The sequence below is a fragment of the Mobula birostris genome, chromosome 3 (assembly GCF_030028105.1).
Source record: "Mobula birostris isolate sMobBir1 chromosome 3, sMobBir1.hap1, whole genome shotgun sequence".
NCBI lineage: Eukaryota > Metazoa > Chordata > Chondrichthyes > Myliobatiformes > Myliobatidae > Mobula > Mobula birostris.
Genome location: NC_092372.1, coordinates 121,030,267 through 121,102,355, shown reverse-complemented (window position 1 = coordinate 121,102,355; position 72,089 = coordinate 121,030,267). Strand labels below are relative to the sequence as shown.

At 45.0% G+C, this 72,089-nt stretch overlaps 1 protein-coding gene across 1 annotated transcript; it reads right to left on the bottom strand.

Annotated features, from left to right (window-relative positions):
- Positions 1 to 19,450: 19,450 nt before the first annotated feature.
- Positions 19,451 to 61,039, bottom strand: LOC140195693 (tubby protein homolog). Its single transcript, XM_072254405.1, has 10 exons — positions 61,000 to 61,039; positions 56,141 to 56,254; positions 52,963 to 53,103; positions 43,979 to 44,048; positions 41,988 to 42,159; positions 36,858 to 36,970; positions 27,294 to 27,402; positions 24,315 to 24,413; positions 23,243 to 23,414; positions 19,451 to 19,584 (listed from the first exon to the last, which is right to left on the bottom strand). Exons 1-10 carry the CDS (start codon positions 61,037 to 61,039, stop codon positions 19,451 to 19,453), a joined length of 1,164 nt encoding a protein of 387 aa, XP_072110506.1.
- Positions 61,040 to 72,089: the final 11,050 nt, after the last annotated feature.

The window sequence follows — 72,089 nt, the reverse complement described above, 5'->3', positions numbered from 1 at the left end:
CAATAGTAGTGAATCAATAGTTCTGGATCAATCGTACTGTAATCAATAGTTCTGAATCAATCAATCATACTGTAATCATTAATACTGAATCAATTGTATTGTAATCAATAGTAGTGAATCAATAGTTCTGGATCAATTGTACTGTAATCAATAGTTCTGAATCAATCAATCATACTGTAATCATTAGTACTGAATCAATTGTACTGTAATCAATCATACTGTAATCAATAGTACTGCATCAATAGTAGTGTAATCAATAGTACTGAAACAATCATACTGTAATCAATAGTTCTGTAATCAATAGTAATGAATCAATTGTGCTGAATCAATTGTACTGAATCAGTAGTCATGTAATCAACAGCACTGAATCAATCATACAATAATCAATAGTATTGACTCAATTGTACTGAATCTATATTACTGAATCAATAGTACTGAATCTATAGTATGGTAATCAATAGTACTATAGTCAATAGTACTAAATCAATCATACTGTAATCAATAGTGCTGAATCAATCATACTGTGATATCTGCAGCGAGCTGTTGATGGGTATGTGAGTCAATAATACTGTAAACATGAGTACTGAGTCAACCATACTGTAATCGATAGTACTGTAATCTATAGTGATGAATCAATCATGCTGAATCAATATTACTGAATCAATACTACTGTATTCAATAGTACTGTAATCAATAGTACTGAATCAATCATACTGTAATCAATATTACCGTAAACAATAGTACTGAATCAATAGTAGTGTAATCAATAGTACTGAATCAACAGTACTGTAATCGATTGTACTGCAATCAATAGTAATGAATCAATTGTGCTGAATCAATAGTACTGTAATCAATAGCACTGAATCAATCATACTGTAATCAATAGTACTAAATCAATCGTGCTTAATCAATCATACTGAATCAATTGTACTGAATCAACAGTACTGTAAATGATAGTACTGCAATCAATAGTAATGACTCAATCGTTCTGAATCTATATTACTGAATTAATAGTACTGTAATCAATAGTACTCTAATGAATAGTAATGAATCAATCATGCTGAATCAATAGTACTGTAATCAGAAGTACTGAATCAATAGCAGTCAATCATACTGTAATCAATTTATTGTAATCAATAGTACTGTAATCACTAGTTCTGAATCAATTGTACTGAATCAATCATACTGTAATCAATAGTACTGAATCAACAGTACTGTAATCGATTGTACTGTAATCAATAGTAATGAATCAATCATGCTGAATCAGTAGTACTGAATCAATAGTTCTGTAATCAATAGTACTGAATCAATCGTACTGTAGTCAATAGTACTGAATCAATAGTAGTGTAATCAATAGTACTGAATCAACAGTACTGTAATCAATAGTACTGTAATCAATAGTAATGAATCAATCGTGCTGAATCAATAGCAGTGTAATCAATAGTACTGAATCAATCGTACTGTGATATCTGCAGCGAGCCGTTGATGGGTATGTGAATCAATCATACTGTAATCAATAGTACTGAATCAATCATACTGTGATATCCGCAGCGAGCCGTTGATGGGTATGCGAAGGGATATGTGGCAGGAGACGGATAGAGCAGAAGCCTAAAGAATATGGCTGGAGTTTTATGTGCTGTGTAACTATCAGTGCACTTTTTCCATAATTTCTGCTGTCTTCACCGGGTTCATTCCACTAACCACATCATTCCCTCCCTCTGACTCTTTGCTTTCTGCAGGGATCACTCTCTATGTGACTCCCTTGTCCACTCATCCCTCCTGGCATTGGGGTGTGCCACACCTGCCTGTTCACCTCCTCCCTCACTATCACGCAGAGCCCCCAACAATCCTTCCAGATGAGGCAAAGCTTCACCTGCAAATCCGTGGGGTCACCTACTGTATCCAGTGCCCCCAGTGTGCCCTCCTCTACATTGTGAGACCAGATGCAAACTGGGGACCACTTCGTCAAGCACCTTTGCTCCGTCTGCCGCAATAGGTAAATTTCCCAGTGGCCGCCCACTTTAATTCTGCTCGGCATACCCATTCTGACATGAAAGTCCAAGGCCACCTCTACACTCTGGTTGGAGGAGCAACACCTCATTTTCCATCTGAGTTAGCCTCCAATCTAACTGTGCCGTGGACGGTCCCAAGCCTGACAGCACCTGATAGACACCCCATCCCATAAAACCTGTCCCTGGGAGAGGAAGGATACACCAAGAAGAGGGCTACATGTGGGGACAACTTAAAAATTCCTATCAGAATCCTTCTTCTTCAACCCTTTAACTCTTTCACCTATCACTCCTAGACTCTCAAATCACACCCACTCCCCCACCCACCTTCCTCCTCACCTGTTTTCACCTGTCATCTGCCAGTTTGTACTCTTTCCCCACCCCCCCACCTTCAAATTCTGGTTTATTCCTCCTTCCTTTCTAGACCTGATGAGGGGTTTTGGCCCAAAATGTTGACTGTTTTTTCCCTTCCATCGATGCTGCCTGACCTGCTCAGTTCCTCCAGCATTTATTGTGTGTTCTCTGGATTTCCGGCATCTGCAGAACCTCTTGTGTTTGTGAGAGTGCATGTCCAGATTGTGTGTTGTGAATACTATTTGTGTTGACCTTGTGGTTCACGCAGTGGGCACTGTCTGGTTACTCTGTGTACTGAAGCGCTTTCTAAAACCCAAGAATCTCCATGATATTGGAGTGCTTGCTGATAGTTCAGATCACAGTGTTCTCGTTCCTTTCCACTCTGCCTTATTGCCTGCAACCCCCGACACACACACACACACACACACACACACACACACACACACACACACACACACACACACACACTCTCTCTCTCTCTCTCTCTCTCCTCTCTCTCCCCCCCCCATCACCTGGTTCAGGGGAAGACAGCATCATCTGCTGACGAAACTGAAACACTGCAGGCTGTACAGCTAGAGGCAATGGAGCACAAAGCTGGTGAACGCAGCAGGCCAGGCAGCATCTGTAAGAAGAGGTGCAGTCGACGTTTCAGGCCGAGACCCTTTGTCAGGACTCATTGAAGGAAGAGTGAGTAAGGGATTTGAAAGGGAGAGAGGGGAACCCTATTCCTAGTGGGGTGTTCAGCAAAGTGGTCTCCCAGTCTGCGTCGGGTCTCGCCAATATATAAAAGGCCACATCGGGAGCACCACCCCACTAGGAATAGGGTTCCCCTGGTCCTCACCTACCACCCCACCAGCCTCCGGGTCCAACATATTATTCTCCGTAACTTCCGCCACCTCCAACGGGATCCCACCACTAAGCACATCTTTCCCTCCCCCCCTCTCTCTGCATTCTGCAGGGATCGCTCCCTACGCAACTCCCTTGTCCATTCATCCCCCCCATCCCTCCCCACTGATCTCCCTCCTGGCACTTATCCGTGTAAGCAGAACAAGTGCTACACATGCCCTTACACTTCCTCCCTTACCACCATTCAGGGCCCCAAACAGTCCTTCCAGGTGAGGCAACACTTCACCTGTGAGTCGACTGGGGTGATATACTGCGTCCGGTGCTCCCGATGTGGCCTTTTATATATTGGCGAGACCCGACGCAGACTGGGAGACTGCTTTGCTGAACATCTATGCTCTGTCTGCCAGAGAAAGCAGGATCTCCCAGTGGCCACACATTTTAATTTCACATCCCATTCCCATTCTGACATGTCTATCCACGGCCTCCTCTACTGTAAAGATGAAGCCACACTCAGGTTGGAGGAACAACACCTTATATTCCGTCTGGGTAGCCTCCAACCTGATGGCATGAACATCGACTTCTCTAACTTCCGCTAGGCCCCACCTCCCCCTCGGACCCCATCTGTTACTTATTTTTATGCACACATTCTTTCTCTCACTCTCCTTTTTCTCCCTCTGTCCCTCTGAATATACCCCTTGCCCATCCTCTGGGTCCCCCCCCCCCACTTGTCTTTCTTCCCGGACCTCCTGTCCCATGATCCTCTCGTATCCCCTTTTGCCTATCACCTGTCCAGCTCTTGGCTCCATCCCTCCCCCTCCTGTCTTCTCCTATCATTTTGGATCTCCTCCTCCTCCTCCAACTTTCAAATCCCTTACTCACTCTTCCTTCAGTTAGTCCTGACGAAGGGTCTCGGCCCGAAACGTCGACTGCACCTCTTCCTAGAGATGCTGCCTGGCCTGCTGCGTTCACCAGCAACTTTGATGTGTGTTACTTGAATTTCCAGCATCTGCAGAATTCCTGTTGTTTTACTCATAAATTATTTATGTTGGTATGATTTGTAGAGAACTGCAACCTTTAACCCATAAGTATGCTTGAACTGTTGCACTCTGTAGATCAATCTAAGCTGGGTGTGTTTTCAAATCCTCCTTACTGATTAGGTCATTATACAGTAATATTTCCATTTATTTATCTACTTAGCCATACCCCGTGAGTAGGCCCTTTGAACCATGCTACCCCAGCAGCTCCTGACAAACCCGATTAGCCCAAACCAAATCACGGGACAATTTACGGTGACCGAATAACCTTCCCTGTAGAATCACAAACAAGAGAAAATCTGCAGATGCTGGAAATCCAAGCCGCACACACAAACCGCTGGAGGAACTCAGCAGGCCAGAGTCCTGATGAAGGGTCTCGGCCCAAAACGTTGACTGTTTACTCTTTTGTGTGTGCTGCAACCTTCCCTGTAGGTCTTTGGACTATGGGAGGAAGCCGGAGAAAACCCACTCATTCCACAGGGAGGACGTGCAGAGGCTCCCTACAGAATGGTGCCATAATTGAACTCTGAACTCTGAACCCCTCCCAGCTGTAATAGCACCATGCCAACTGCTACGTTACCGTGCTGCGCAAGATGTTACTGCAAGCGGGAGGACCATCCAGGAATTCTTCCACCCTTCAATCCCTTGTGGGCTAGCATTAAAGAAACCTGCTGAAAAACAGACACTTCAAGGACTGCAATTGGAATTAGTCATAGTCATACTTTATTGATCCCGGGGGAAACTGGTGTTTGTTACAGTTGCACCATAAATAATAAATAGTAATAGAACCATAAATAGTTAAATAGTAATATGTAAATTATGCCAGTAAATTATGAAATAAGTCCAGGACCAGCCTATTGGCTCAGGGTGTCTGACCCTCCAAGGGAGGAGTTGTAAAGTTTGATGGCCACAGGCAGGAATGACTTCCTATGACACTCTGTGTTGCATCTCGGAGGAATGAGGCTCTGGCTGAATGTACTCCTGTGCCCACCCAGTACATTATGTAGTGGATGGGAGACATTGTCCAAGATGGCATGCAACTTAGACAGCATCCTCTTTTCAGACACCACCGTCAGAGAGTCCAGTTCCATCCCCACAACATCACTGGCCTTACGAATGAGTTTGTTGATTCTGTTGGTGTCTGCTACCCTCAGACTGCTGCCCCAGCACACAAGAGCAAACATGATTGCACGGGCCACCACAGACTCGTAGAACATCCTCAGCATCGTCCAGCAGATGTTAAAGGACCTCAGTCTCCTCAGGAAATAAGAGACGGCTCTGACCCTTCTTGTAGACAGCCTCAGTGTTCTTTGACCAGTCCAGTTTATTGTCAATTGGTATCCCCAGGTATTTGTAATCCTCCACCATGTCCACACTGACCCCTGGATGGAAATAAGGGTCACCGGTACCTTAGCTCTCCTCAGGTCTACCACCAGCTCCTTAGTCTTTTTCACATTGAGCTGCAGATAATTCATATAGCTCACACCATGTGACAAAGTTTCCTACCGTAGCCCTGTACTCAGCCTCATCTCCCTTGCTGATGCATCCAACTATGGCAGAGTCATCCGAAAACTTCTGAAGATGACAAGACTCTGTGCAGTAGTTGAAGTCCGAGGCGTAAATGGTGAAGAGAAAGGGAGACAAGACAGTCCCCTGTGGAGCCCCAGTGCTGCTGATCACTCTGTCGGACACACAGTGTTGCAAGCACACGTACTGTGGTCTGCCAGTCAGGTAATCAAGAATCCATGACACCAGGGAAGCATCCACCTGCATCGCTGTTCACTTCTCCCCCAGCAGAGCAGGGCGGATGGTGTTGAACGCACTGGAGAAGTCAAAAAACATGACCCTCACAGTGCTCGCTGGCTTGTCCAGGTGGGCGTAGACGCATCCTCAACTCCTAGTTGGGGCTGGTAGGCGAACTGGAGGGGATCTAAGTGTGGCCTGAACATAGGCCGAAGCAGCTCCAGAACAAGTCTCTCCAGGGTCTTCATGATGTGGGAGGTCAATGCCACCGGTCTGTAGTCATTGAGGCCGCTGGGGCGCGGCGTCTTCGGCACAGGGACGAGGCAGGACGTCTTCCACAGCACAGGAACCCTCCGGAGCCTCAGGCTCAGGTTGAATTCATGGCGAAGTACTCCACATAGCTGAGGGGCACAGGCTTTGAGCACCCTGGTACTGAAACCATCCAGTCCTGCAGCCTTGCTTGGGTTGAGACGTTTCAGCTGTCTTCTCACCTGTTCAGCTGTGAAGCCCACCGTGATGATTTCGTGTGGGGAAGGGGTATAGTCATGAAAGCAGGGTGGGGGACGGTGAGGAGGGGTAGGAGAGGAGAGTGGAATATGTGTTGGTTGGGGGCCGACAACAGATGGCTCATGTGGGGGATGGGCAGGGGCCACAATGTCAAATCTGTTGAAGAACAGGTTTGCGGCTGAACTTGAGCCTGTTGGTATGTGCTCAGGTCTCTGAAGTCTCCCCCCTCTTATCTTGTGTCTGAGAAGCTGTGCACAAAACACTTTTCACATGATGCAACGCAGCAGCATGCGTGCATGTAGGGGGCGGGGCGTTAATTCAATTCAAAGAGGAAGGTTTCTGACCCGCCGCAAACTGGGGACTGCGTCATCGAGAGCCTCCACACCATCTGCCAAAAGTGGAACTTCCCCGTGGCCGAACGTTTTAACTGCAAACCCCATTCCCACGCTGACTTGTCAGTCCATTGTCTCCTCTTGTGCCAAGTTGAGGCCACCCTCAGGGTGGAGGAGCAACACCTTATATTCTGAATAGGTAGCCCCCAGCCTGATGGCATGAACATTGATTTCTCCTTCTGGTAAAAAAAATTCTCTCCTCTCTTCTTCTATTCCTCACTCTGGCCTCTTACATCTTCTCACCTGCCTATCACCTCCTCCCAGTACTCCTCCTCCTTCCCTTTTTCCTAGAGTCCTCTCTCCTCTCCTATCAGATTAATTCTTCTCCAGCTTTCTACCGTTCCAACCCACCCAGCTTCAACTACATCCTTCTGGCTATCCTTCTTCCCCACCCCCAACCTTTTTATTCTGGTGTCTTCCCCCTTCCTTTTCAGCCCTGAAGAAGGGTCTCTGCCCAAAATGCTTCCATAGAAGCTGCCTAACCTGCTGAGTTCCTCCAGTATTTTGTGTGTGTTGCTCTAGGTTTAGTGAAGGTTTGTTAAAGGCAGAGTTTAGCTCCTGCTTATGGTAGTTTGTGCCTTGGGAGCTCTCTCGGCCATGAGAATGAAATGAACTTGAATTTATTTAAATCTTACATCCATCTCACAATGTGAGGGAGTAAAAATCTTTACGTTACGACTCCATCGCAATGTACAGACATGTGAACTCATAAGTCTAATATCTTGTAGAAAGAAGCTGTTCTGTAGTCTGTTGGTCCTGGCCTTAATGCTGTGGTACTGTTTGCCAGATGGAAGCAGCTGAAACAGTTTATGGTTGGTGATGCACTATCAAAAGACTGGAAGTAGAGTAAATACTGAAAGGCTTTTACTAACAGTAAATGGACCAACGTCCATACTGAGTGTCTGCCCTGGTCTGAGGGAGGAGCAGTGGCCCAATTGCCTTTATTCAGGGGTCTGTGGGAGGAGCCACAGGGGCAGTCAGCAGAGGGGCGTGTCCAGACAGGTAACCCAGTTACAACATATATATATGGTTTACCACATTCACCCCTCCTTTTTAAAAAAGAGAGTCTCACGGGGTGAAGTGACTGGCAATATTTAAAACAAGTATATTTACAGGTTAAGTCTATCAGGCGGTCGAGTCCGTCGCTGTGATCTACGTAGCACCGGCAGTGATTGTACCGGCGATGGCGGTTGTGCTGGCTCTGGTCTGACTTGAGGTGCCAGCACGTTAGGCATCGGTAATCCCTCGTGCGTGTGCGTCGTGCCCGGTATGGGAGTGTCGTGGGGTGTCTGTGTAGGGCTTGGAGTGCGCGGTGTCTAGAGGGTACATACATCAGTGGGTACGGGGTTAATAGTCACCATGGAGTGTTCAGGGTAGGGATCTGGTGCTCCTGCGGGCGCCAGGTCGCGGATGGAGACCGTGTCCTCCCGCCCATCAGGTAAAACCACGTAGGCATACTGGGGGTTCGCATGAAGTAAGTGAACCCTCTCGACCATCGGGGAGTATTTATTGCTCCTCGCATGTTTCCGGAGCAGCACTGGCCCCGGGGATGTCAGCCTAGTTGGTAGGGTGGTCCCAGTGGTCGACTTTCTGGGAAATGAAAAGAGCCGCTCATGAGGGGTGGCATTGGTGGCCGTGCATAACAGGAAGCGGATGGAGTGGAGTGCCTCGGGAAGGACCTCCTGCCAGCGGGAGACCGGCAGTCCCTTTGACCTGAGGGCTAAGAGTGTGGCTTTCCACACCGTGCCATTCTCCTTCTCCACCGTCCATTCCCCCGGGGATTATAGCTCGTGATCCTACTGGTTGAAATTCCCCTAGCCAGTAGATATTGGCGCAGCTCGTCACTCATAAACGAGGACCCTCTGTCACTGTGGATATAGCACGGGTATCCGAACAGAGTGAAGAGCTTGTGCAGGGCTTTTATAACTGACGTGGTAGTGGTGTCGGGGCAGGGGATGGCGAAGGGGAACCGCGAGTACTTGTTGATAACGTTAAGAAAGTACACATTGCGGTGGGTGGAGGGAAGGAGGCCCTTAAAGTCAACACTCAGTCGCTCAGAGGGGTGGGTGGCCTTGATGAGTTGTGCCTTTTCAGGTCGGTTTGCACTCTGCGCAGACTTGGCAGTCCCTGGTCATCATCCTGATCTCCTCAAGGGAGGAAGGCAGGTTCCGGACTTCCACGAAGTGGAAAAGCTGGGTGACCCCCCGGGTGGCAAAGATCTACATGTAGGGCGTATAGCTGGTCGATCTACGTGCTGGCGCATGTTCCCCGGGATAGGGCATCGGAGGGCTTGTTGAGCTTCCCAGGCCTGTACATGATGTCATAGTTGAAGGTGGAGAGTTCGATTCTCCACCTCAGAATTTTATCATTTTTGATTTTGCCCCGCTGTTGATTATTAAACATGAATGCGACTGAGCTCTGGTCAGTTAGCAGGGTGAATCTTTTGCCGGCGAGATAGTGCCTCCAGTGCCTAATAGCTTCCACTATGGCCTGGGCCTCTTTCTCCACCGCGGAGTGCCGAATTTCAGGGCCTTGAAGGGTACGGGAGAAGAACGCCACTGGTCTTCCTGCCTGGTTGAGGGTAGCAGCCAGTGCGAAGTCGGAGGCGTCACTCTCTACTTGGAAGGGAATGGCCTCGTCCACCGCATGCATTGCTGCTTTGGCTATGTCCCCTTTTATGCGGCTGAAGACCGCACGGGCCTTGGCTGAGAGGGGGAATGTGGTGGACTTGACCAGGGGGCGGGCCTTGTCTGTGTAGTTAGAGACCCATTGGGCGTAATATGAAAAGAAGCCCAGGCACCTTTTGAGGGCTCTGAGGTTGTTGGGAAGAGGGAGTTCAAACAGCGGGTGCATACGGTCAGGGTCAGGGCCAATGACTCCATTCTCCACGACACACCCAAGGATAGCCAGTCGAGTGTTCCCGAATACACACTTGTCCTTGTTATAGGTGAGATTGAAAGCTTTGGCCGCTTGGAGAAATTTTTGGAGGTTGTTGTCATGATCCTGCCGGTCGTGACTGCAGATGGTGATGTTATCCAGATATGGGAACATGGCCTTCAGTTGGCACTGGTCCACCATCCGGTCCATTGCCCTCTGGAAGACAGATACACCATTCGTGACACCGAAGGGGACGCGCAGGAAGTGATAAAGCCTGCCGTCCGCCTCGAAGGCAGTGTAAGGGCGGTCCTCCCGGTGGATGGGGAGCTGATGGTAAGCGGATTTTAGGTCTATGGTCGAGTACATCTTGTACTGTGCTATCTGATTGACCATATCCGCAATGCGGGGTAGAGGGTACGCGTGAAACTGCGTGAACCTATTGATGGTCTGGCTATAGTCCACGACCATCCTATTTTTCTCCCTGTTCTGAACAACGACCACCTGCGCCCTCCAAGGACTTGTGCTTGCCTTAATGACCCCCTCCCTAGGCAGCCGCTGCACCTCCGACTTAATGAAAGCTCTGTCCCCCGCGCTGTACCTCCTGCTTTTAGTTGCCACGGGTTTTCAGTCAGGGGGTCAGGTTGGCGAACAGCGGTGGGGGAGGGATCCTGAGCAAGTGGCGCTGGTAGTGCGGCAGTTGGCATGGTGTTGGGTGGGATGTGCGGGTCGGTGTGTGTGTGTGGCCCGAAGCGGGGTATGTGACGTATCCCTACAAATCTGGGGATTTACTGCAGTGATTGGTGGGAGGGGCCCATCATACTTCATTGTCACGCTTTTCAGGTGGCTCTGGAAGTCGAGCCCCAACAGCACAGGGGCACACAGTTGAGGCATGACCAGTAATGTAAAGTCTTGATATTCTGTGCCCTGCACCACTAGCGTCGCTACACAACCCCCCCGGATGTCTGTTGTACGTGACCCGGAAGCCATGGTGACCCTCTGACTTACCGGCCGTATCGCGAGTCCGCAATGCTGCACCGTGTCCGGATGGATAAAACTCTCTGTGCTGCCCGTGTCAAACAGGCAGCTTGTCCTGCGCCCCTCCACCAGGATGTCCATCATTGACCTTGCGAGCTGGTGGGGAGCACTTTGGTCGAGGGTCACAGAGGCCAGAGTTGAGTCGCTGTCTTGGTCCGGCACGGTGAGGTGCCTGGTGAGCACCTGTGGGGGTCGTAGGCGGTGCGAGGTGGCGCCAGCCAAGATGGCCGACACCATGTCTCGCACATGGTGTAGGCATGCAGGCAAGATGGCGACCCCCGTGCCTCACACGCGGCGCTGCTCGATCCCGCTTGCGGTTTGGACTTACAGGCCTTGGCGAAGTGGCCCTTCTTTCCGCAGCTGGAGCAAGTAGCTTCTTGGGCCGGGCAGCGTTTCCGGGGGTGCTTCTTGAGTCCACAGAATTAGCACTTCGCGGACTCGCGACTGGCAGTAGCCATGGTTGACTCACCGGTGGGTTGTGGGGTCTGCGGCGTCCACGAGGCCATCGGGAGATTGCGTGCCTGGAGAGTGTCAGAGTTGCAGAGAGCGGCCTCCAGCGTGTTGGCCAGCTCAGTTGCCGAAAGTAAGGTAAGATCGGCGTGTTCTAGCAGCCGCTGGTGCACATACACTGACCTGGTCCCCATGATGAAGGCGTCTCTCACTAGGAACTCCGCATACTCTTCAGCCGTCGGCCCCTGGTAGTCGCAGGCCCACACGGGTGTCTGTAGGGCCCGGACGAACTCAGCGCTCGACTCTCCGGGCCGCTGCTGCCGCGTCACTAAGCGATGTCGTGCATAGATGGTGTTTACCAGCCGCAGGTATTGTCTTCTGAGGGCGCTCATTGCACCGTCATAGCTTGGCTGGTCTCTAATCATTGAGTAGACCCGTGGACTGACCCTGGAGAGGAGAACTCTGCGCTTCGCGGTGGGCTCGGTCACTTCAATCTCCTCCAGGTGTGATTCAAAGCAGGCCAGCCAGAGTTCGAAAGCGTTTCCAGCTTCAGGTGTTTGCGGGTCGAGGTCTAGCTTGTCGGGTCTCAGGACGTGTTCCATGCTTAAAATTACTGTTAATAAAATTGATACACTATCAATTATTCCTCAAGTCTGGGAGTAAATACTGAAAGGCTTTTATTAACAGTAAATGGACCAACGTCCATGCTGAGTATCTGTCCTGGTCTGAGGGAGGAGCAGTGACACAATCGCCTTTATTCAGCGGTCTGTGGGAGGAGCCACAGGAGCAGTCAGCAGAGGAGTGTGTCCAGACAGGTAACTCAGTTACAACATATATATACATGGTTTACCACAGTTGGGGTGACTGGTGTCCCCAATGATCTTCTGGGCCTTCGTTACACACCTGCTGCTATAAATGTCATCAATGGAGGGAAATTCACATCCACAGATGTTCTGGGCTGCCCGTACCACTCTCCGCAGTGCCCAGTGATCAAGGTTGGCACAGTTCCTGTACCAGGCGGTGATACGGCCACTCAGGATGCTGTCAATGGTGCCCTGTAGAATATCTTGAGGATTTGGGGACCCATGCCGAACTTCTTCAGTCACCTGAGGTGGAAGAGATGCTGTTGTGCTTTTTTTGCCACAAAACCGGTGTGTACAGTCCAGGTGAGATCATCGGTGATGTGTATACCGAGGAACTTGAAGCTACTCACCCTCTCAACTGCAGGCCCATTGATGTTGATAGGGCCGAGTCTGTCTCTGTTCCTCCTGTAACCCACAATCAGCTCTTTGGTTTTTGGACCTTGGCTACACCGTGTCAGGGTGTCAACCCCTTCTCTGTAGGGTGTCAACCTCTCCTCTGCAGGCTGTCTCATCACCACTAGAAATAAGGCTGACCAAAGTCAAGTCATCTGCAAATCTAATCAGCAGATTGGAGCTGTGCGTGGCAGCACAGTCATGGGTGTAAAGGGAGTTAAGGATGGTGACACACAGGGTCATAGTGTAATACAGCACAGAGACAGGCTCTTCAACCACAGCATGTTTCCCGCTACTTACAACTTCTCACGTTCAGCCCATTACTCTCCCCTCCCTTTAGTTTTAGACTCCCCAGCTCTGGAAAAAAGACTATGACCATTCACTTTATCCATACCCCTCATGATTTTATAGACTTCCATGAGGTCACCTTTTGTTACCCTGCGCTCAAGAGAAAAGATTCTGTGTGGCCATCTTCTGCCTGTAGTTCAGGCCCTCTAGTCCAGTGACTATTCTCGTAAATCTCTTCTGCACTCTCTCCAGGTTGCAACATCTTTCCCATAAACAGGGTGACCAAGACTGTACACATTCTCAGTCTTCTCAAATCTGTGCTGCCACTAAGCTCAACAATTTCCCCCCAGTGACATTTTCTTGTCTCAACTCACCTGTTTCTGGGCCGACACTGAGCCAGGAAGTGGGAGGAGAAGATGGCGGCAGGCCTGTGTGTGCACAGCCCTCCGGTGAAAAATGATATCGTATCTGTTAAATAGGGGCAGTGGACAATTCTGATTTGATGGAGAATGGACGTGAAAGCACAGAGGAACATCTGGAGAAATTTCTGAAATGCCCATTCGCTGCTGTCATTACTGTGTGGTCGGTAATCTTTCGGAGGGTAGGCCTCAAAATCCCCGGCCTTGTCTGCTTTTGGTGACCGAGAAGGAGGTCGAATTGGTCGGACAGAGGTGGCGCTCCGTACTCGGTGTCGGAGAGCTGATCAGAGCTCGAAGTTTTCGGATGACTCAGAGTCAGATTGTGGTCGGCATGGCAGGGAGAGTTTTTCTTCTGTCTCCCGTCTGCGTGAGATATGGGACATTTGAGAAACTTTGAACTTTACTGTGCTCGTGGACTTCTTCATCAAGTTATGGTATTGTTGCACTGTTGTAACTATATGTTATAATTACGTGGTTTTGTCAGTTTTTTCAGTCTTGGTCTGTCCTGTGTTTTGTGATATCACACCAGAGGAAATAATGTATCATTTCTTGATGCATGCATTACTAAATGAAAACCCCTGTGGTCAGGGGAGAACGTGTAAACTCCTGATGGTCAGCGGCGGGAGTTGGATCCCGATCTTGCAGTTGGTGCTGTAAAGCGATTGTGCAAACCTTGGGAAGATAAGAGTGGTGATAATGACGGTGATGATGATCCTGAATCCCTACTTGAAACAGGAACCAGGAGGGATGAGCAAAGTTAGTTGGAGGGTGTTGATATCGCTTTTAAAGTTCGTAGTATGTAAATGTTACCATGTACAATCCCGAGATTCATTTTCTCACTGACGTTTACAAGGAAGAAATAAATACAAAAGTAACTATACATAAACTGACAACCAATATGCAAAAGAAGACAAACTGTGCAAATGAAAAATAATATCGAGAACAGGAGTTATAGAGTGCCCTTGTCACGTATACTGTGAGACGGTGACAAGGTTTTGTAAATGCAGAGTACTGTGTTGCAGTTACATAAAACCATAACATATAGGAGCAGAATTAGGCCATTTGGCCCATTGAGTCTGCTGCACGATTTCATCATGGCTGATCCATTTCCCTCTCAGCCTCAATCTCTTGCCTTCTCCCAGTATCCCTTCATGCCCTGACTAATCAAGAATCTATCAACCTCTGCCTTAAGTATACCCAATGACTTGGCCTCCACAGCCATCTGTGGCAATGAATTCTAGAGATTCACCACCCTCTGGCTAAAGAAATTCCTCCTCATCTCTGGTCTAAGTGGACATTCCTCTATTCTGTATCCTCTGGCCCTAGGCTCCCCCACCATAGGAAACATGCTGTCCACATCTATTCTATCAAGCCCTTTTGAGTTACGGAGAAAGTGCGGTGCAGCTAGACCAGTAGATTACAAGGGCAGTAGGAAGCAGATCGAGAATGCAAGAGTTCATCATTCAGTGAACGAGAAGTCTGCTCGGCGGTCTGAATTCAGTGGGATGGAAGCAGTCCTTGAGCGTGGTGGTACGCGCACTTAAGCTTTTGTATCTCTGCCTCATGGAAGAAGTGAGAAGAGAGAACATCTGGGCTGAGAGGGGTCCTGGATTATGATGACTGATTTTCCTGAGTCAGCAGTAAATTTAGATGGAGTCGGTAGAAGGAAGCCTGGTTTTCATGATAGACAGGGCTGTGTTCACAACTCTTAGTGATTTCTTGGGAACATGTGTCATGGGGTGGAATAAGACTCACTCTGGCCCAATGACGTTTGGCCTCAGCTCCGAGGAAGCAGCATGAAGCTCCTTGGGAGCAGCTTAACGCCTTCAGTGAGCAGCGGGATGCCACTGATTACTTTGCTCAAGGAGGAGCGAGACATGTTGTTGATCTGAGTGGACACAGGATGTGACCTGTGGATCTACAGACGCAAGCAGAGCATTCAGTTGTTATCTAGGAAGAGGGAGATGCAGCACCTCAGTACATAGCTCCAATACCTGAGCAGAGAGAAGGCACACACAAGCAGGTCGCTCTCCTACATATTCAGTGCTGTGACATGTATGGGCACCCTTCCAACTGGCTTCCACTCACTCACACCGTTGTGACCAGAGTCCTCAGACTGTGCAGGGCACTGACCCTGAGGAGTAGAGAAAAGCCAACGTGGACCAGATATTGTGCATCCTTAGTTTAAATTCCTTACCCTACATCAAAATCCATTTGTAATTGGCCATTTTGCAAACTCAGTACAGGCAGCCAGTTTCATTCGTCAGATACATTTTTTTACCTTCTGGCTTGATGTCAAATGATTTAAGAAATTTGATGTCTTAGCAGATTGTGCATTGGGAAAAATATTCTAAATGAACAAATGACATAGCTTGAGGAATAGCTTAAAGTGTTTTTACATATAGAGTGATTGACATCAGGAGGTGATGGTGGAATTACTGTTTAAGAGGCCTGGCTCTACTGTGGGCAAATAGGATTAGTGTAGACATCAAAATGGCATGGATGTGACGGACTAAGGGCTGGTCTCTGTGCTCAGGTCTCAATGGGTGATGGGAGACCTAGGCGACGATGGCAAGAATCCAGGTGCTGGAGTATCCGAGACTAGGATTCAGACTCTGAGACGAGAACAGGATTCTCGACTAGATGCTAGATGTGAACATGATGAGACTAGATGAGAATCCAAACCAGACAGAAATCCTTCGCGCAACCTCGGACTGAACCAAGGTTGAGCTGATGAATGAGCTCCGAGCCCGAGTTAAGGTTCTCTTCAATATCCAAATCTTGGCGCCACAACATGGCTACCAATTAAAGGGACCATGCCAGCTATTCATGATCCACAGAGCTGGAGCATCTAAAGGCCGGCGAGGTCGGGTGCGTATGGTAACACAATAATCCTATGATGCTACTAGACCCCGGTGATTCGGGGTCTCTGAGTTGGCTCAGCTCCAAGTCTGGAGGCTGAACCAATGAGAGAGCAGTCTGTGTGTCACCAAGGAGTCGCATCATCGCCTGTCCTGGGAAATGGTTCTGCTCTGCAGAGTAAGCACATCGAGTGCTGGAGTCCAAGAGTCATCCACTACAGAAAGAGTCCCTCCTGTTCACCATGTCTCTGCTGGCCTGGCCATCATGTACATATTTAATTTACTAGCACTTGGTCCTCAGCCAATGATACTACCTCCCTGTTCCTCTCTTCCCCTCTCCATTTCATGGGGACCGATGGACTTCCTACCACAATCTTCAGGTACTATGGGGCAGATGAGACAACTTAGTCCAAGCAGCAGTTACAATCTGAACACAAACATCTCCTGGGTGTTAGGGAACATCTAGCTGGATTCAAAATGACCGTGATTGTTTCAGTAGCTGGACTCCAATTAAAGAGAGACCACCTTGATATAGAACCAGACATCAAAACTGACCTAAAAGCTGGCTCCTTTAATAACATTTACTCATTTTGTGTTTACTTATACAGTTTGAGTATTCCTTTTCCAAAAGTCCAAAATCCGTAAACTTCCGAAATCTGAAAATTTTCTGGGCACTGACCTGACGTTAGAAATGGAAAATTCCGCAAGGCGCCGGGAAGGTTCCCAGGTGATGCACATGTCTCTCCATACCTCAGACCATTCTGAGAAATGACTTCACATACACAATAATGAAAAATGGAAAAACACCGCATAAAGCAAAAAATGAAGATCTCGGTTGTGTTCTGAAAGAGTGGATTTGTCAGCTTTGTAGTGAACATATGCTACTTAATGGTATGCTGATCTTGACACAAGCAAAGATCAATCAAGACAAACTGAAATTTGAAGGTAATGGTGAATATTCAGCAGGCTGGTTGCAGAAATTTAAGAAAAGGTATGGCATTAAATTTTTAAAGTGTCTGCGGATCACAAATCAGCAGAGAAATTTATTGATGAGTTTTCCAAGTTTGTCGCTGATGAAAATCTAACACCAGAACAAGTCTACAATTGTTTTCATATCTTACATAAACCTTAAAGAATACAAATACCGTATATTTTAACCTTTTAATCAAAACATGGCATTGTAGGTAGAGACTGAAAGTCTGCCATTTGTTTGTTATTCTTCAATATGTGTGATGAACAAGTGGAGACAGACTGCTTACCAGTAGCACATAAATTCAGAGCCTGAAATTATAATGATCCCAAGCTATCTCATTATATATTCCAAACTCTGAAAAAGTCCAAAATCTGAAACACTTTTGGCCCCAGACATTTCAGATAAGGGGTACACAACCTATATAACTTTCTCTAGCTATAAGTGACACTATTGTGTTGTGTAGGACTTTCTCATTTAGCATGCAATATTCTTCATTGTGCAGAGGTAAGTGTCAGTCATGTGGCAGCTGCTAGCATTGCTGTCTACCTTGCAATGTAATGGCCAGAAAGATTGTGAATATGTATTTCATCGTTTGCACACTTAAGGAAGACCTTAGTTGCTGCTGCAAAGTGAGAGGTGCTTTTCACTTGTAATGATTGTACAAAACAATCTGATTGATGTCATAGCCTCCCTGTTATTCTGGCAATGGCTATGTATGATCTACAATGTGAAAATATTTCCCTTCCTTGTACTCTGTCCTGTCTGGTTTGTTTTTACTATATTTCTGATACCTCTCTTGAGAGGTGGGATTCCTACAAGTGGCTGAGAAAGGTGACCCAGATCACTTGGTAAAATGAACCAGCTCTAGCAGTTGTGCGTGCACTGCATGCCTTCTTTTACACATGGAATGGAGAACGATATGTCTGGGTAAAGGAGCATTGATCAGAATTGCAGGGAAATGTGAGACCACATAGATTACTGAAGCTGAGCATAATTATCTTCCCCTACTGAGAAAGCTTCATTAGCTTCTTCCCACTGTGTAGCTTGAAATGGTCAATTGGTGCAGTGGCTTAAACTCAATCTCATGTGAATTCTAGGAGGAATTTCTTAAACAGATGGGGCAGAAGTTATTGCCTTGAAATGTTAACTGACCTATACAATACTTTATAAAGTTTTGCCATAATCTGCTAGCTCTTACTTTCTTTTTTTCAACTAATGAAGTCAAGTGTCCAGTTTCTTTATCATCCTGTCTACCCGTGCCATCACCTTCGAAGATCCTTGAACTTGTACACTTACACTGAGGTTCCTGAGTCCTACCATTCACCATGTGTGTCCCATTCTTACTAATTCTCCCAAAATGTGTCAACTTTTCAGTGCCAGCTTTCCTTTCTTACTTTGAAGGGGTCTCCAGTGTTGCCAGAAATGTGATGTTGGTCATCAATAAATTTTTCAAATTCAGCCGAATGAAGTTTCTTGGTCCATGGAACAGGGAAGATCAGTAATCCATACAATATGTAACACAAAAGAATCTGCAGATGCTGGAAATGCAGAGTAACATTCCTAACTAATGATCCTTCCTCAGGACTTCATCAGAGTCCTGATGAAGGGTCTCAACCCAAAATGTTGACTGTTTATTCTTCTCTATAGATGCTGACCGGCATGCAAAGTTCCTCCAGGATTTTGTGTGTCTTGCTCTATAAAATGCAGCATATATTTTATTTTTGCTTAAGAGCAGAAAACATTGGTCAGGCAGGTCAGCAAGTCAGGCAGCATCTGTGGAGGAAAGCGGAAACCGTCTGGAATGCCTCCGTGTATTGAAGGGGTCAGGATGCTGGGGGTGGTGGGTCTGCCAGTTGATGTGAAACTGTGGTTATGATACATCAGACTGTTTAATGTGTTTCCACAGGTCTATGCAGTGCTACGTCGCAACAGAGCATGACGAATCTCTTTGTGAATGCACCGATCTTGGCTGAATATCCCCTCAGACTTTCAGCCTTCCGAATAAGAAAATCATTGCCCCAGCATAAAACATATGTGAGCCTGACATAATCAGAGACATCTTTATCACATTCTTCTGCAGACAAGAAAATTGGAAATAGTGCTATTAACTACAGATGTCATTCACTTCTCTAATCCCACCGTGTTCAGGTGGTAAAACACATGACTTTACTACTCGAAGGTGCTGTCCTCCACTCTGAACATATTCTCTCCATTTTCGACACAGGGTTTTGCAGCTACGTAGGTGGTTGCTACTCAAGGTCAAATGTTTCTATAGTTCTGGTGCATCCTCAGGAAAACCCGCACAAGTTTACCACGTGTTCGTTAGTCTAACACTAGTTTTGCAGATTAAGTAAAGCACACTTCAGTTTCCAGCTCTACACTGGTAGCATAGCAGGAAGTCTTTGATCATTCGCATGCTAGTTTCCCATCAAAGCTGGAGAGAGCGATGGCAAACGCCTGGACTGCACACATCGGGTAATTGTAATCCATGGTGAACGCATCGTCAGCCACACGTCCAAACTGCATCACTATGTAGTCAGCTATGAGAGATACAGAAAGAGGGACTTGTTTTAAATCACCAGATACTTAATTTAGTCCCTCACCTTTAAAACCAATGCCACCACCACTCCTTAAGGAGGAAAATATAAAAGAATATGTATTCCTTGTCTCTATTCCCTCTCCCTTCCTAGGCCAGCACACCTTCCAGGGTTTACAGGAAGTAAGTGTTCATTTCCTGTATAGTTCTGTTAGCAGCATTCGGGAGATTTTTAAAAAGTCACTAAAGTTATGAAAAGATTTGTTTCATTAACTCTTGGCAGGTTGCTTTCTTTGACACAGCCAGCATTTATTGGGCTGGATCGGAACAGCTTACCAAACTATCCCAGACCGCAGTTACGAATCAAATGTGAGTCGAGTCTCACGTTCAGGCAAAGGCAGCAGATTTGCTTCCCTGAGGCACGTCTGTGAAGCAGATGGATTCTCACCATAGTTCAGTGATGGTGACTGTCACATTACCATTTATTCTAAAATTAATCACTGTATTGACACCTTATACATGTCACAGTGTGATTTGAATCTCGGTTACTTATCTGGAGTTCTGAACTTCTAATGTACTAGCATAAACATCATCATCTATAGCTTTCATTTGAGTATTTCTTTTACATATTTCAACACTTATTTAACGAACTATAAGCCTGGTCAAGCTTGGTCATTTTGGTTTTGGAAGGCAGTGTTCTGGAAAGAGGGAGGTGTTGGAACGGCTGGGGTGGGGTGAGAGATAGTGAGCCTACAGCTACGTGTCCAAGCAGGAAATATTCACCCAATCTTCTTCCCTTTCATTCCTTGTAAGCCCTAATACCACATCAGAAATGTACACTGCAGCCCATGCATTTCACAAGGCATTATCATTCGCAAAGAACGGTGAGGGGGTGACCTCATAGAGGTTTACAGAATCATAAGGGGTGTGGATAAGTTGGATGGTCATAGTTTTTCTTCCGGGTCTGGGGAGATCAGAGGGGAGAGGTTTAATACAAACCTAAGAGGCAACTTGTTTACACAGAGGGTAGTGAGTTCCTGGACTGAGCCACCAGGGGGAGATGTTGGGGTGGGTACAATTACAACATTTAGATAGGATCATGAAGGTAGGGGCTTTGCAGCTTGGGCAATTGGGACTAGCAGGGTGGATGCTGTAGTCTGCATGGCTGAAGGACCTGTTGCCATGTTGTATCACTCTCTGACTCTGTGTCTAGCAGCCTGTCCTATACAGAAGGGAAGGGTCAGATGGATGTCTTGTCCATAACTGATGTTTACAGAGGTTACTGTGGATGGTTATGTTCAGCCCCAAGTGGTCATAGTTGGCATCTTTCAGTACAATACTTGACCATGAGAGCAACATCAAGTCAGTCCAATACATCCTCCTGTGACAAAGATGTACTTGGGGACACAGCCTGGGAGCATATCCCCTAGCTGAGTCTACGCCGACCTCTGGCCTCTCCCTCTCCTCCATGCTGTCCCCTCTCCCATGCCAGTTGCAGAGGTCCCATCTGGCTGGATCACAGAACGGATTCTGATAACATCCAGTATACCTTCCCATTCTATTCCATCTTGAAGCTAAACTGATTTAAATGTGGGGAGAATGTAAAGCTATGTGGAACTCGAATAAGACCTTGGATCATCTGACTAATTTCACAAGTGAAAGAGAATTGAGTTGGTGGTTGGGGGTCACCTTTCTATCTTAGCTTGGTGAAGTAATATGAGATGGGATAGAATACAGTGAGGAATGAGTTATGTCCCAGAGTAATACTGCACTCTGTCTGACCACTATCTTCACTATGGTCATCTGAAACGTTGGAAGAAATGAAAGTAAATCTTGGTCATAAACTAACAAGAAGTACAGGGAGGAGAACTATAGCAAAAGTAAATGTTGGTCCCATAGGAGCTAAGATAGGGGAATAAATAATGGGGAATGGAAATGGGGGAGATGTTAATTTTTTCCTTCTACCTTCACGCTTCAAGAAACTGAATCATCTTAAACATTGTGGGAAACTCAGGCAAGGAATTTAAAGCAATTAAAATCATCAAAGAAAAAGTATTGGACAAAATAATGGGAATCGATACAGACAAATCTGGGCCTGATGGCCTATATCTGAAATTTCGTCACCTTCCAGAATTCTCTAGATGATGGAAAAGTTTCAATGGATTGGAAAACACAGTCGATGTGGCATCTTTAGTCATTGAAAGTAGGAAGTAAGAAAGTAGGGAACTAATATCTCTGTTCAGGAGACTATCAGAATCCATTTTTCAAAGAGATAGAACACTTAGCAAAGATGACAAAATTAGGTAAAGATGATTTGGTTTTTCTGAAGGGGAATAAAATTTCACAACTTATTTAGAGTTCCTTGAGGATGCAACTTGCAGGAAAGGTAAAGTGGACAAAATGTCTTGGACTTTCAAACAATATCTGACTAGGTATCACACATGAAGTCAGGATATAATAAAGGGATTCTTTGATGTGAATGCAACATATTATCATATTTACTGAAGAAATATGGTCCATTGAGTCAATGCCGGCTCTCAGAAGATTCCCATCAGACCATTCCCTCAATTAGCCTCCTCTGAACTATTCCCTCACTATACCAGGGGGTATATACAGTGTGCCTTTAAGATGTGGGAAGAAACTGGAGATCCTGGGAGAACACCAGCAGCCACAGAGTGGATGCGTAAACCTCACACAGACCACACCGGAGGTCAGGATCGACCCCAGTTACTGGAGCTATGCAGTAAATTCACTTTCTGCTGTGGCATTGTGGCAAGTTAGTAAGAATTGAAGATAGACCAACAGACAGAAGACAAAGGCTAGAGATAAAAAGGCAATTTTCAAATTGGCAAACAGTAGTTGATAAGGTGTCTCATTTCTCAGCTCCAGGGCATCACAATCTTTATAATCATGAATGACCACCCACCCAAGTTGGTGTGCCTTTCACTGATTCTATTATGGCTATTTTTCTATGATGGATTTATTGAGTACGCCTGCAAGGAAATGAATCTCAGTGTTGTATGTGGTGACATGTATGTACTTCAATAATAAATTTACTTTGAACTTTGAATGAGATGAAGGAGTTATGTGCATTATGTTCAACATATGGAATTAGACAGAGATAGGGAAAGAAACAGAGAACGGTATATTGAATTAGGGAAAGTTTGTGGGGAGTTTTACATGAAGATGGGGGCAGGAACATGTGGGATGGACACAGAGATAGGGAAGGAAACAGAGGCGATAGTATATGGAGTTAGGAAAAGGATCATGGGCCTTTCTCCATGGAGATGGGGAAGAGAATGTGGGCAGTTTTACATGCAGAGAAGGAAAGTGTCATGGTGAATGGTACTTGGAGATAGAAAAGGTGAAAGGCTATTTGGAGATAGCATACGTTAGATAAGAAATGGCACATGGAGATTGAAGGATGATTGATGATTGGATGGTGGAGCAGACTCAATGGGCCAAATGGCCTAACTCTGCTCCTACATCTTATGGTCTTATAAGGATGACATATGGAGGGACAAATTAAAACAAAGAAGGAAACACACCCTGCTTTAATTTTAAGAGGGGAAAATACTTAAACCTGGGAAACGAGGTAGATAAGTGGTCCCAATAGACAAAGCTTTATGTATTTCATCATTCAGAACAGGAATACAACTCACAGTCATTCTCGTGAACAATCTGGAAGTTCTTCACCGAGGCGTGAGTCACTCTCCCATGGAAGTTCAACACGTAGGACTGCGTCTCATCGTTCCACACTGGGGTCTTGTTGTGCAACTCAATTAAGTTCTCTGTGTTGTTGTTTTGCCACCTGGCGAGCAGGCCATCCTTATCCTAGAAGGAACCCCAGGTTTGTCCAGTCAGTGGATAACATTGCCACCCCACTCTTGCCAAGCCCTCTACAACCTTGGCAGAGCTTTATGGGATGTGAACCTTGTGCCAGGCATTCTGAGACTTTAAAGTTGCTTTGACTGCTTGGAATTTCCACTGACACCCAATGTTGTTCAAGTGGTCAGGGATGTGCTGGGAATTGGACACAGTTCATTCCCTCTGCAGGGCTGTGGGACAGTGGGAGTAATTGTTTAATTGTGTTGGAAGTGGCAGGTGAATGTCAGTCTGACTGGGTAGGGTAAGGGTGCAGGGTATTCTCTTGTTATGCTAGGACGGGGGTCTGCTCTTGTGAAGGGCTGTGTTAGATCACTTACTCTGTTTGGCATGGTGGTAGGATTATTGTAGAATGGGGAGAGGCATTTCCCCTGGCATGAAAAGGAGGCATTTAAGGTGAGGAGCCAGTTTACTCTTAGATGGGCTGTTTACTCTTGGGGTTAGTCAGCAGCTTTCACTCTGAGGTCACAGAGGTTTACACTTAGGGTTGGCAGGGGCATCCATACTGAGATTACAAGAAATACCCTCTGGGGAGAGGAAGAGGAGGCTGATAGTTTAGAGTGGTGGAGAGTTTCCAGCGATAAAAGCAAACAAAAATTGAAGAACAGCAGATGTTGGAAATCTATGAATTAAAGACTTGAAACACTCAACAGGACAATCAGCATCTGTGGAGAGGGAAACAGAGTTAATGTTTCAGGGCAAAAGTTGTTCTTATGTTCTGATTGTCTGGGTGTTTACAGGATTTTATGCATTTATTGTATCTCAGAGCGTTGTTGACTGAGGGTTGAATGAAGCCATTATGTTGAAGATTACAAGAACAGATATTTTCAGTGTTTCAATCTAACTCACGTTACGTGGCCGGAAGGGGATGCGTCCCTGCTTCTCGTCCATCGCTGGGATAACCACTGTCATCCTCCTGGGGCCTCTGAATCCAAGCACATTTGTCTCCTGTAACAATTTGCGTTTAACCCCATTAGACATGCAGAAACCTTTCTTAATAACCATTAATCAGACAAAAATATCAGTAACATGGACAGTCATCACTTCCGCCCTGACGTGTCTGCTTTAAATTGCTGCACTCCCAATCGGAGTCCACCAATCGTGCTCCTAGGTTAGCTGTTCATCAGTCTACCAGTTGTTTACAATATATATTAACGACTTAGATGAGGGAATTAAATGCAGCATCTCCAAGTTTGCGGATGACACAAAGCTGGGCGGCAGTGTCAGCTGTGAGGAAGATGCTAAGAGGATGCAGGGTGACTTGGATAGGTTAGGTGAGTGGACAAATTCATGGCAGATGCAATTTAATGTGGATAAATGTGAAGTTATCCACTTTGGTGGCAAAAACAGGAAAACAGATTATTATCTGAATGGTGGCCGATTAGGAAAAGGGGAGATGCAACGAGACCTGGGTGTCATTATACACCAGTCATTGAAAGTGGGCATGCAGGTACAGCAGGTGGTGAAAAAGGCGACTGGTATGCTGGCATTTATAGCGAGAGGATTCAAGTACAGGAGCAGGGAGGTACTACTGCAGTTGTACAAGGCCTTGGTGAGACCACACCTGGAGTATTGTGTGCAGTTTTGGTCCCCTAATCTGAGGAAAGACATCCTTGCCATAGAGGGAGTACAAAGAAGGCTCACCAGATTGATTCCTGGGATGGCAGGACTTTCATATGAAGAAAGACTGGATGAACTGGGCTTGTACTCGTTGGAATTTAGAAGATTGAGGGGGGATCTGATTGAAACGTATAAGATCCTAAAGGGATTGGACAGGCTAGATGCAGGAAGATTGTTCCCGATGTTGGGGAAGTCCAGAACGAGGGGCCACAGTTTGAGGATAAAGGGGAAGCCTTTTAGGACTGAGATTAGGAAAAACTTCTGCACTCAGGGAGTGGTGAATCTGTGGAATTCTCTGCCACAGGAAACAGTTGAGGCCAGTTCATTGGCTATATTTAAGAGAGAGTTAGATATGGCCCTTGTGGCTAAAGGGATCAGGGGGTATGGAGGGAAGGCTGGTACAGGGTTCTGAGTTGGATGATCAGCCATTATCATACTGAATGGCGGTGCAGGCTCGAAGGGCCGAATGGCCTACTCTTGCACCTATTTTCTATGTTTCTACACTCAGTAATGATGAAGAAAGTGTTGCCCAGCCAGAATAGTGTGTGAATTGGAGGGTAATCTGCAAATGATGATGCGCCCTTGCTGCCCCTGTCCTTTGTTGGTAAGCTCACATGTTTGAGAGGTGTTGTCAGAGTGCAATTCACAGACTGCATACTCTGCAGTCTTGACGGCAGAGAGAATGCATGATAGATAGAGACCCAGAGTCAGACAGGCTGATTTGAGCTTGGTGACTGGCAAGCTGCCTTGGGTGTCACTGGAGATGCTGGTGAACAATTTTCCATCACACTTTTCACTTGAGCCTTGTAAGTCTTGGCATGGTTGAGGTGAGTCAAGATGTGGGTCACTTGCCCAAGAGCAACTAGCCTCTAGTTGCCATTGCACTGATATTCTTGTCCAATTGATCTTTAGGTCAATGATGATGCAGAGGCCTCGGCAATGGTGATGTCATGGAATATCAATCTATTATCATTGAAGGGCACTTGCACAGCATGAATGTTACCAATCAGTTCCTTGCCTCTTGGTCTCACCATGTGGGACTATTGACACTTCATTTTTTCCAGAGGCTGTGAATGGAGTTGAACAGAGCTACACCTCCAACTCTGACCTTCTTGAAGAAAGACCTTTGATGGAACAACTGAAGCTAGCTTGAGCCAGGACCCAGACCTGAAGTTCCACACAACCAAGTTCAAGAACAACTACTTCCCTTCAACCATTTACTTCTTGAACCAATCTACGCAACCAGAATCATAAACACATGGACCACTTTGCATGAAAATGGATTTTTTAAGATTGTTCTAGTTGTGTTTTTGTAAAAGTTGTGTACAATTCACACTTCCATTTCTCTTGTGGGAAATGGAAACATAAAAAATAAATTTCTAGTTTCTGACTAGCCAAAGAGTTGGCCTTAAGAATTTGAGAATAGTTTATGTTGTGAGACTGACGAATGACACTACATGGGGCCGATGGAATGGAACTGCAGGTCAGTCCCACTCTGTCATTTTGTTACACTGTTGGCCATGGCTGTACTTGTATTGATATCCAGTCACCTGTAGACAACACCTGATGGACATAGAGGAGATATCTATTAGAGATGTTCTAATCTGTCCAGCACAGGCACCCTACATCTCAAAGGATGCAAGGGGTTCCATATTAAGGGCAGGACCATAAGGACCAAATAATAGGAGATCTGAAGTTCGAGCAGGCGTGCAGAACCTTGAATGTGGTACCCAAGAGCCCAGCCTCACTGAGGACCATAAGGAGCAGAATTAGGCAAATCAGCTTATCGAGTCTGCTCTGATTCAAAGAAGAGGATGTCATTTCGTTGATTCCTATTATTAAAGTGACTAAGGAGGAAGGCCAGATTAGGCAGGAGGTGATCCCTGGTAAGTAGATTTAGGTTTCAATTTAGGCTGAACTGATTGAAAGAATGGATGGTGATGCGTTGCATCAGACCTCCTCTCATCAGGCATCCCTCTGCTCAGAACTAGAAGTACTAGAAGCACCTCCCATTAAGGAGTAGTCTGGACAGTCATGCTTTGCTGCTGTGATTACATTTCAAAAAGGGTTGAATTTCTGTGGTGAATTTGGATGCTCCACAGTTACGAAAGGCTCAAAATAAGTGCAATGCCTTCTGCATTTCTAACATGACACCAAGTCCACGGTGATTAGCCGAGACAAGCTCATTCCTTGGCCACTGATACTCACGTAAGTGATAGCAGAAAGCTCCTGACGAACATTGGAACGGTCAGCTCTACCCCGATCGGGGTTAAGTCCGTTGTCAAACACCGTGAACTTGGTCCCCATCAGGTTTGACCTTGGAAAGTCCAAATAGAACAACATAAGGTTAATGTTTTCTTAGGAGGAAATGATAGTTAACACCCTCAAAGTAAATGAGCAGGGAGGGAGGAGGGTGCAAGAGGTGAGGTGAGTGTTGGGAGAATGACCCTGATCATTCAACTTGATGCACAGTGTGCACACTGTATCCAATGTTAGCCAGGTAAGAAACTGATAGATACTAATACATTCAAGGGATATGTGGATTAGTGCAGGGAGGTAATGCTGGGCTGAAATATCAACAACCTTCTTAGACGCATGGAGGACAAAGTGGCTTAATCCAGGATCTATTCCTCATGACCTGCTGAGAGGGGTGCAAGATAAAGGGAAAAAGATCAGTCCTAATGAAGTGTCTTGGCCTGAAACATCAACTGTTCATTTCCTTCCATAGATGCTGCATGATCTGTTCAGTTAGCCCAGCATTTTGTATGTATTACTCAGGAAAAAGATCTTGAAAAGTTTGACAGGAAGAGTCTGGAAAGGTTCTCTCCAACCTACGGGAGTCAATGAAAACTAGCCCAGAAACACACTTCTATTTACTTAATCATTTATTATTTTGATATTGTGGTGACCTTTTCTCCTGGGTGGTTCACTCCAGAATCGATTAAGTTATTTTTCTGGTAAGAGTTGAACACTTGTCCACTGAATGAGGTGCTGGACAAATCGGGAGGCCAAAAGCTTTCTGAGACAGGAATCAAGCCCTGGATTAGATCTCGCCTGTAGAGGCTCAGCTAAATAGAGTTGCTGCCTCATAGCTCCAGTGACCTTGGTTGAAACCTGACCTCTGGTACAGTCTTTGCCTATTTGCACATACTCCCTGTGACTGTGTAGATGTCCTCCAGGTGCCCTGGTTTCCTCCCACATCCTACCAACGGATGGGCAGATTAACTGGCCATGGTAAATTGTTTAAGTATGTAGATGAGTGGTATCACCTGGGGGGAGGTTAATGGGAATGTGGGGCGAACATTGGTCAGTGTTGGGCGTGTTAAAACTGAGACATGGGGTTATGTGGGCCTGTTTCCACACTATATCTTCCCATGACTGTAAAGGAGAAAAGTTCCTTAGTGAACTAACAATGTTTCCTAATGTTTTGAATATTATAACTTCTTTTTAATTTTGTAATTTAACCTGATGTCGATGAACAATTAACCCTTTGTGTGAGGTTCAAAGCTATCGGGGTTCTGAGCACACTCTTCAATAGAATTCCCCCTGCCATCTACACTGCCTAGTCAGGTCCAATATGACCATTCTATATTTCAGTACCCATCTTTTGGGGAGAGGTAGTGAACTGCTGGAGCTCAATGGATGATGTCAAGCAGCGTATGTAGAGATAAAGGGATGGTATATATTTCGGGTTGAGACCCAACATTGGAACTGAGTGTGTAGAGGGGAGATGCCAATAGTGATGGACAATAAAGTAGGAAAAGGAGAATAAAGGAAGCAAGATCCTGGGTGGACCTTTAGGAGTGACATGAAACTGGAAAATTCAAGGTTCATACTATTGGGCTGTGGGCTACCCAAATAGGGTGGGAGGTGTTCTTCCTTCTCATTTGCACTTGGGTTCTTTGTGGCAGTGCTGCCTCAGTAAAGCAGCCAGTATAATCAAAGACCCCACGCACCCTGGACATTCCCTCTTCTCCCCCATCCCACTCAGGAGAAGATACAAAATCCTGAACGCACATAGCATCAGGTTCAGGGACAGCTTCCACCCCACTGTTATGAGATGATTAAATGGTTGCCTAGTACAATAAGATTGATTCTTGACCTCACAAATTCCCTTGCTATTATCTTGCACCTTACTGTCTTCTTGCACTGCAATTTCTTCGTAGCTATTGCACTTTATTCTTCATTCTTCATTCTGTTATTGTGTAAATTTGTTCTACCTCAATGCACTCTGCAATCTTTTGATCTGTATCAACAGCTTTTCACTATGTCTCAGTACACAGGCTAATAATAAGCAATTCTAATTCCAGTCCCAGTGTGTGAATGGGAAGGGGTGATAAGTAACATGCAGCTGAAGCTCAAGATGTCATGGCAAGCAGAGTGCAGGTGCTCTGCAGAACAGTCTGCTAGTCCATACTCGTTCTGGCTGTACCATGAGCACACAATGCAATAAGCCAGGTTGGAGGAGGTGCACATGAACCTCTGCCTCACCTGGAAGCGTGGTTAGCTCCCTGCATGGTGGTGAGGGAACAGGTAAATGGGCAACTGCAGCACCTTTAATGGCTGCAAGGGAAAGTGCCAGGCAATGGGAAGGGTTGGGTGGAAAGCGATGGACTGACTGGGGAGTCATGGAGAGAGTGGCCGTGGAGAAAACAGAAGGGGAGAAGAAGAGAAGAGATGATAGGCAGAGATTCATCACCCTTTCCATCCTGGCTCCATCTGTTCATCACGTATATTCCTATTAGTTCCTTCTTTCTTGGCTCACCTCTCATACCTGGTTTGACCTGCCTATCATCCCTGTCTTATCTGATTCCACCTATCACCTATCAACCTCTATCTCTGCACTTCCCATCACCCTCTCCCTCCTGGGTCCATCTGCCTAATTTTATTTCTCCATATTTTCACCCATCATCTACCAGTCTCACCACTCCTCCAACCCCTCTCCTGCTTGGCTCCATCTGGCCATCACTTCTCCATCTGATCATCTGGGTCCTATCTATCACCTTCCAGCTTTTGTTGCCCCCTTGTCTCTCACTTCTGTCTGTCTGCCCACCTTCCCTTTACACTCTCTGTACTCTCATTTTATCAGCAAAAGTAAGATTACTGTTATTAACCTGAGTAAGTGAGAAAAACATCATAGCACCAGGATTGTACCAAATATAGAAACATTTAAAATCTATTCCATTCCTCGACTTTAGCGTTCTTTAATTCTGAACGAGTTCTCTCAAAATGCCCTTGTCAAGTTAGAGAGGACTATTAGAGATTGTGTTAAGGAAAATCTCAACCTTCCCAATCACATGAATGATGGTTTTCAAACGCAAGGAATAGGAATGGTGACTGTCAATCCACAATCTAAAATCTCAGATTTCCTTGTCATTAATTAGGAAATATAATTTTATTAAAATGACTAATGACAGATCAATAGGTCTGAGTTTCTAGTTTGCTAGGATTGCATTAGACAATGTTATTTATAGCTATGAAAGATTGTCTTGTCTCAATGCCACCATTTATACCGACTATGTTGTTAGGGTTGAGACTAATAGGGTTAGGTACAGGTTCTCAACCAGCCGTATTTATCATCTCGATGTCTCCACAGAAGCTGCTCAACCCACCGAGTTCTGCCAACAGTTTGTCTTTAGTTCCAGTTTCCACCACCTGCAGTTTCTCCTACCTCCGTCCTGGAGGCAGGTGGTGTCCTTTCCAGCACCAGGGACAGCTCCCCTGAAGCTGATGCAGTAGCTCTCAGACTCCAGGGCATCTCAGATAATGCACCGTTTTCACACAGGGCTTGGTGCAAATTGGATGCCCACACTTTCCAGCTTGAAAGCCATGTCCAACTCCATTAGCACATCACCAACCACACTGCAGACTCTCTGGGAGATGCTGCCTTTTTGTCCTTCGCAGCACAGGTAAAGCCACTTATGCTTGAAACTAGAGAAAGATCTAATTCCTGTCTTTGGTGCTCAAAGGGGCTTGAAGCACGTCACAGTTCAGCATCTGTTCCTCCAGTGGATCAGAAGGCTAGGAAGTGTGGTGAAACATGAATCCACTGTCCTCTCTCAGGATGACAGTATATGTTTCCTAGTCATTTCTGCCCACAAGCCTCGACTGCTGCTGTTCGACAAGAAGATGCAATCTGCAGCACACCTTCTAGCCCCAGAGCTGGTAAAGGCAACTGCAGCCTCCATCTTCGAGTACCCCTGTTGCAGCTGCAGGACTAGGACTAAGCAGGCAGGGAACGGAGGGATTGCATAGGGCCGTAGACTCTGTGCTTCTGCTCAACTTGTCACACTTGGTAAGTTTATTTTGCTTTGGCTTATATGTTCACATTGTGGTCAGGAAGATGCTGAACATTGGCTGATTGTTGAATGGGGAACTGGGATTATGGTGTTTCACTCAATTCATCCTGGATGTCTTCTTCCACAACCATTCACCTGTCTTCTGTGGTTAAGTCTAAGTGAGGCGGTAGGCAGTGGAACTTTACAACTCTTCATACCCGCTCTACCAGTTATGAAGGAGAGTCCAGGCTGCAGAATGTTGGTGTGCATCTTGCCATCAATCTCCTCTCCAGGGCTTCGTGTGCCCAGTCAAATGTGGAATACTGAATAAGTGGAGTCATTTTTGGTCACAGTACACGTCTCAGTCAACGGCACTGTACCCACAGTCCTTGTGAAGCTGGATGCTATCTTAGCCTGCTGCCCTCCGGCAAGAAAGAATGAAAGACAGCCAGCCCTCTTTGAAAGTGCAACACTAGGACGGTCCAACAGTGAGGTACTGTAAACAACTTCAACTCTATTCTACAAGGAACGTAGTGCAGAGACAGGTAGAACGGTTGCTGGTGTTGAGATCCTCAGCCTGCTCTGAGACCAGAGCCGAGACTGGAGCAGGTCCAAAGTTCCATCAAGCCACCCTCTCTGAAGTACCAGTACCTCAGGCACTTCTCTTTGCCAAGCCTCAGGTTCCCTCAGTATCCTGGGCAGTTATAGCTTTCTGTTGCGAGACCTTTCCTTTTCTATCTTATATAACATTGTCCTACTCCTTACACTCGCTGCATGTTCTCACAAACAGGCTCTACTCCAAGTGAAACGCTCACTAAGGTAGTCATATCTGAAAACTATATCTTTATACTAAAGTCCTGTGGCTGCTGCACAGCATCTCTTGTGATGGCAATGTTAGAAAGCACCAACAAATGTGAAAACATAGCAGCTGATAAAAATATTCCATCAGCAACTAATAAATTGTTAACTATGGTTAAGGCACCATTAGTATTAGTTCTTCCTGCTGCATGCTCAGCCTTTTTACTTGCTTACTCATTTTTTTAGTATCTGGCTATACTGGCAAAACCAGAACTGATTCCCCAATCCCTAAATGTTCTGAGGAATTGATGGTGAGCTGCCCTCTGAGGAAGGTACGGAATCCAACAGGTGACAACGTAGGACCAACGATAGATTTCCGAATCAGGATGGCATGAGGTATGAGGGGAACCCACAGGTGGTGGTGTTTCCTCTTACACCAAGCTGCCTTTGTCCTTGGTGGCAGAGGATGGGGCTGTTGGAACAGCCAAGGCAAATAACTGCAGTTCATTTTGTCCCATTGTAGGCACTGTGCTCCAGTAGTGGAGGGAGTGAGTGTTTAGGGCAGTGAATGGGAAGCCAGACAAATGGCCTGCTTTATCCTGGGTGACGTCAACCTTCGTGGATGTTGTTGGAGCTGCACTTATCCAGCCGTGTGGAGAGTATTCCATCACACTGCAGAGTTTTGACAGGTGGAAGGGCTTTGGGGTGTCAGGAAGTGAGTGGCTCTCTGTAGGAGTATCCAGCCTTTGACCTGCTCCTGTAGCCATGCTACTTACGCATCGATCCAGTTCAGTTTTGATCAGTGGTAACTCCTGGGATTTTGATGATGAGGGACTTGGCCTTTGTAATGCTGGTGGGTGTCAAGGGAACCAATTAGCCTTTTGGAGATGGTCATTACCTGGTGCGTTGGTGGCATAAATCTTTCTTGCCACTTATTAACTGATGCCTGAATGTCGTCATGGTTTTGCTGCACTCTGGCAAGGAGTGCTGATGAGCCATGAATAGAAGTGAACACTGTGCAGTGATCTTCTGATGGTATGGTGGAGGGAAGGTAATTGATGAAAGAGCTGATGGTGGCAGGGCCTCAGATATGGCAGGTAGGCTACTGCAGTGAACTCTGGGGTCTAGGATGATTGATCTACAACAACCACTTCCCTGGTGTCAGCCATTGTTTCCCCTCTAATTCCTATCAATTTTAGTTTTTCCAGGTCTCCTGGTTGCCAATCTCAGTCAAAAACTGCCTTAATGTCATGAGAAGACACTTTTATCTCTGGAATTCACCTCCACCTTTTAACCAAGATTATAGTGCAGCGTGAAGTAGCCCTGGAAAATGTTCACAGCTAGCTCAGCCCTGCGGCATGATCTGACCAATTATTAAACTATTCCTGTGGGATTTTCAGGAAGAAGGGCAAACAACTTGCTCATCATGGGGGAGGGATGGCACTACTAGTCATAGAAAATGTCACGGACTGGGCAGACTGGAGAGTTCACCTAGGGAGGCTAGAACTGACGAGTAAGAAAGGAATGACCACATTAAAGGGATTATACCGGTTTGGTCGCCAGCCGCTCAACCATGGTTTTCATGCAGCAAATTTGTAGAGATGTCACATACTGTTATAAGAAACACAAGGTTGTAATAGTAGGTGGCCTTAACTTTCTACCTATTGACTGTGCCTTCCATACTGTAAAAGGGGTGGATGGGATAAAGTTTGTCAAATGCAATCAGGAAAATTTCCTTAATCAGAAGTCTTAACTAGAGAGAGTGGGGAACTAGATCTTATATTAGGGAATGAGACAACAGGCGACAGAAGTTTGTATAAGGGGAAAACTTTGCATCTAGTGATCACAATGCCATTAGTTTCAAGGTAATTATGGAAAAGGATAGGTCTGGTCCTCAGGTTGAGATTCTAAGTTGAAGAAAGGCCAATTTTGATGGTATCAGAAAGTATCTGACAAATGAGGATTGGGACAGGCTGTTTTCTGGCAAAGGGTACTTGGTAAGTGGGAGGCCTTCAAAGGTAAGATTTTGAGAGTACAAAGCTTATACGTGCCTGTCAGAATAAGAGGTAAAGATGACAAGTTTCGGGAACCTTGGTTTTCAACAGATATTGAAGCCCTGGTTAAGAAAAAAAGGAGGTGCATAGCAGGTATGGCCAGGTAGGAACAAATGAGGTTCTTGTGGAGTATAGTAAATGCTAGAGAACACTTAAGGTGGGAGTCAGGAGAGCTAAAGGATGGTGTGAGGTTGCCCTTGCACACAAGGCAAAGAAGAACCCTGAAGGTTTCTACAGATACATTAACAGCAAATGAGCAAGGGAGAAAATTGGTCCTGTTGAAGATCAGAGTGGTCATCTTTGCATGGAGTCAAAAGAGATGGGGAGATTTTTTGCTTCTGTATCTACTCTGGAGACAGGCAAAGAGTCTATAGAAATGAGGCGAAGCAGCGATATAGGCAAAAATGTAGGCCATACAGCAAAGTGAGACAATATAGATTACAGAGGAGGAGGTTTTTGCTGCCTTGAGGCAGACTAGCGTGGATAAATCCCCAGGGCCTGGCAAGCTGTTCACTCAGACTCTGTGGGATGTCAGTGTAGAAACTTCAGGGGCCCTTGCAGAGGTATTTAAAAGTTCAAAACTGAGGTACAGAGGATTGGAGGATAGCTAAAGTTGTTCCACTGTTGAAGAAGGTGTCTAAGAGTAAGTTAGAAAATGATAAGACAGTGAGCTTGTCATCAGTAGTGGGCAAATAACTGGAAGGTATTCTAAGAGACTGGATTCATAAAGCAGAGACCTATTAGGGATAGTCAACATGGCTTTGTGCATGGTAGGCCTTGGCTAGCCAATCTTATAGTGTTTTTCGAGGAAGTTACCAGCAAAGTTAATGAAGGCAAAGCAGTGGTCAAAAAGGTTCAGTCACTTGGCATTCAGGATAAGGTAGTAAACTGGATTAAACATTGGCCCTTTGCGGGAGAAGCCAGAGAGTGGTAGTGGATGTTTGCCTCGCTGACTGAAGGCCTGTGACTCACGCTAAGTGCTGTGTCCATTGTTGTTTGCCATCTATATCAATGAACTGGATGATAATGTGGTAAACTCAGCAAATTTATGACACCAAGATTCATGGTGTACTGGACAGCAAATAAGGCTATCAAAGCATGCAGTGGGTTCTGGAAAAATGGGCTAAAAATGGCAGATGGAATTTAATACAGACAAGTGTGAAGTGTTGCATTTCGCTACGACAAACCAGGGTAGGACTTAGTCTGCGTGTGGTAGGGCACTGAGGAGCATGGAAGAACAGAAAGATCTGGGAACGTAGATCCACAATTTCTTGAAAGTGACGTGTCAGGTTGTTTTGGCACATTGCACTTCATCAATCAAAGTATTGAGTACAGGAGTTGGGATTTTATATTGAAGTTTGCGTGGCCTAACTGGAGTATTGTGTGCGGTTTTGGTCACCTATCTACCAGAAAGATTTCAATAAGAAAGAAAATTTACAAGGATGTTGACGAGACCTGAGTTGTAGGGAAAGGTTGAATAAGTTTGGACTTCATTCCCTAGGACAAAGGAAATTGGGGGGAGATTTGATAGAGGGATACAAAATTTTGAGAGGTATAGATAGGGTAAATGTAAGTAGGCTTTTGCCACTGAGATTGGGTGAGACTAGAACTAGAGGTCATGGGTTAAGGGTGAAATATTTAAGAGAACATGAGGGGAAACCTCTTTACTCGGAGGGTGATGAGAGTGTGCAATGAGCTGCCAGCAAATGCGGTGGATGTGGGTTTGATGTCAACATTTAAGAGACATTTGGACAGGTACACGGATGGCAGGAGTTGAAGGGCTGTGTGCAGCTCGATGGGATTGGGCAGATTAATGGTTTGACATGGACTGGATGGGCCAAACAGCTTGTTTTGTGCTGTAGTGTTCTATCAGTCCAGAGCTGGGTTCATTCCCACTGGGGATCTGCTGGAGACAAGAACACCCTTGGTTGACAGGCAAGCAGTGAGTGCAGGCCACTCTCCACTAGGATATCCTGGGACGATTTTCCCTTTAGTTGATGTTTCAACTACCTCAGTTCCATCTTCATCTGAAAATCATGTCATCTATACAGCGATTGATGTGAATTTCCAGTGTATATGCTTTCACTCAACATCTACCCTCATCTGTGACTCAATATTTGAACAACACACCCTGTTCTACAAACATGAGAAATATTGAATGGGAAATAGTGGCATCAGCAGCTTGTGTTCATTATGTTGAGGCTTAGTCTCCAAAGGACATATTGCAAGAAATTATCTTGGAACATAAGGTCATGTTACCTGAAATTTACAAAGTTAAGGCGTGACTTAGGAACTAAAGGTGTTGACAGAGGAACTGTTCCTGTTAGCTCTGAATCCAGGGTGATGACAATGCCTTTTAACAGAAAAGCTGGGGAACATTTCTTCATTGAGCATAGTAGATATTTGAAACTCTTGCACTGATGGCAGTTGTCAACATGGAACTTTGGACAAAATGATGTCAGACAACAAAAACTGTTACGAGGTGTGGGTTTAAACCATGTTCTTACTGAACAGGCACAAGGGGCAAATTGTCTTCCTTTTGTTCCAGTTTTCTTATGAAAAACGGATTACTGACACACCCAGTGATCGACCACACCAGTGCAGCTGGCAGATAGAGACAGACAAACTGTAAGAGACACAACCTGAGCTTCCCGATGAAGTTTTCTCCCCCTCGGGATAGATCAGTCGGATCTATTGAAATGAGGTAATTGGACGTCTTGCTCTTTTTCCGCTTCCTTCCAGCTAGTAAGAAAACCTGCGACGAAAGAATAACACGGATAAAACCTGGATCAGCCAATGACGTCATGTCTGATTTAAAAGCCCAGTCTCTTCAACACATGTTTTTTCTTTTAACTGGGGCTTTCAGCACAGAGAAACATCCAACTATTGTGGACAACTGTAATGTACACAGTGACCCAGTGAGGAGACTGGGGAGCCATTCACGCTGTAGTCTACAGGGAATGTGCTGTGGCCCACCTGGTTAATTCCACTGATGAAGTAATGCCACAGGTCCACCACTCCATTCCATCTATCCCTGCTCGTGGCTTCTCATCATTTTTAGATAGATTAGGGGGAAGATATTAGCAAATGATAAGCTTACCGCTATTTTCATTTCGGAGAGCTCTGAGCATTATCTGTCTTCACTGCAGAAGCACATTTACTTCACTGATAAGTGCCAAACAGGAAAGATTTAACAGGGGGCTGGGGAGAGGACAAGGGAGTGGGATCAGGTGGGTGACTTTTGGCAGGACTCACCAAGCCGAATGGGCATCCTCTTCATGTAATGCTTTATGCTGACGTGACTACAATCAGTTATAGTCTAGTGATATGCCCAGTGGCTTATTGTGGGGCCTGCTCCTCAGCCAGTAGGACAGAACTTTGGAGCTGAGTCAGGGAGAATGGAGACAGTCCTGATTTCTGTGAGGTTTGTGACATTTTGTGAAGTACTGCCTTCAGCTCTGTATGGAACTCTACGTGGAGAACTATTCAGAGTTTTTGTGTGGACAGCCGTGGTGATACTTTCTGGGGTTCTGTATGGAGTCAGAGTCATAGGACACTATAGTACTGAAACAGGACCTTCAGCCCATCCTGTATCTGCCTAATCCCATTGGCCTGTACCCAGACCATAGCCTTCCACGCTCCTCTCAGCAGTGTACCTATCAAAATTTCTCTTAAACGTTGTAATCAACCCTGCATACAGCACTTGCGTTGGCAGCTTGTTCCACACTCTCCCTGCCCTCTGAGTGAAGTTCTCCTTCATGTTCCCCTTAAACGTTTCACCTTTCACCCTTAACCCATGATCTCTAGTTCTAGGCTCACCCAATCTCAGTGGGAAAAACCTCCTTGCATTTACCCATCGATACACCTCATAATTTTGCATACCTCTATCAAATCTCCCCTCAATCTTCTAAGCTCCAGGGAATGAAGTCCTAACCCGTTCAGCCTTCCCCTATAGCTCAGGTCCTCAAGTCCCAGCAACATCCTTGTAAATCTTTTCTACACTCTTTCAATCTTATTGACATCTTTCCTGTAGGTAGGTGATCAAAACTGCACACAATACTCCAAATTAGGCCTCACTGACGTCTTGTACAATTTCAACATGACATCCCAACTCCTGTACTCAGTACATTGATTTATGAAGGCCAATGTGCCAAAAGCTTTCTTTACAATCCAGCTATCTATGACACTACTTTCCAGGAATTATGGGTCTGTATTCCCAGATCTCTCTGTTCTACCACACCACTGCTCACCATGTGAGACTTTCCCTGGTTTGTCCTCCCAAAGTGCAACACCTCACACTTGTCTGCATTAAATACTATCTGCTATTTTTCAGCCCATTTTTTTCCAGTAGTCCAGATTCCACTGGAAGCTTTGATAGTTTTCCTTGTTGTCCACTACACTCCAATCTTGGTGTCAATTGCAAAATTTCCAATCCAGTTTACCACCTTATCATCCAGTCCATTGAAATAGATGACAAACAGTAATGGACCCAGCACTGATCCCAGTGGCACACCACTAGTCACAGGCCTCCAGTCAGAGAGGCAATCATCTACTACCACTTTCTGGCTTCTTCCATGAAACCAATGTCTAATCCAATTTATTACTTCATCTTGAACCTTCTTGACCAATCTCCCATGTCAGACTTTGTTAAAAACCTTGTTAAAATCCATGTAGACAACATCCACTGCCTTGTCTTTATCAGTTTTCCTGGTAACTTCCTCAAAAAACTGTAAAAGACTGATGAGACACGATCTACTACGCTCCAAGCCATGTTGACTATCCCCACTATCTCTTTCTATCCAAATTCTTATACTGTATATCTGGTCTCTGAGAATACCTTCCAATACATTTCCCACTACTGATGTCAGGCTCACTGGCCTATAATTTCCTGGCTTATTATGAGAGACTTTCTTATACTACAGAACAATATTGGCTATCCTCCAATCCTCTGGCAACTCACTCTTTACTAAGGATGTTTTAAATAACTCTGCTAGGGCCCCAGCAATTTCTGTACCAGCTTCCCACAGGATCCGATGGAACATCTTGTCAGACCCTGGGGGTTTATCCACCCTAATTTGCTTCGAGGCAGTGAACACCTCTTCCTCTGTAATCTGTATAGAGTCCATGACCTCGCTGCTGCATTGCCTCACATCTGTAGACTGTGTCTCGTCTTCTGAGTAAATACAGATGCAATAAACCGATTGAAAGTCTCCCCTATCTCTTACAGCCTCTTGCATAGATGACCACTCTGATCTTCAAGAGGACTAATTTTGTCCCTTGCTATCCATTTCCTCTTAACATATCTATAGAATCCTTTAAGATTCTCCTTCACCTTGTCAGCTAGAGGAACCTCATGCCATTTTTTAGCCTTCCTAACTTCTTTCCTAAGTGCTCTCTTGCATTTCTTCTACTCTGCAAGTACCTCATTTGTTCCTGCTTTGCCTGTACCTGCTATGCACCTCCCTTTTCTAGAGCAAGGCCTCAATATCTCTCAAGTATCAATGTTCCATAAACCTGTTATCCTTGATTTTTATTCTGACAGGAACATACAAACTCTGTACTCTCAAAATTTCACTTTTGAAGGCCTCCCACTTACCGAGTACACCTTTGCCAGAGAACTGTCTGTCCCAAACCACACTTGCCAGATACCCTCTGAAACAATTTCTCCAATTTAGAATGTCAACTCAAGGACCAGACCTATTCTTTTCCATAATTAACTTGAAACTAATGGCATAATGATCATTAGATGAAAAATGTTCCCCTACACAAACTTCTGTCACCTGCTGTCTCATTCCCTAATAGGAGATCGAGTATCACACTCTCTCAAGTTGGGACCTCTATGTACTGATTAAGGAAACTTTTCTGAACATATTTGACAAACTCTATCCCATCTAATCCTTTTACAGTATGAGTGTCTCTGTCAATACATGGAAAGTTATAATCACTTACTTTCACAATCTTAGGTTTCTTGCACCAGTCTATGATGTCTCTACAAATTCGCTCCTTTAAATCCGCGGGCTGTTGGGTGGTCTATAATAAAATCCCATTAGCATGGTCATACCTTTCTCATTCCTCAGTGGAGTTACCCGCTGAGGAGATGTGTGGAACTCTGTGTGGAGTTACCTGCTGAGGAGATGTGTGGAACTCAGTGTGGAGTTACCTGCTGAGGAGATGCGTGGAACTCTGTGTGGAGTTACCTGCTGAGGAGATGTGTGGAACTCAGTGTGGAGTTATCTGTTGAGGAGATGTGTGGAGCTCTGTGTGGAGTTATCTGTTGAGGAGATGTGTGGAACCCTTTGGTGTGGGCCCATGAGGTAATGCTCAGTTTGGAGCTCCTTGCTGAGGCTCAGTGTGGAGTTCTGTGCTGAGACTGTTTGAGGAGCTGAGGGTCTGTTTGGAAATCTGGGCCCCTTTTTAGAACCTCCTTCATTTATGAATGATTCCTTTAAATTAATTTTTGTAGCAGTGGAACCAACGGTGAAGCATTGGGTGGTCGGTAGAAAACAGAGGGTGGGAATAAAGGGATCCTATTCTGGCTGGCTGCCAGTTACCAGTGGAGTTCCACAGGGGCTGGTGTTGGCACCGTTGCTTTTTACGATGTATGTCAATGATTTGGACTATGGGATTAATGGATTTGTGGCTAAATTTGCCAATATAAAGATAGGTGGATGAGCGGGTAGTGTTGAGGAAAGATTTGGATAGTTTAGGGGAATGGGCAAAGAAGTGGCAAGTGAAGTATAATGTTGGAAAGTGTATGGTCATGCACTTTGGTGGAAGAAATAAACTGACAGACCATTATTTAGATGGGAAGAGAATTCAAAATGCAGAGATGCAAAGGGACTTAGGAGACCTTGTGCAGGATACCCTAAAGGTTAACCTTCAGGTTGAGTCAGTGACAAAGAAGGCAAATGCATATTGGCATTCATTTCTAGATGTATAGAATACAAGAGCAGGGATGTGATGTTGAGGCTCTATAAGGCACCTGTGAGACCACACTTGGAGAATTGTGTGCAGTTTTGGGCTCCTTATTCCATATGAGGAATGTCTGGCAGCTCTTGGGCTGTATTCCCTGGAGTTCAGTAGAATGGGGGGGGGGGATCTCGTAGAAACATTCCGTATGTTAAAAGGCCCGAACAGATTAGATATGACAAAGTTATTTCCCATGGTAGGGGAGTCTAGGACAAGAGGGCAAGACTTCAGGATTGAAGGATGTCTATTTAGAACAGAGATGCTGAGAAATTACTTTAGTCAGAAGGTGGTAATCCTGTGGAATTTGTTGCCATGAGTGGTGGTGGAGGCCAAGTCATTGGGTGTATTTAAAGCAGAGATAGATAGGTTCTTGATTAGCCAGGGCACCAACGAGTATGGGGAGAAGGCAGGGGGAGTGGGGATGACTGGAAGAAGTGGATCAGCCCATGATTGAATGGTGGAACGGAATCGATGAGCTGAATGACTTACTTCTGCTCCTATATCTTTCCTATGGTCTTATATTTATTTACAGGTCATGTCTGACTGCAAACTGAATCTGGCCTTTCCTCAGTCACAGCATCGCCCAGCTCCTCCACTTTGCTCTGCCAAATGTCACATATCTGCACTAAAATAACTTTCTTCAGCAGACAAAGAAAAGTTGACACTGTAGAAAGCTGAGGCCATGGACCGATAACAATTCCTCAAGGTCAGTGAGGTAAAGGACAAACCTTTCCACCATAAACTGGATTTTACCATCTATCTCCATCAGCCAGCAGCTTCTGACTCCCAGCTTTGGTCACTACCTTTCTGTTCTCGTCAGTGTCCAGATGCAGGTAGTAGGTGGGGTATAGGCCCCGGTCCATGCCCCTTTTGTCCCTGGTGACTCTGCATTTGATGGTAGTGCCCTGGGGTGCAGGCTGCAACACAAACTTCTCAAGGTCATCGATTTCCACAGTCGGAGACTCAGCCCTTGTCGTGATACTGTCCTGGAAACAGAAGATGAGTGATTCCCAGTCAGGATATCTTCTGCTCTGAGCAGGGGGCTCTAGCACTACACCACCTAGCTGTTCCAGATATTGTGACACAAGAAGAACACAAAATGAAAGATCACTGGGGCAAGAGTATGTTCCCCTTCTCTCCCCACCACCCCTACTCACCCCCACCTGCCCAGTCATTCAATATGATCTTGTCTGATCTACCTTTGGCCCCAATTCTTTGTATGTACCTGTTCCCCATAGTTCTCAATGACCTGATCTTTCAAAAATCTTGTCTTCCTGGTCTTTAAATGCCTCCATAGATTTAACCTCCACAACATTCTGGGTTAGAGGATTCCAGAGATTTCAAATTCTCCGCAAGAAGAAAGTCCTGTGTAACTCAGTTTTAAATAACCATCACCTCCCCCACCTTGGTTTATGCAGCATGGAGACATGCCTTTCCACCCACCAGGTCTAAGGTATCCATTCCAGGGGTTTCCCTTGCTTAAATGGTATTGGTCCATGGCATAAAAAAGGTTGGGAACCCCTGGTTTACACCAATCCTGCATTCATTCCATTTCATCCCCCCTCATTCCAATTAACTCCTCCAGATCCTACCACTCGTCCAAGCATTAGGGAAAACTTGCAGTGTCCAGTTATCTATCAACTCACACATCTTTGGGACGCAGCAGGAAGCTGATGCATCTGGAGGAAACACTCATCGTCGGGGGTCGGGGGGGTGTGAACCAGTGTTACTTGTGCTGTAAGGCAGCAGTGCTGCTGTGTCGCTGGTCCTTGTGCAAAAGTCTTTCACTGGTGGAACTGACTCAACATCCACCCGAACTCTTCTGAGCTTGCCTTAGTGATCCAAAGCAGGAACTTTTAATTCCATTGTCATTTTACAATTATCTCTTCCTTCATGAACCTGCTTTAACCAGCTGTTTATGTTCCACAAGCCAAAGTTTTTTATTTGATTAAATACTCACTGCAGAGTGGTTGCACTGCTAATTAATTGCTTTATGAGGACTTTGCCATGATGTGTGCTGGCAATATTGGAACCCAAGTGCAGAGGAAAGATAGACTGTGATGAAGAGGCAATGATTAGGATTTATCCATAAAAATTCCAACAGAAGATGGATGGCTCGGCTGAGCAACACCACGAGAAGTAATGTTCTCAAAACCAGGACCCCGTGATTAGCACTAATCAGACGTTTGCTGGAGTAATACAAGTAACACAGAATCCCCAAGCCTATCAAAACAAACTTAACAATTACAGGCTTTGATATCTAAGGGACAGTGTGGATAACTAATCTGCTCCATTTTATTTGCCTATCCCTAATTGTTTCTGTCTGGAAAAGATTCATGCTTCCTTTGTAAACTGCCCACAGCAAATCAAAATGGAAGCATATAATTCACTGAAAATATCATTAATATCAAGGTAATACCCAATCCTAACGTCCAGTACTACATCTCAATTCATGTCCTTTCTCAACATCAAACTCCTTGTCAGAGGCTTGTGAATGATACCTGATGGATGAGCTCTGATGCAACAATAGCCTGTTCCTTTCCTTAATTCTTTACCATCCCCAGAACTTTTTTAAGGCATTCCCGTCTATTGCAGTCCAATTTTACACTGACACACATTCTCATCTTCTTCCATTTCCTATCTCCCGAATGGCTTGTCCTCAGACCACGTCTCTGGCAACGGTCCCAGTTCCACATTCAATTGATCGCCAGTTGTCATCCAGTGACTTGGAAGTTAGATTATTAAATGATGGACAGTGCCTGGATTGTAGTAAAATAAACTTACAGAATTGAATTTCTTCTTTGCATATTTTCCCTTTCTGTTGCTGTTCCTTTGGGAGATTTCATTTTCTTCATCCTCAGATTCTGTTAGAACAAACATGTATAGTTATTCACAAGCAGAAAGCAATTCAACCAGGTGCTTGCGTTGTGTACAGCAGTACTGATCTGGGCATTTGGGGATAGGAGGAGGCCACTCTGCCCCTCAAATCTGTTCTACCATCCAATGATGTTCTGTGGACTGCACCATAGACTCAATTACCACACAATTAATCTAAGTTGAAATCAAAGTTGACAATTGACCAATCAGCATGTGCTTTATTGGAAGGGAGTTCCCTAACTCTGCCATGCTTTGCAGATGGAAATGTTTCTTAACTTTACTGCTGATAAGGTTCCCTCTAATGCTTAATCTTAGTTTAGACTCTCATGCCAGGAAGGTGTCTATTTATGTCGACTGTTCTACACAATATCCTACACAGTGATCAAATAACCTCATTATCTCTTGTTATTCCAAGAAATGGAAGCCTAATTTCTGCAAACTGCAGGCACAGTGACAGGAACAGGTCACTTATTTCACTGCAGTTAGATGGCAGTTTTCCACAGAACGACCGGTTAAAGAGAAGTAATTTATGGCCCATAATAATGACATTAATTCTACCTTTAATCAATGACACTCACAAATGTACCATGGAGAGCACCCTAAATGGCTGTATCACAGCCTGGTATGAGGGGTGGACACTTCACAGGAAGAATAAAGCTACAGAAAGTTGCAAACTCAGTCTGCTCTGTCCTGGGCACTAGCCTCCCTGGCATCCAGGACATGGCCTCTTCTCATTGCTATCATCAGGGTGGAGGTACAGAAGCCTGAAGACACACACTCAATGATTCTTTCTCTCTGCCATCAGATTTCCGAATGGACATTGAACCCATGAACGCTACCTCACTAGCAAGAGAAAATCTGCAGATGCTGGAAATCCAAGCAACACGCAGAAAATGCTAGAGGAACTCAGCAGGCCAGGCAGCATCTATAGAAAAAAAAGTCGATATTTTAGGCCAAGACCCTTCAGCAGGACAGAGGGTCTCAGCCCAAAACGTCGACTGTACTTTTTTCCATAAAAGCTACTTCACTGCTTTTCTCTCTCTCTTTGGGCCACCTGGTCAAAATTTCTGTTACTGTGAATAGCAAAGCAAATAAAAGATGAACTGATTTCCAAAAGGCATAAAGTTAAAGATGACACATTTCTTTAATATTTTAAGCAAGATTACTTTTTTATTTCCATCTTTTACAGTTTCAAAATAACAAAAAAAGAAAAGGGCCCGAAACAAAAGTTTGGGCACCCTGCATGGTCAGTACTTAGTAACACCCCCTTTGGCAAGTATCACAGCTTGTAAATGCTTTCTATAGCCAGCTAAGAGCCTTTCAATACTTGTTTGGGGGATTTTCACCCATTCTTCCTTGCAAAAGGCTTCTAGTTCTGTGAGATTCTTGGGCCGTCTTGCATGCCCTGCCCTTTTGAGATCTATCCACAGATTCTCGATGATGTTTAGGTCAGGGGACCGTGAGGGCCATGGCAAAACCTTCAGCTCGCGCCTCTTGAGGTAGTCCATTGTGGATTCTGAGGTGTGTTTAGGATCATTATCCTGTTGTAGAAGTCATCCTCCTTTCATCTTTGGCTTTTTTACAGATGGTGTGATGTTTGCTTCCAGAATTTGCTGGTATTTAATTGAATTCATTCTTCCGTCTACCAGTGAAATGTTCCCTGTGCCACTGGCTGCAACACCAGCCCAAAGCATAATCGATCCACCCCTATGCTTAACAGTTGGAGAGGTGTTCTTTTCATGAAATTCAAGGTGCCCAAACTTTTGCTTTGGGCTCTTTTCCTTTTTTGTTATTTTGAAACTGTAAAAGATGGAAAAAGAAATGTGTCATCTTTAACTTTATGCCTTTTGGAAATCAGTTCATTTTTTACTCGCTCAGCTATTCACAGTAACAGAAATTTTGACCAGAGATGCCCAAACTTTTGCATGCCACTGTATATATAAATGTTACTGTAATTTACAGTTTTTTATTATTATGTATTGCAATGTTCTGTTTCCACATAGCAAGAAATTTCATGACATACGCTACTGAAGAGAAGACGGCGGCATGATGCAGTGGCCATTCCGGGATGAATATCTGTTATTTGTCAAGCAGGGTGCTGTGCACAATTCTGATTTGATGGAGACAGACGTGAGAGCACGGAGGAACATCTGGTGAAACTTCTGAAATGCCCATTTCGCTGCCGCTGCTACTGTGAGATCGAGAATCTCCGGAGGGGAAGGCCCCGAATCCTCGGCTTTGCCTGCTGCTTGGCGGCCGGGGTCAAGGTTGAAGTGTTCGGCAGAGATGGTGCTTGGTGCTCGGTGTCGGAGGGCTGGTCAGAGGCTCGAGGTTTTCGGACAGGCTCAGAGTCGGCTGTGGTCTGGTGCTTCCAGGGTGCTGCATCGGCAAGTTTGCAGCGCTGGAAGCTCATGGCAGGGAAAGTTTTTCTTTCTTCTACCGTCTGCGTGATATGATGGGACTTTCGAGAGACTTTGAGACTTTTTTTACTGTGCCTATGGTCTGTTCTTCTTCAAATTACAGTATTGCTTTGCACTGTTGTAACTATATGTTATAATTATGTGGTTTTTGTCAGTTTTAGTCTTGGTCTGTCCTGTGCTTCTATGATATCATATTGGAAGAACATTGTATCATTTCTTAATGTATGCATTACTAAATGACAATAAACGAGGACTGAGTGTCCTCATAATCTAATCGAATCTAATATTAAACCTGATTCTGCTAAAACCCTGTAGTGCTGCTGCATTTGTTAATCAGAAGGCACTTGGACATTGACACGAAGATCTTTGCAGGATTTGCACTCTGGAAGTGGAAGATTGAGGGACAGAGTTCCAGAACATGAGATCTCAGCAGCACTGAGCAACAGTGTACAAAGGAGTTTGGACTCAGAGGAATGCAGAGTGAAGCATCTGGGCATATTGCAGTGCCGTTGGAGTGGTGCAGAAAAAGAGATGATCGAGGCCATGGAGGGATTCATGTACAGGACTGGGGACTTCATAGTTGTAACATTGTCTGACCTGGAACAACTTAACACAGGAGCAATAGCGGTAGGTTAGCAGTCAGGCAGTCCTCAGGTTACTATGGTTACATTCCTGAGAACTAATGATCATTATCGAGTTGGCTGCCACAGTAAAATCATGTGTGATATTACTTCTTTAGCGAATTTGATTTTGCTTGCCTTGTGAATTTCCACACCTCCCCTTCCTTGACTATTCAAAACACAATCCCTTGCACAGACTTCATGAATGGCTGTGATGTTTCACTCCCAGATGAGCTCAATGCCATTTATGCAAGTTTTGAAAGGGAGAATAAAACTTCCTGTGTGAGTCACTGCAGCACCTGCTGACCCTGTCATCTCTGTCTCGGAGGCTGACGCCAGAACATCCTTCAGCAGGGTCAGGCCCTAACAGTGTACCTTGTAGGGCACTGAAAACCTGCACCAACCAACCGGCTGGGAAGTTTAAGGACATCTTCAATGTCTCACTGTTGTGGCCTGAGGTTTCTACCTGCTTCAAAAGTGGAAGAATCATACCTGCAGGGTGGGCTGTCTCACCGACTAGTTTAAACAGGAAAATTTCTGCAGATGCTGGAGATCCAAACCAAACACACAAAATGTTGGTGGAGCTCAGCAGGTCAGGCAGCAGCTATGGAAATGAATAAACAGTCGATGTTTCAGGCTAAGGCCTTTCTTCAGGACTGGAAGTAGTGGTGGGGGGGGTGGTCAGGTGCCAGAATAAAAAGGTGGGGGGGAGAGGAAGGAGGACAAGCTGGAAGGTGATAGGTGAAGCCAAGTGGGTGGGAAAGCTAAAGGGCTAGATAGGAATGAATCTGATAGGAGGGGAGATTGGACCACAGGATAAAGGGAAGGACGGCACCCAGGATGTGGTGAAGGGCAGGTGAGAAGAGATAACTGGCCGGTTTGGGGAATAGAAGAAGAAGGAGGGAGGGAAAGGGATTTTTTTTTACTGGAAGGACTACTTCACTGGAAGATATCGATTATTGGCTGATAGCATTCACATCTACTGTGATGAAATGCTTTTAGAGGCTGGTCATGGCTAGAATCAACACCTGCCTAAGCAAGGACCTCGACCTGCTGTCATTTTCCTAGTGTCACAACAGGTCTATGGTGGATACAATTTCTGACTCTCCATTTGGCCTTAGACCACCCAGACTACAGCAATACTTACTTAAAGCTGCTGTTTACTGATTATAGCTCAGAATTCAACCACCATCATCCCTTCACTACTAACCAGTCAGCTTTAATATCTGGACCTCTGTACCTTCACCTGCAACTGGCCTTGACTGCCTACAGGCAGTGGAGATCATAAATAAAATCTCCTTGCTGACAGTCAACACTGACACACCTCAAGATGTGTGCTTAGCCCACTGCTCTGCTCTCTGTACATCCATGACTGTGTGACTTGGCACAGCACAAACAGCATCTATAAATTCGCCACTGACACAGCAGAATCTCAGATGGTGACGAGGAGGCATACAGGAGTGGGATCAATCAGCTGGATGAGTAGTGTCACAACAACAACCTTGTACTCAACATCGGTAAGAACAAGGAATTGATTGGTGACTTCAGGAAGAGAACGTACACCGGTCCTCCTTGTTGAGGGACTAGCAGTGGAAAGGGCCAGCAGTTTCAAGCTCCTGGGTATCAACATCTCTGAGGCCTAACATATTGAAACAATTACAAAGAAGGCACGACAGTGACTATATTTCATTCAGAGTTTGAGAAGATTTAGTAAATTTCTACCGATGTACAATTTGGTAAGGAGACGCCAGCGCGCTGGATTGGAAAAAGCTGCAAAGCATTGTAAACTCAGCCAGATCCACCATGGACACTAACCTCCCCCGCATCGAAGACATCTTCCAAAGACAATGCCTCAGGATGGTGGCATCCATAATAAGACCTCAAGACCATAACATATAGGAGCAGGATTTGGCCATTTGGCACATCAAGTCTGTTCCACTATTTCATCATGACTGATCCATTTTCCCTCCTGCCTTCCCCTGTGTTCCTTCATATCCTGACTAATCAAGAATCTATCAACCTCTGCCTTAAGTATACCCAATGATTTGGCCTCCATAGCCACTTGGGGCAACAAATTCTACAGATTCAGAACTTTCTGGCTAAATTCCTCATCTCCATTCTAAAAAGACATTCCTCTATTCTGACAACACACATCAAAGTTGCTGGTGAACGCAGCAGGCCAGGCAGCATCTCTAGGAAGAGGTACAGTCGACGTTTCAGGCCGAGACCCTTCGTCAGGACTAACTGAAGGAAGAGTGAGTAAGGGATTTGAAAGTTGGAGGGGGAGATCCAAAATGATAGGAGAAGACAGGAGGGGGAGGGATGGAGCCAAGAGCTGGACAGGTGATTGGCAAAGGGGATATGAGAGGATCATGGGACAGGAGGTCCAGGGAGAAAGAAAAGGGGGGGGGGACCCAGAGGGTGGGCAAGAGGTATATTCAGAAGGACAGAGGGAGAAAAAGGAGAGTGAGAGAAAGAATGTGTGTATAAAAATAAATAACAGATGGGGTACGAAGGGGAGGTGGGTTATTAGCGGAAGTTAGAGAAGTCGATGTTCATGCCATCAGGTTGGAGGCTACCCAGACGGAATATAAGGTGTTGTTCCTCCAACCTGAGTGTGGCTTCATCTTTACAGTAGAGGAGGCCGTGGATAACCTGCCATCAGGTTAGAGGCTCCTCTATTCTGAGGCTGTGTCCTCTGGTCTTAGACTCCCCACCATAGGCAACATCCTCACCACATCCATTCTTTCTGGGCTTTTAAACATTCGATAGGTTTCAATGAGGTTACCCCTCATTCTTCTGAATTCCAGTGAGTAGAGGCCCAGAGCCATATATGACAAGCCTTACAATCCTGGAATCATTTTCATGAACTTCCTTTGAGCCTCTCCAACGTCAGCACATTGTTTCTTAGATAGGTGGCCCAAAACTGCTCACGTATCCCAAATAAGGCCTCGCCAGTATTATATAAAGCCCCAACATTGCAACCTTGCTTTTATATTCTAGTCCTCTCAAAATGAATGCTAACATCATATTTGCCTTCCTCACCACCAACTCATCCTGCAAATTAACCTTTAGGGAATCCTGCAGGAAGACTCCCAAGTCCCTTTGCACCTCAGATTTTTGAAAATAGTCTACACTTTTATTTCTTCCACCAATGTGCATGACCATACACTTCCCAACACTGTATTCCATCTACCACTGCTTTGCCCATTCTCCCAATCTGTCTAAGTTCTTCTTTAGCCTCTCTGCTTCATCAAAACTACCTGCCCCTCCACCTATCTTCATACCATCCAGAAACCTGGTCACACAACCATCTATTACATCATCCAAATCATTGACATACAATGTAAAAGGAATCGGTTGCAACACCTATGGAACACCCCTAGTCATCGGCAGCCAACCAGAAAAGGCTCTCTTTATTCCCACTCTTCGCCTCCTGCCAATCGGCCAATGCTCTATCCATGCCAGTATCTTTCCTGTAATTCTATGGGCTAATTTACGTGGCAGCTTGTCAAAAGCCCTTCTGAAAATCCAGGTACACAACATCCACCAATTCTTCTTTGTCTATCCTGCTTGCTACTTCTTCAAAGAATTCCAACAGATTTGTCAGGCAAGATTTCCCCTTAAGGAAACCATGCTGAGTACAGCCTATTTTATCATGTGCCTCAAAGTACCCTGAAACCACATCCTTAACAATTGCCTCCAACATTATCTCAACCACTAAGGTCAGACTAACTGGCCTATAATTTCCTTTCTTCTGGCTCTCTCCCTTCTTGAAGAGTGGAGTGACATTTCCATTTTTCAGTTCTCCAGAACCATCCCAGAATCAATTGATTCTTGAAAGATCATTACTAATGGTTTCACAGTCTCTTCAGCCACCTCTTTCAGAACTCCGGGGTGTATAGCATCTGACTTATCAACCTTCAGCCTTTCAGTTTCCCAACAAACTTCTCCCTAGTGAGGTCAACTTCACACATTTCTGTCCCCTGACGTTCTTGAACATCCGGCGATACTGCTAGTGTCTGTCACGGTGAAGACTGATGCAATATACTTATTCAATTTTGACTTCTAATGCTCACCATTAGAATGCCGTGGACCCAGTCCGAGACATCCCTGACCCTGGCACCTGCAAGACAGCATACCAGCCAGGTGTCCCTATCGTGTCCACAGAACCTCATCTCTGTTCCTCTGAATATGGAATCTCCTATCAGTACTGCAGTCCTCCTCACCTCTCTTCTCTTCCGAGCAACAGCATCAGACTTATTGCCAGAGACCTGGTCGCTGCGGCTCCCCTTTGGGCACTCTGCACTAGCTTCCCTATTTCCCTTCCTCCTCCTTACAGTCACCCAGTTTCCTGCCTCCTGCAACCTAGAGGTGACTACCTCCGTGTGTCTCCCATCACTTCCTCATTCTCCTGTATGAGCTGCAGGTTGTCGAGCTGCGGCTCCAGTTTTTTAACACGTTCTCTGAGGAGCTGCAGCTCGGTGCAGCTGGTGCAGATGCAGTTATCCAGGAGGCTGGGGGTCTCCCAGATCCCACATCTCACACACAGAACAAATCACAGCCACTGGAGCCCTTGTCACTGTGTTAACTGTGCCCTAACAGACAAAGAATAAATAAATAAAGAGGAAGAAGAAACTTGCTGGATGCTTATCTCACCTAAGACTTTTACCCAGTACTGTAGATTAGATAGATAGGCAGGACCTTTGTCCTATTGCAGTGGTATCAAAAACAACAGGGCATAGGTTTAAGGTAGGAGTTTTGAAGGAAAATTTTACACAACTTATTTTTAGACAGAGAAGAACTGAAATCTGGAACTAGCTGTCAGAAGAAGAGGTGGAATCAGATACAATTATGATGTTTAAAAGACTTTTAGACAGACACTTCAGGCAAGGCATGGAAGAGTACAGTTCTAAAGCAGGCAATTGCAAATGTTTCGCGCCTGTTCAAGGGAAAGCTGTCGAGATCGACTCAGCTGCTGTTGACCAGGGATGAAGAATGAAACAGAAAATGAAGAAGGACCCTCACCACCCAGGACATGCCCCCTTTACATTATTACCATCAGGGAGGAGGTACAGGAAACTGGAGGCACGGCACTCAACATCTTAGAACGTCTTCCCCTCTGGCATTAGATTTCTGAATGCTCCATGAACCTATGAATACTACCTCATAATCTTTGCTCTCTCTTTGCACTTCTATCTATATATATATATATGCATTTTACTATAATTTATAGTAATTTTTATGTCTTGCACCAGGTGGTGGTGGTCGTATGAGCAGTAGGTGTGTATCACAAGTCCTGGTTTTACGAACACTGACACCGGGCGGACCATGTCTGAGGAGTATTGATAATGGCTGGGGTCACCCATCTTGTAAAGACACTGCCCGGAAGAAGGCAATGGCAAACCACCACCAAGATTGCTCACATTATATGACACAATGACAATGGTGGTGTCTTGCGCTATACTGCTGCCACACAACAACAAATACTATGGCATACTGAATGCCAGTGATAATAATCCAATTCCGATCCTGAATTCCAGTTGCACACGTCCACACGCTGCCTGCTTCTTTCCTTGATGCACCAGTTACCATCACTGAAACAACCAAAAGTTACACCCCAGACTCTGCCACCCTCACTACAGGACGATGCTATGATGATCTCACATTAGGCCTTGACTTCAATGCACGACAAACATATGGACCAGTATTCCTTGGAATTTATCCAGTCTGAGCCTCTAATACTGGGACAACCTAACCTATAATGTGAGCGTGGTGCTGAGGGAGGGGAGAAGGATGTCGAGGGGAGGCTAGCGATATTTTATGAAGCAAGGGACTGGAGCGACTGAACATGATGCAACCTTTCTTCTTGCTCTTTTTCTCCTTGTTGGCGACTCCTCCAGCTTGGAACATGTTGGCCGTGTTCTTCTTCTTCTTTTTCACCTTTGTGGCTTTTGGATTGGGTTCTGAATCCTCACTGTCACACTGTTCTGACTGTGACTCTGGGCAGTGGAAGGACAGAAGGTACAGAAGGAAAGAAGGGAAAGATTAAAAGAATGAATCAAAAGATAGAGGCATATAAATAATTCAGGGCCTAAAGGTTATTGAGATACATTAGGAAATTCTGAGTAACATTGATTCCACTGCCTAATTGTCTGTCCTAATTACTATTTCCATTAAAAGCTATTGATATTATACTGACCATCCAGAGTTAAAATGATCTAATGCAGGGGTTCCCAACCTTTGTTATGCCATTATCCAAGGAGTCTATGGACTCTGGGATGGGACCCCTGATCTAAAGGCGTAATCATTCTGAGTTCATTCTGATCTCCTGAGCTCTTACTCAAGTGGAATGTTAGCAGCCTTGATATGCACCCAGTACTGAGAGCAGACGGTGACAGAGATAGAACACACCAGTTTCCTTTACTGATGGGCTAACCAGTTGACCCTTGACTAAACTTATCTTAATGTCTCTGTTGCCAGTTATCCTAAATCTAAGCTCTATAGTTCCTAAATCTGATGCTGATTAAAATGATTTCTCATTGTTAATTCTATCATAACCTCTGATTGCCCACCAACCCGTTTCCCTCTCTCCCCAAATCCAACACCATCCCCTACTCCCAGCCACATGGTGCGTGTCATACCAATTGCAGGCTTGGGAATATCAGACAGCGGAATGAGAATGATTTGATATGAAATGGGAGGAAAATTGTTGGGAGAAATGAAGCTGACCTTTCTTTCTGCTTCTCGCTTTCTTCTCAGCACCAGTCTGAAATGTTAAGGTTGGATCCTTTCTTGGGGTTTTGCTGGATTTCGCTCTGGTCTTGGACTCAGGCTCATCTTTGTCTGGCTCTGAGCGGTAGTCAGTGAGGGATGGATTCAGAGGAAGTTTGATGAAGTAAAGCCAGCGAGACAGAGAAATGGGAATATCAGAACATAACAGGTAGAAGCAGGTGTAAACTATTTAGCCTCACATGATTGTACTCACGTTCAACAAAATTGTGTCTGACATTTTACCCAACACCTCTTCCCATGTCCCTCGATTTCCTCACTAGACTCTGAATGTTGCTAATAAAAACAATTTCTCATTATTAATTCTATTAATCTCTGTTCTGAGTATACTCTGAGTATGCACTGCCCTCTTGCGTAAAGGTTTCTAAAGGTTCACCCTCTGGGTGAAGAAAACATTTTTTTAAGCTGCTATCCCAATGATTGATACCCTTGTTCAAAGACAAAGATCTCAGCTTCTTGAGGCCTCAGACCTCAACCCACATATAACCTGTCATAGCCATTAGTTTTACGTGTTTCAGTGGTATCATCTTCCGTTGCTTCAAACAGGACAGTATAAGAAAAGAACAGATACTTACTTGGGACGCGGGAAAGTGGCTCTGAGACAGGAAATGTAGCATCAATACAAACATTTGCAATGTATCAGCTTTACATCCTTTCAAGCAACAAAAAATAGTCACCGTGATAAAAAAAAGAGAGGCAACTAATGGACAAATGTAGAATTTTCTTCTTGAAGCACTTACATTTCAGTGGTGTTTTCATATAGTTAGGTTGCCTAAAATCAATGGACCACAAATATACTTCTAAAATATGGGAAGTCTGCATAGGGAGGTATCAACTATAAGTTAATCATCAGATAATTTGTTTTAGTGGGTGCTAATTGAAGGGTACCCAGGACACTGTGGAAAACTCCCTTTCTGTTCTTCTTTAAAATAGCATCATGGAACCCTTTTTAAGTTTACCATAGAGCCTTGCTTAAATTCAAAACTTTGGACTTCGAGTAATGCACTGTTCCCTCCTTACCACAATGAAGTAATAGATTTTAGATGCAAAGAATCTGAGAAAGTGAAATAGATTTTTTTCTTAATCCTTTCATAGTGAATAATGTGCATTAAAGATGGAGTCAGATCTGCAAATTATTAGCAGAATTGCAAATTGTTAGAACTGTTTTTGTCAGATTTCTCAGGATAACTACAAGAGAAAGCTTGGAAAAATGAACAGGTTGAAAAACAAGAAAATCTGCAACAAAAAGCCATCCAAAGCTTCTGTTTAAGTCTTGGCATCAGTTGTTCAGGGTCTGATGTAGGCACCAAGGTTAGGAAGGTAGCCTTGGTCGATATAAACTGCCCTCCTTCTTGAAGATGAGTGTAGTGTAGATAGTGTCTGCCATGGATTTGTGCTGTGTCAACGTGCACAGTAAGAATATCTATCGATTGGTGTATGCGTCTACATTTTTCCATGTCTCAGTGTCTATTTGTATGTCTGTGCACATACAAGAGTACACGTGACCCTTCATGCTGGATCTAGAATTGGTCAAGTGATGCGTGATGCAGGCTAAATTCTCCATTCAATTAAGTTTGCCAGAAATGCTTGCCCTGCTACTGTAACATCGGAATGTGAATCTGAAATTTATTCCAGTGAAGACTAATGTAACAGCTGCTGAGGAGGGACGAATAGCTTCGCTGTTGGATTTGCATGCTTTGACACCACATGTGTAGTTTCTTGCTTTGCTTTCTTCTTTCATATTTCGGATTTAGAAATGATAATATCACCATGGTCGAACTTAGAGGGTTCAACGATATTCAACAGACATTGATCAGAATGTGTAGTTAGCATGTTCACACAATTCATGCATGCCTCTCCTGCTGAGTGCAGTCGGCATTGCCAAGCCTCGCATCCCATAGGACACAACCTTGTCAGTGGTGACCACCAGCTGCACCAGCTGGAACCATTGTGCCCAAGTGGCTCTACGCTATGTGATCCACCAGCTATGGACTTTACTGGCAGAAATTGATCAAGTAAACAGCACACTCAGGTTTACAGGTTCCCCAAATGACATATACAGTCACGCTGACATTAACTTAACTTAAGCTCACATCTTTGAACCTGCCAGGTAGATTCCTCACATGGGTTCACACTTACACATACAGTACACTCCCATACAAGCCACATATGATGACTTACAGATAGATATACACAGACAGACGGACAAACACACACTTTAAACATAATGCCGGTTGAATGCCTGACCTTTCTGTTTAGCTTTTTTCTCCCTTGGTGATTTCTTTTTAGCACGATTTATGGTCACCTCTAATATCTCTTCCTCCTCCTCGTTCTCATCTTCCTCATCCTCAACCACAGACCCTTCGGTGATGAAGTTTCATTAAGTGAAAGAAATAAATCGAGGCATCTTTTGCACAAATAAGCAGTGTCAGCAAGTTCTGGGCAATGCCATTATTCCCTGTGCAAGCAGCAGGCGGGAGACATGTCATTGTGGTGTGCGGGAAAACGCTCAGTCCTTTGACACCCTGCAGCAATGCACAATGGCCCCATGAAGGAGCTATGGTTAAATTCAGCAGCATGTTTATTCTCAGGTGTGACACCTTCTTTATCCGAACAGTTGCTCAGTTTCAGTGACATCACTCCTTTATAATGAAGTTGCTGTTCCTCACCACTGGGAGAGCAGCTTCTGGTTTTTGCCTGAACATAAGCAATAGTATGTTCAGCTGATCGTAACAGGGAGTCCTTCCTCCAGAAGGTGCTTGCAAATGCACTTTGTGCAAAAGTCTTAGCTACATATATATAGCTGGAGTGTCTAAGACTTTTGCACAGTACTGTAGTAATTTTACATGTTGCACTGTACTGCTACTGCAAAAAAAGATATGATAAACCTGATTCTGATATGGGTTTCCATTGTGGGCTAAGAGTGGGAAGGGGGCAGGGAGAGGGGAATCGTGGTTGGGAAAAGGGGAAGGGAGAGGGGAGGGAGCAGGAAGCACCAGAGAGACATTCTGTAATGAACGATAAGCCAAGTGTTTGGAATCAAATGACCTTTTCGTTGTCTTGGGGCTGAGTGTGTCTGCACCCTGCCCATGCCCACTCTGCTCCATGTGGACAAATACAGTATGATGCAAAAGTCTTCGGCCCCCTAGCTATATACCTGTATATGTGTGCACTATACTGCATGAATTACATTCTCCCTTGAGAAAGGTATAACTTTCAAACCAATATATGGCTTCACTCATATCATATCAGAGACACACAATGCTCTGGAGGAACCTGGCAGCTAGATGGGAACCTGGGAAGAATAGATTATGGAAAAAATCAAAGGGAGAATTGGATTATTTTGTAACTCAGGACGGTCTCAATGGGCCCAACAATGTCATAAGGAAGTATGGAAGAATGTATGAAATATGGACCTTCCCTCCCTGAAAGGGGAACTAGTGTCTTGGTCAGTGGCACTAGCACTCAGGATGGATTGACCTTCAGTCACAAGCCTGTGGGATGAGTTCTTGCCACCACGTTTATGTAGGAAAAGCACTAAGGAGAGATTGCAACCTGAGCTGGTATGGGGAGAGTTCAGGAACAGTTATTACCCCTCAACCACCAGGCTCTTGAATCAAAGAGGATAACTTCACTCAACTTCACTTGCCCCATCATTGAAATGTTCCCACAACTTATGGGCTCACTTTCAAGGACTCCATCTCATGTTCTCAATATTAATTGCTTATTTATTTATTATTATTATTTCTTTCTTTTTGTATTTGCACAGTTTGTTGTGTTTTACACTCTGATTGAACCCCTAAGTCTTTCATTGATTGTATTATGGTTATTTTTCTATTATGGATTGATTGAGTATGCCTGCAAGAAAATGAATCTCAGGGTTGTACATGGTGAAGTACATGTACTTTGAACTTTGAGATGCTCCTTGGATGTCAGGCTGCTGATGCTTTCATAATAGTCTGAGATCCCAGTAGTATTTTTGTGATAAGAAATGAGTCAGGGTTTAGAAACAACATAATGCTAAGTTAAATTCATGATGATATTTCGTTTGAATTTAACTCCTTTGTTTAGTTTAGTGCGAAGCAGTTATTAGGTTGACCCATCCTATACAGGACACAATAAGACACTGCACTGTGGCTTCAGTCCATTCAGCTTGCAAAAGCAAAGTATAAACCCTACTGTGGAAGGCAGGATGTGGGAGCTTCGCACATGTGCAATCTGCATGGTGAAGAATATTCGAATGTTTGTAGTTGACACCGGTGTTAACCTGCTGCTGTTGGAAATGCATTGGGTACAGATGCTAATGTGTGAGCTTTATTGAGGGGCAATTCAGTCAAGGTATATGTGAATATAATTCCCAAATTCCTCAGGATTCCTCCAGACATTTTGTCCCAACTCAAGAATAGAGCAGAATTGTGCTGTTAACGAGAATCACTTGGTGGTTTTGCAGAGAGATAAACCTCCATCCATTCCTCAGAAGATAAATAATGGGCGGAAATTGAAGACAGATATAGGGCTTCCCTCGGTGATGAGTGAGTGGGGACAAAGAGCTCTTATGAGGGGTAACAAGGGTACAACCAGGGCTGTTGGGGCATAACTTCAGAGTGTTTTCTGATTGGTTCCCTATCATGATTGAGATTTGTGCAATGAACCAGAATTGATTAGTGAGCATAAAGTAAAAGAACCCTTTGAAGCAAGTCATCATAATATGATCAAATTCACCCTGAAATCTGAGATTGAAAAAGAACACTGGCAGGGATGATGACAGAGCAGCAATGGCTGGAGTTTCTGGAAGCAATTTGGAAAGCATAGGATATACACATTCCAAAGAGGAAGAAGTATTCTAAAGGAAAGATAATACAACCATGGCTACAAAGAGAAGTCAAAGTCAATATAAAAGGCAAAGAGAGGCCATATAATACAGCAAAAATTAAAAGAAGAGAAAGGATTGGGATGCTTTTAAAAACCAACAGAAGGCAACTAGAAAAGTCATTAAGAAGGTAAAGATGGAATATGAAAGTAAGCTAGCCAATAATATTAAAAAGGGTACCAAAAGTTTCTTCAGATGCATAAAGTGTAAAAGAGAGGTGAGAATAGATATCAGACCATTGGAAAATGATGCTGGAGAGGCAGTAATGGGAGACAACAAAAACTGAATAAGTATTTTGCATTAGTCTTCACTGTGGAAGACACTAGCAGTATGATGGAAGTTCCAGGTGTCAGTGGACAAGAAGTGTGTGAAGTTACCATAACTTGAGAGAAGGTTCTTGGGAAACTGAAAGGTCTGAAGATAGATAAGTCACCTGGACCAGATGGGCTACACCCCAGGGTTCTGAAAGAGGTGGCTGAAGAGATCACGGAGGCATTAGTAATGATCTTTAAAGAATGACTAGATGCTGGAATGGTTCTGGAAGACTGGAAAATTGCAAATTTCACTCCATTCTTCAAGAAAGGAGAGAGGCAGAAGAAAAGAAACCATAGGCCAGTTAGTCTGACCTCAGTGGTCGGGACGATGTTGGAGTCAATTATTAAGGATGAGATCTCAGGCTACTTGGAGGCACATGATAAAATAGGCCATAGTCAACCTGGTTTCCTCAATGGACAATCTTGTCTGACAAATCTGTTGGAATTCTTTGAAGAAGTTACAAGCAGGATAGATAAGGGAGAATCGATTTATGTTGTGTATTTGGATTTTTGAAGGCCTTTGACTTGAGGCTGGTTAACAGGAAAGATTCTAACATGGATAAAGCAGTGGCTGATTGGCAGGCAGCAAAGAGCAGGAATAAAAGGGGCCTTTTCTGACTGGCTGCCAGAGACAAGTGGTGTTCCACAGGGGTCTGTGTTGGGACCGATTCTTTTTACATTATATGTCAATGATTTGGGTGATGGAATTGATGGCTTTGTTGCAAAGTTTGCAGACGATTTGAAGGTAGGTGGAGGGACAGGTAGTTTTGAGGAAGTAGAGAGGCTACAGAAGGACTTAGACAGATTAGGAGAATGGGCAAAGAAATAGCAGAGGAATACAGAATCTGGAAGTGTATGGTCATGCACTCTGGTAGAAGAAATGAAAGGGTTGTCTATCTTCTAAATGGAGAGAAAATACAAAAACTTGAGGTGCAGAGGGATTTGGGAGTCCTCGTGCAGGATTCCCTAAAGGTTAATTTGCAGGTTGAGTCCGTAGTGAGGAAGGCAAATGTGATGTCAACATTCATTTCAAGAGGACTGGAATATAAAAGCAAGGACATAATGCTGAAACTTTGTAAAGCACTGGTGAGGCCTCATTTGGAGTACTGAGAGCAGTTTTGGGCCCCTTATCTTAGAAAGGATGTGCTCAAATGGGAGAGGGTTCAAAGGAGGTTCATGAAAATGATTCCAGGATTGAATGGCTTGTTATTTCATGGTTCTGGGCCTGTTTTCACTCGAATTCAAAAGAGTGAGGGATGACCTCATTGAATAGTGAAAAGCCTTGGTAGAGTGGACATGGTGAGGATGTTTCCTATTTTGGGAGCGTCTAGGACCAGAAGACACAACCTCAGAATAAAGGGATGTCCTTTTAGAACTGAGGTGAGGAGGAATTTCTTTAGCTAGATAGCAGGCAGTTGTGGAGGCAAACCTTTATGTATATTTAAGGTAGAGATTGTTAGATTCTTGATTGGTTAGGGCAAGAAGGGATATGGGGAGAAGGCAAGAGACTGGGGCTAAGAAGAAAATTGGAGCAGCCATGATGAAATGGCAGTGTAGACTCGATGGGCCAAATGGCCTAATTCTGCTCCTATATCTATGGTGTGAAGGTCCTATGATGTATCTGCTGTTTGGAGTATTTCCCTGATGCATTTCATGCTGGTATTTTAGTAAATAATGCCAAAGCATTATTGAATTTAGGAAAATGCAAGGGCATCCAAATCTGATGCTGGAAGGCAAGCTCCACCTCCCAATAACATTGATAGACAACTTGCTATTCAAAGAATAAATCCCAAGATCAAACAATCACACTCAAGATTGGACACTCTGCAACCTCTGCTTTCAAGAGGAGTGGCTGCAACATCACAATCAGGCCAATTGTGAAGCGCAAGGGCCAATAAACTCTTGGCCTTACCCTCCAATACCTCTACACTGGGCTCCTTGCTGCGCAGGCACGCCACTCATTGGTGAGAGACACGCAATCACAGATTATTACGGGCATTCTGGCAAAATACTGAGGGAAAGCTGGCCTTTTTGGGGGGGTCGTCTCTGGGTGTGATGATAAACTGGTCTCAGGAAAATGTATAAGATGCCATGGCACCTTTTTAAGAAGAACAAGGCAGCTCTTCGCTCTGTCCTAATTTATATTTATCCCTTACCTGATGTCACCAGTACAGATTTGCTGGCTGTTATTATATGGCTACAAGTGGGAACAAATGCAGACTGAACTTCAATGCTGCACTGGCACTTCATTGACAATAAGCTAAGAGGGTCTGAGGTCACGAAAGGCACCACGTGTCTCAGTGCTTTCTTTTGCTCTCTGGGGCACTGATATAAAGCATATTGAGTTTATGTTTCTATACGATTTTGCATCAAAGAATATAGAGTGCTGGGCTCCAGAATTGGCCGAGACCCACATACCTTGCTGTTGCTTTTTGTATGTTTTCCCGACAGTGAAATAAGATGCTGGGTTCTCCTTCTTCTTGGGGTCCTTAATGAACTTGGCGTAGGGATCTTTCTCGGGCTCAGGATCCTTTGCCTCTGCCTTTGGTGTCTTCTTCCTTGGCTTCTTCTCTGCAACCTCTTTTTGTAGGTGGCGTGCACACGCATCAGGAAGTGGGTGGGGTGGGGGAGCAAGCAAGGCCAAGGGTGAGAGGTTTGCAGAGCAACATAAAATGCACCGCTCAGCAAGGTGCCACTAACCCCTAAGCGGGAGGACCACCGAGGAGCTGCTCAGCTGCCAGCATGGGTGGCGAACAGAGGCACCCAGTGCACAGACGTTGAAGGAAAATGAGTGCAGCTGCCTCACCTCTCTGTGGCCCGGACTCAATCCTGAACTCCGGTGCTGCCTGTGGGAGCTTGCACAAGGTGTGGGGTTTCCTTGGGCGCTCCCGTTTCCCCCTTCAACCCAAAGGCATTCCGAGGGCCGGGTTAGTGGGCAGCTGTAAATTGCTCCGAGTTTGCAGGTGAGTGCCAGAATCAGAGAGGGAGTTAGTAGCAATGTGGAGAAAATGAAGGGGAAAATTAGACAGGAGGAGATTCTGCCTGTATAGTTTATGTCAGAAATCCCATTATTCCATGAAGTAGCATAGACTCAGTGGGCAGAATGGCCTCCCTCTCTGTTTTAGAAAAGGCAACACTTGAAACAGTTTGATAAAGAGTGCATTTTATCACAAAGGACTACATAAGAGATACTCTGAAGAGACTGTTTCATTAGGTATTACACACATAGCCTCAGTAAGCTCCACACACACAATACTTCCATTGAATGCTAACTTTCAACTAAAATCAAAACAAGTGCCGGCGAAGAGGTGATATGCTCTCCTTTGTCAAATAGTTTGCTGATCGATCAAAGTACTAACTTACTTTAATGGCAATCAAAAGAAAAAACTGCAAATCTGAAATAGAAACAAAGCAATCCTGAAATAGACAGCAGGTCAGACAGCATCTGTGGAAAGAGAAAAATGTCAATAATTCGGGTCAAAGATCCTACAAAGAGAAACAGTAACTGTTCCTCTTTCCACATAGATTCTGCCTGACCTGCTGAGAATTTCCAGCATTTTCTGTTTGTACTTTCCTTTAACACAGATTATGTATTTTCTCCAGGCTATTTTACACTTGCTTCCCCCTAATTTTCACTAAATTTTCCTTTCGATTCTGAATGACAGTAACAGTAGCATGTTTGCTAGTTCCACCAGCACTGATTCACCAGTCGGATTTAAACAGATGGTAATCTGCTTAAATCCATTGTAATCTCAAACTTCAACCATTTAAGAGATTTTAAGATGTTTTTAGAATTTTTACTCCATGTTTTTGTTTCATTCATTGTAAAAGACCGGTGGAGGGAATGAAAATGACAACATTCACGGTGCACAATAATATCTTCTCCTTAACTGTCTATCTGATGCTCCTCATTCACATGCGCACCGTCACACAATTTCAAGCTCAAGAGCTGGCCAAATGCTAGTTCATTGAGAGAGACTCCCATTTCCTTATCCTGCCATGAAATGCCCTGACTTACGGATATCCGACTTTACACCAATTCTTACATATTTAAAGCCTTTTTCAAGAACAGATACAAATAATAAGAAACAATGGAAATGGTCACTTAAAATGTCAGTCACATCCAGTTGCCACAGCTCCACGATGCCAACAACACTTTGTTGCCGGGGAGGTTGCCTGTTTTACCTGCAACGGTGAATTGAGGTAGCCTAAGAAAATATATGGAGTAACACAGGGAAAATTGGTAACCAGGGCCTTTTCCCAGTCTGACGACAGGGCTTCTGTGAATGCTTCTCAACCTCAGGAAAACCCGTGGTGCCGGGGTCTTACAGTGAGCATTCAGTTGTCAAAACTATTTATAGTGATCGGTTTCATTCCTTCTTTCTTAAATAGAGTCTGGTTGTGGCTTTAAAGCAACCTCCTTTCCACCTTGACAAGAGAGAAGAAAGGAAACTTGGGCGATTAACACCTCCCTCAGAGAACTCAAAAGAAGCGATGCCAGGAGACACAATACAAATCTGCTAATTAATCCCCCTTACAAGCCATTGACCAGTGACCAATGCATCTTACTCTGGTTCATAGACTTTGCTTTGGCCAGTGGGGTCTGCTCATCGGTGTGTTTTGTCCGGACCTTCTTTGGCTTCTTGTCGTCACCATTGGAGTGAACCCTCTGAGGCTCCTGCCGTTTCTTTTTCTGTTTCTGCTCCAGTCGTACACGCTGTGTGGACAGGAAGACAACTTTCAGCGGGCATAGGTTCACATTACTGAACGGAGCTGACTAGGTATGTCCACAATCAGCCCGGGTACGATATATTTAAGAATGCAACTGCACAGGACCGAAAGAAGCTGAAGAAGGTTGGAAATCTAGTCAGCTCCATCTTGGGCACTAGCCTACAAAGTGCCCAGGACATCTTTAGGGAGCGGTGTCTCCGAAAGGCAGCGTCCATTATTAAGGACGTCCAGCACCCAGGGCATGCCCTTTTCTCACTGTTACCATCAGGTGGGAGGTACAGAAACCTGAAGACACACACTCAGCGATTCAGGAACAGCTTCTTCCCCTCTGCCATCCAATTCCTAAATGGACATTGAAGCTTTGGACTTTACCTCACTTTTTTAATATACAGTATTTCTGTTTTTGCACATTCTTTAAAAACCTATTCAATATACATAATTGATTTACTTGTTTATTTATTATGTTTTACTTTATTTATTTTCTCTCTCTCTGCTAGATTATGTATTGCATTGAACCGCTACTGGTAAGTTAACAAATTCCACATCACATGCTGATGATAATAAACCTGATTCTGATGGATAGTTTTATGGGTAATGGTGGTTAAAAAGATCAGACAGGAAAATAAAGTCCAGAACAGCATTGGCTGACAAAGCAGACTCAATCGATTCTAAGGCCTATTGTTCCTCATGCTCATTGATGAAACAATGTTGGGGTTCCAACGCCCCTTACAGAGGTCAGAAACGTGGTAGTGTAGTGGATAGCACAATGCTTTACAGTACCAGCGACCGAGCCAGGTTCAATACCTGCTGCTGTCTGTAAGGTGTTTGTATATACTCCCACGAACATATGGGTTTCCTCCGGGTGCTCTGGCTTCCTCCCACAATCCAAAGATGTACCGGTTGGTAGGTTAATTGGGTTAAATTGGGGGTTGCTGGACAGCATGGCTCGAAGGGCCAGAAGGGCCTGTTTTGTGCTGAATATCAATAAGTAACAATGAGCTGGGGGGGGGCAGTCATGTGATAGAATAGCTGGACACTGAAGTAAATGGAGGAAAGAGAGTGAAAGAAGAACGGTGGGAAGAGTGGGGGGGGCGCCATCGACATTGTTCTCTGTTTACGTAACTGGGAAAATAATATTCAGTATCAATACTTAGCAATGGCACCAATTTGGTGTCCTGACCAAATAAGAGAATAGAGAACTACTGAGTGAATGGGAAATTGATTTCAGTAAAGGTGAAGTGCATTGTAGTGGGAGGAATAAGGCCACATAATCTATGGCAAAATGACTGAAAGAGAGAGTGATATAAAGAGTGCAGATCTTCGATCATTTCAAGTAGCACCGTAGGGTAAGAATGACACAGAATATATCAACAAGTCACCCAAGTCCAATTTTCAAAAACAGAACTCCAAAACAAGTATAATCGAGAGTTACACAGTGCTGTGGTTAGACCATCAGGTATGGGTCTAGGACTCTATCATCTCAGGCAATGATATCTGATTTAGGGGAGCCCAGTGTTAATTACTGAGTGATGGTGTTGGATACATTTTCTCTAGGTTCCTTCACTCATAACGAAAAAGACTGGGTTGTATCAGATAAAGTTGCAATTCTGCTTGCTCTGTCACCATTTCAATGCTCGCAGTTCAGGATTTTGTAAACCACTGTGATTACTGGACACTCATGACAACAGAGAGGAAAGTGAATGTTCTGATTCTGAAGGCAGAGCTTTGAATGAGGCAGAATGTCCAAAGCTAGTGGATAAACAGATATAAAATGTAGCAACACACACAGAATGCTCGAGGAACTCAGCAGGTCAGACAGTATCTGTGGAAATGAATAAAGAGTCTACGTTTCGGTCCAAGACTCTTCTTCAGGACTAGAAAGGAGCGGAGGCGGGGGGGGGGGGAGGATGCTAGAATAAAAAATTGGAAGGAGGAGAAGGAGGATAGTTAGAAGATGAGAGGTGAAGCCAGGTGGGTAGGAAAGGTAAAGGGATGGAGAGGAAGGAATCTGATAGGAGAGGAGAATGGACCACAAGAGAAGGGAAGGAGGAGAGGACCCAGGAGGAAGTGATAGGTGAGAAGAGGTAAGAGGCCAGAGTGAGGAATCGAGGAGTGGGGGCAGGTAGGAATTTTTTTAATGTAAGATGAAATCGATATTCGTGTCATCAGGCTGGAGGCTACCCAGATGGAATATAAGGTGTTGCTCCTCCACCCTGGGCGTGGCCTCATCTTGGTGGATAGAGCAGAGGTGCTCGACAAAGCAGTCCTCCAATTTGCAACCGGCCCCACCAGGGCACATCAGGAGCAGCGGACACAACAGATAACACCAGTAGGTTCACAGGTGAGGTGTTACCTGCCATTCTCGAGTTGACAGTACCAGATGGTGGAGAGATATTCTGTGCTCTGTTGAATGGTCATTGGGATTCACAGGGCAAACGGGGACATTTATTTTTAGTCATGTAGCACATTTGACATATGGATTCACTGGACAATGTAATGCAACAAAACTGCACCTCACTCAGCACAACGAAGTGCTTCATTATGTAACATCTGTGAGCTCAGATCAGTTCCTGTTCAGTTCTGTATTCCAGATGCTTTTTAGAATTAAGAAATTCCACACTACATTTTCACTAAGCCGCTGCCCTATTGAAAGCCCGTTGTTACAAGATTCTCCAGCCATGTGCTATTGTAGCATATCACCAGAATCAGACAATTTAATATTGCCCAGATGTCAGCTATGGCTATGATGTAGCGCCTTCTAATTTAAAAGATGACTGAGTCCAAGCACAACGTTCAAGAAAATAATCTGGGTTGATGTTCCAATGTGGTGTTGAGGAACCATTGCACCATCCCTGGGATGAATCACGGTCCCGTTTATTCTATCAGGTAGTTGTAAAATATCTCAGAGTGGTGTGAAAAAGAGGAGCTCAGTTCTCAGCAGTAAATTACCAAAATGTTGTCTGATAATCATCACTGTGACATCTTGTGGGACTTGCTCCTCACAAGATGGTTGTTGTGTTTCTGACAACATAGGGGCGTTGACCCTTCCCTTCAAAAGTGGATCACTACAGGATGTCCAGATTGAAGAAAACCACCATCCAGTGCAAGAGCTGACTTCATTGGTTAAATTTGTCAGAGTCAGCTCAGCATCTCAAGCTGCTGTTCCCAAGATTGTTATTGTGTGTGGACAGTAAGGGCAATGCGTACGAGTGGGACAGAGTGCAGTAACAGGACATACAGCGTGGAATAGGCCTTTCCAATCCTCCAACTTCATCCCAGCCTAATCACGGGACAATTTACAGCGAGCAATTACCCTACCACCCGCTACATCTTTGGAGTGTGGGAAGGGAGAACATACAAACTCCTTACAGGCAGCGGTGGGAAACCAAATGAATCCACACCCACAGAACACTGGAGGAACTCAGCAGGTCAGGCAGCATCTATGGAAAAGAGTAATCAGTCAACGTTTCAGGGCCCAGAGTCTTCGGCAGGACTGGAAAGCAAGGGGGAAGATGCCAGAATAAGAAGATGGGGAGGGGGCGAAGGAGGATAGTGAGAAGATGACAGGTGAAGCCAGGTGGGTGGGAAAGGTAAAGGGCTGGAGAGGAAGGAATCTGATGGGAGAGGAGGGAGGACAACAAGAGAAAGGGAAGATGGAGGGGCATCAGGAGGAAGTGATAGGCAGGTGAGGAGTGGACAGAGTGGGGAATGGAAGAAGAGGAAATGGGGAGGGATGGTTTTTTCACTGGAAGGAGAGATTGATGTTCATGCCATCAGGTTGGGGGGCTACCCTGAGAGAATATCAGATGTTGCTCCTTCACCCTGAGGGTGGCCTCATTGTGGCAAAAGAGGAGGCCATGGACTGACATGTCAGAATGGGAATACGGATAGAAATTAAAATGATTGCCCCTGGGAAATTCCGCTTTTGGCGGATGGATTGGAGGTGCTCGACAAAACAGTCCTCTAATTTATATCAGGTTTCACCAATGTCGAGTAGGCTGAATCAGTAGCATCAGACAAAAATAGAGAGGAGGCTGCATTGGAAATGAAGCCAGTGGCTCCCTGCCACAGTGAATCAAGCTCCCTGGCAGCCCCTCAAGCCCAGCCATCCAGGGTTAAGGGTACATTTTTTTCCACTACAATCAGACTCTTGAACCAGTCACCTCTTTCACAACCCCTTCCCACTCTACCTCCCTCAGTTACTCCATTATTGGCCCTTTAGTATTTCTTTTGTACTGCTTCAGATCTTTGCTCCATTCCGCCATTTTACACAAGTCTTTGCATTTACAGTTGTCTCTATTATAACCATGTATACTGTTAATCCTGAGAGCTTCAGTCAAATTAATCTTCCCTCATGGAACTGTTATGGTCAGCACTTCTGGTAAGATGGCGGTGCGTTTGAATGCAGCAGCCCTGGGGAGCCAACCAAAGATGCACTTTTCTTTTTAAGATATGTTTTTTATGATCATAAGACTACACTGGACTCCAAGAACAATGGGTACAGCAGGTCTACCGCATCAGTGACCCGTTCGTTGTTCGGAGCCGCCGGCCGGGGTGTTGAAGGAGCCAGAAGACTTATCAGAGAAGAAGGAGCCAGTGCTCAGCTCGGAGAAGGAGAAGCCAGTGCTCGGCTCGGAGAAGGAGAAACCGGTGCTCGGCTCGGAGAAGGAGAAGCCGGTGCTCGGCTCGGAGAAGGAGAAGCCGGTGCTCGGCTCGGAGAAGGAGAGGACAGGTTGGAGAGGGTGAAGCTGGCACTCGGGTTGGAGAAGATGAAGCCTGCAGATGGGCCGGAGAAGAAGTATCAGGTGATGGGCCAGGAGGTGTAGGGTTGCCAACTGTTCCGTATTAGCTGGGGCATCCTGTATATTGGGCTAAATTGGTTTGTCCCATATGGGACCGCCCTTGTCCCTTATTTCCCCCACTAAGGTAGAGCGTTCCTATGAAACCTTTCGTGCCAAAATGGCGTAAAGCGAAGAAGCAATTACCATTAATTTATATGGGAAAAATTTTTGAGCATTCCCAGACCCAAAAAATAACCTACCAAATCATACCAAATAACACATAAAACTGAAAATAATACCAACATATAGTAAAAGCAGGAATGATATGATAAATACACAGCCTATATAAAGTAGAAATAATGTATGTACAGTGTAGTTTCACTGAACAGAATTGGGAAGATTAAGCCAAAACTGATTTCTAGAAGAAAAATCGGCACGTACGTGCATATGCACGTCACGTATGCACACGTACACGCATGCGCACACAGGCGCCCGTGCAAGGCTTCATAGTCATGGTAGTCTTTCTCGGGGTAAACTCAAGTGTCCCGTATTTGACTGCTACTCTTGTCCCTTATTTGGGAGTGAGACAGTTGGCAACCCGAAGGAGAAGGGAAAGCCGGTGGGTGGCCAGGAAGGGTGGAAGCTGACATTCTGGTCAGAGGAGGAGAAACTAGTGCTTGGCTCTGAGAAGGAGAAGCTGGCAGCCAGCTCGGAGAAAGGGAAGCTGGTGGTCGGCTGGGAGAAGGTTCGGAGGAGCTGACCTGCGTGCAGACTGTATTGCTGCTTGCTACTCGAAGGCATCAAGATGCAAAACCAGCGGGCAGTGTCACTGTGAGCGACTGTCTTGGATGCTTCTCTTGCAATTGCAAGACCTTGTTGGACATTGATAATATGAGATGCTGCAGGCCTGTTTCCCATCACAAACAAGGGAAAATCTGCAGATGCTGGAAATCTGAGCAACACACACAAAATGCTGGAGGAACTCAGCAGGCCAGGCAGCAACTAGGAAAAGAGTACAGTCAACGTCTCAATCCCCTGAAATGTCAACTGTACTCTTTTCGTAGATGCTACCTGGCCTGCAGAATTCCTCTGGCATTTTCTGTGTGTTGGCCTGTTTCTCCTTGTTTGGTGGTGAGGCAGTGACGAGGCAGCAGCATTTCCTTGGTTGTAGTGAGAACTAGGCCTCAAGCCACAGTCTTGCCTGCTGCTGCAGTCCAGATGAGATAATGCTGGAGGCGGTGTAACATGGAGTCCGTGCTCAGTTGGAAACTGGCCTCTCCCGTCAGTTCTGCACTCCAGTGTTCAACTAGTAGAATGACAGCATGGATTGCCAGGAGCTGTACCATCGATTTGCATGTCGCTCAGGGACTTTGACTATATGTGTGTTTTCTTGCATAACGATGCATATTTTTTTCCTCACTAACTATTTGAATGTATGTTATGCACCTTGGCCCCATGTATCTGTGTATGGTCTGGTCTGAATGATAATTAAACTTGATTTGATTTGATTTGAGCAATGAAGGGATCCTTTCTTGAGGATGAACATTGTTACATTCATTCCCGATGTAGGAAATGACTCCATGATACAAGAAGGGTTTTCATTGGGAAGAACCTGGACAAATTTCTGAAGTTTTGCAAAAAAGCCTGGAAAACCATTGTTTTTACGCAAGGAATTTTGCATATACTGTATAACACTGAAAAAGCCAGCAACAAACTAGTATATTGAAACTCTGTATTCTTTCTTTCAAAAGACTTCGGGGAGGTTATAAGTATGATATTTTGATGAGGAATCAAGTCACACTGAGACACTGATGAAACACACTCTAATTTGCAGGTGTATAAAACTTTAGTTAGATAATATCTGGAGTATTGTGCGCAGTTCTGGTCCCCGCATTACAGGAAGGATATGGAGGCTTTAGAGACAGTGCAGGAGAGGTTCACCAGGGATGTTGACCTAAATAGACAGCAGCTATAAAGAGAGGTTGGACAAGCTTAGATTGTCTTTTCTGGAGCACTGGAACCTGAGGGGTGACCTGATTAGTATATAAAATCATGAGAGGTGTTGATAGAGTAATTATCATCTTCATTGTATGACGCAGGTGTTCATGGTTCATGACCACGATTGTGCTAGGCAAATTTTCTCCAGATGTGGTTTGCCATTGCCTTCCTCTGGACAGAGTCTTTACAAGACAGGTGGCCCCAGCCATTATCAATACTTTTCAGAGATTGTCTGTCTGGCGTCAGTGGTCACATAACCAGGACTTGTGATATGAGCCAGCTGCTCACATGACCATCCACCAGCTGATCCCATGGCTTCACCTGACCCTGATCAGGGGGCTAAGCAGGTGCCACACCTTGCCCAAGGGTGACCTGCAGGCTAGCGGGGGGAAGGAGCGCCTTACACCTACTTTGGTAGAGACATATCTCCACCCCGCTGGGTAGGCAGAGTAGGTAGTCATTTTCCCAGGGTGAAATGTTCAATACAGAAGGGCACAGGTTTAATTTAAAGTGAGAGGGGGAAATTTAGGGGAGATTTGAGAGGCATGTTTTTTCACACCTTATGAGGTAGGTGCCTGGAGCACACTGCCAAAAGAGGCGCTAGAAGTAGATTAATGTTTAAGAGATATTTAGATTGGCATTTTATAGGATACAGACATGGGCTAGACTGGGCATCTGACCTCAAGACTCTAAGGCCGCCTTCTAACCCAACTTATCATTCAGTGCCCTGAAGGGTGAGTTGATTTGTAATCAAAGTTTAATCTGCAATAAATGCAAGACAGATTACTTACACGCCCGTGCAGTAATAAAACGAGAGTAAGGAAATAATAGGGAAGCAACACACATCAAAGTTGCTGGTGAACGCAGCAGGCCAGGCAGCATCTCTAGGAAGAGGTACAGTCGACGTTTCAGGCCGAGACCCTTCGTCAGGACTAACAGGGGCTATTTATTCACTCTCCTTTAGACTTCGTATGCTGTGCAGTACAAATAAAGAGTTTTAGTTTTCAGCGGAGGCTTGGCTGGGTGTGAATTGATGTGAACATTCAAAGCTCTTCGACATCTCATCCTGCCATCTTGGGTGTCCTGTTGTACATGGTTGCACAAGCATGAACATTCAAAATTTGCACACACTGATCCTTCTACTTGCACACTTGTGTGCTCACATGAGAAATGAGTGAAAGAAAACCTGGTCAGGGGATTCTCATCCCGTGGATATGGAACATGCCTTCTCAATGAAGAAGAATTTGAGATAGTCAATAGTGTGAGGCCTCACTAGGTCAGGGTCGACCGTAGCTGTTACGTCCTAGCTGTGAGATACGCAAACCTGGGCAGTACAGTATGGAGTGCAAACTGTTGCCCATATAACACACACAAAATGCTGGAAGAACTTAGCAGGCCAGCCAGCATCTGTGGAAAAAGTACAGTTGACATTTTGGGCTGAAATCCTTCGGCAGGAAAGGTTGCCCATGTAGCAAGTGCCCACTGTCTATGACCTGACAAAC

Coding starts and splice junctions, on each gene's coding strand:
- LOC140195693 (XM_072254405.1), bottom strand. CDS start 61,039: ATGAGTGGCGTGCCTGCGCAGCAAGGAGCCCAGTGTAGAG. Junction 53,104..56,140: donor GAAAAAAGCTAAACAGAAAG/GTCAGGCATTCA, acceptor TCCACTGCCCAG/AGTCACAGTCAGAACAGTGT. Junction 36,971..41,987: donor ACACTGACGAGAACAGAAAG/GTAGTGACCAAA, acceptor CTTTCGTCGCAG/GTTTTCTTACTAGCTGGAAG.